This window comes from Quercus suber, unplaced genomic scaffold (assembly GCF_002906115.3).
Source record: "Quercus suber isolate HL8 unplaced genomic scaffold, Cork oak 2.0 scaffold_9, whole genome shotgun sequence".
Lineage (NCBI taxonomy): Eukaryota > Viridiplantae > Streptophyta > Magnoliopsida > Fagales > Fagaceae > Quercus > Quercus suber.
In genome coordinates this window covers 1,318,041-1,381,550 of record NW_027069475.1, presented here as the reverse complement: position 1 = coordinate 1,381,550, position 63,510 = coordinate 1,318,041, and the positions used below count along the sequence as shown (strand labels likewise).

Sequence of the window (63,510 nt, the reverse complement as noted above, 5' to 3'; positions counted from 1 at the left end):
AAAAAAAAAAAAAAAAAAAAAAAAAAAAAAAAAAAAAAAAAACTGAAACCAGAGAGAGAGTCTGAGAGATAGCTCTTGGAATTTATGGAACAGAAAGGCCATTAGCTGTTCTACCGTTGCAAAAAGAAAGAAGACGAGTTTCATTCAACACCTTACCACCAAGCCATGGAAATTATAGCATATAACAAAAGTGTTTCAACCATAGCGTTGCAATCACAAACACAAGAAAAAATTGAGTCATTAGAAAACGAGGGAGTGACAGACTGAAAGAGACACTTACTGGAAATATCGCGTGAAGGAGAGAGGAGTGCGTGTGTGTAAAAGTAAAACTGTAAATTGCAATTGGAAATATCGCACTTATGTGATTTCACTTCTGTTGTACGAACTTGATAAAATGAAGTTCCATGTATTTTATTTGTAAATTTGAAATTAGTTTGAAAAACAATTCCATTTGGACCATTTCTACTATTACTATTATAGAAGAACGCACCTTAATTTTATGTGTTCTCAAGTTTTTTTATTATTATTTTTATTGAAATTTAACCTATCGTGTTCGCTTATGTAATTTTTACTCTTTATCATTTTTTAGAATAACTTGTATTGATTAAAAAAATGACTTCTAGAGATGTATTGAAAATTTGTGCATTTATGTTAATGATGTTTCATGAAGATTCTCAATTCCTTTTGTTATACTATCAAGTTGTTAGTCATGTTTATAGGTATGCTTGAGTAGGATGTTTGAAAAAGTGCATTTTTTTTTTTTTAATAGCGGTTTTAAAAAGTGTGCTTTTAGAAACTCAATTTTTAAAATTATGGTAAAATATATAAAAAAGTGTTTCTATTAATTAAACATTTAGATAATGAGAAATGTTATGTCCACAATATTTTCACTATATTTTCAAAATGGACCGAATAAGACCAGAGTGGATGAAATGGATTGAAGTGGACAAAAAAGGACCGATGTGGACCAAATAGGTCTAATGTGGAATGAATGGACCAAATTAGACCGAATAAAACTAAATGGCTGAATTGGACCAAATAGAAATTTAGTGGACAGAATGGACTAAATAAGACCGAAGAGAACAGAATGGACCGAATAGAACCAATGTGGACCGAATAAGACTTTTGAATATTTATCATTTTTTTTTTACATTTTTAGTTTTTAGGGCTCATATATATATATATATATATATACATATGTATATATATAAAACTGAAACTTCTGAAAATCTCACAATTTTTCACGTTAACACAATATTTAAATAAAATTATTTTTTTAGTTCAAACTTAACTAAGTGTGAAACTCTATTTTTCTAATAAGTCCAACTTAAACTCGAACTCATCATTATCATTTTTTTTAAAAATAAAATTATTTTTGTTTAATCAAAACTTAACAAGGAGTGAAACTCTATCTCAAACATTGATAATCTATATAAAAACAAAAATTACGATAGGACTCAAAAAAAAAAAAAAAAGACTCAGGTTGATAATCGTGGGTTTGGTTTTTTGGTTGAAATTTCTACTAATTATTTTTTTTTTATTGTACATGGCAAATAAAACATCTCTATTTTTTTGGAGAAAAATCAAATATGCAACCTATGTCTTCTAGCCTATGAAACAACAAATTTTTATTGGGTCTGTTAAACTCACGTTGATAATCGTGGTTTTGGTTTTTGGATTGAAATTTCTACTAATTATTTGTTTATATTATACATGACAGATAAAGCATCTCTATTTTTTGAAGAAAAATTAAAGATGCAGCCTATGTCTTCTAGCCTAGGGAATGATAAATTTTTATTTGGTATGTTATATATAAATTTGTTGAATTTTGTTTGGTTCTAAAGTAGAATTTGGGAATTCTATAAATTTTGAAGTTTTAAGTCTTGGGGTTTTTGGTATTTGCATCTCAATAAGTTGATCTTAATTCTTCACCTTAAATGCTTTTTATTTAAGTTTATGTGATTTTTTGTTTTCTTATTAAAAGCTATATTTTTGGTTGATTAATTATTTTTTTGGATTAGTTTCAATTTTTTTTTTCAAAATGTCTATTTACTCATTGTTGAATTTTTTTCAAAGTCAATAGTTAACGACTAATTGTTATTATTATTATAACTTAAGCCTTAGACTTAGCTTTGATTTTTTTTTTTTTTTTAACTCCCACATTTTTATGCATCAACATTATTTTAAAAAAAAATTATTATTTCTGACCCAAAAATTTTAGCTTAAAAAAAATAAAAACTAAAATCCACAAAACTCTTGAAAAAACCTGACTACAGCACTAATACGCATAAAACCCCCCAAATTGAAAAACCCTATTGCTTAATTTCTCTCTTCTCTCTCCATCCAGTCGCTATGTCCAAAACTTCTACCTTTGCCGGTCTTTTTGTTTACCAAAGGGTGGTTTTATTACTGTTCTTTGAGGCAGGCTTGCTTTCGCTCTCTCCATCGGCGTCGCAACATTCATTTATATATATATTTTTTTTTTTATAAAAAGCCACTTTGACTCTCTTTCGTTAACAAAATTTTTCTCCTTTCTCAACCTTCAACCCCCAATATTTATCCAGAGTCTCCATCGTTTCCACCAACCCTCCCCTGTTACTACCTTCAGTCATCAATTTGCTACCCTCACCAAATCTGCTTCTCTACTCCCTTTCTTTTCTCTAATTTTCAAACAAAACCCGATAACCTCTGTCCCTAATAAGCCAAACCAAACCATTCGAGTGCTTTTTGATATATTACTATCAAACGCAGACCCACAAACAGAGCCGGCTGGATGCTAGAGTAAGAAATGCAGTCGCTAAGGTCCCAAGTAAAAAAATAGGCCCCCAAATTTTAACCAATAGGGTTATTTATAATCAATAAATAAAATAATATTTTTTTACCATATGAAAAACAAATAAAAAAGAGAGAAAAATGCAACGTCCATAATATTTTTCACAACACTTTTACAACTAATATTAAGTAGTAGGTTGTTATAAATGACAAAAAAATAATTATAGTGATATTTTCAAATAGAAAACAAAAAGCAACTTAAAACCTAGGATATGTTGTAAAAAATATTGTGAATGTTGCACTTCTAAAAAAAAGAATAATAATAAGAGTTGAGTTAACAAGCTTTTACTAGTTCTCATCTAAGTCTACCACTAACACCGCTTTTTTACTTACCACTATCAATCTCTCACATCAACAAGTATGAAAAATTTTGTCAAATTTTTTCTGTTTATAAAATTTCTAATAAAAGAAAAAAAAAATTCTACTTACTCCATATTAATTAGTAGTAATTTGCATCTAATACAAGATAATCAATTTTCACCTTAGTCCCCCAAATACATCAAGCCGCCCCTGCCCACAAACGTCTCTCACCAATTCTCACTTCCTTCCTCTCCTAATATTGCGACTTTGTCCTCTACGGCAACGAGGATGCTCCTCCATTCCCGACTATGCTCTGGTAACAAGGTCAGGTCAGGCGCTCCAAGATTGGTTTTTTTTTTTTTTTTTTATTAAAGAGTTTGGAGAACTTTGTCTATAAAAGGATTTAGTTGCTGGGTTTTGATTTGAATGTGTTTGTGGGTAGTTCTTTGATAAGATTATATGCAGCAGTGGTTGCAACAATAATGCATGATGTGTGTTTGATAAAATGCCTCGAAAAGATTATATTATCTGGAATATTTTGCTAAATGGTTTGCTTATTGTAGTAATTTTCTAGAACTTTTTTTGAAATCAAATTAGTATGTACATGAAATGCTTTCTTATTGGGTTAATAATATATTGTTAGTGTTTAATTGGAACAAAAGCTAAGCTTGAAATTGATCCAATCAAACTTATCCAATATAATCCAACATAGGCATTTTTGCAGTGGATGCAACTGCTAGGTCCTAAGAATGGCCTTAAGTTCGAGTTTTGTACTTGTTGCCTTGAGGTCCACTTAAGTTTGTAGCCTAAGATATATGGTTATTTATATTTGTATAATTGTGGCACATGAGGATTGATCTGAAAGTATGTACGAAATCAACTATATGTGCTGATTCAATAATTACAGAGTATGGCCTGCATGATTGAATTTATGGCCTATAGGACCAGGGTTAGTGTTAGATTTGTGCCTTATTCCCAATGTTAGCCATGCAATTCATTTTGTTATGACTTTTCCTTGATAAGTTGTTGATAGCATGGTCCTTAGAAATCAACTATTTTTAAATTTGTGATTGCCCCTTCCTACTACTTGCAGTTCATTTGTTTGGCCATGTTGTAGTTTTTGAAAGTTTTTGAGCACCATGCTTAGTAGCAAAAAAAAAAAAAATGTTATGTTGAAGGTAGAAGTGTTTACGGGCATGAAACTGCCTTGGGTATGGTTTCTTTTTTGGGAATTTTGGTTGAGAAGGCCAAAGATAGGAGGGTTTAAACCTTGGTTTTCCTCCTTATGTGTTTATTTTCTTGCTCAAATAAGTATTAGAAGTCTAATGAAATTTTTGATTGGTCAGTATGGTTTTACACTCAAGTTTTGTAATCATGTTGATTCGCCCAATATTTTGTTGGTAATGGCTTATGAAAGTGATCAAGTCTGCTAATCATAGCACTATCTAGCTCATTTTTGTTGAACTGGTGCATCCATGTCTTCTTAGGTCCCTAAAAATCAGGTCGACTTCTCACAAAAAGCTTTCCTCTTTGCTTATCGGACTGTAGTTCACCATTAGGCCTACTTCCTCCCATTGTATAGCATCCTGCTGCTACCATCTTTTCGAAGTCGCTGCCTTACCGTTCGATGTCAAGAACATGTTTACCGTGATCAAACTGGTCTTTCTCCAAAAGCTTTACTGATAATGTTTCCAAATTTTTTTTTTACTTGCCAGTTAAATATGATTTAGGCTTTTGGCATTTCAATTGGCTTGATTTTGATTTAGGGTCACGTTGGGGGTGCTTTCATTTTGAATAATTAGCAGAGATAAATGATGTAGAGTGGTTTTTGATAATTCAATTATTCGGCGCATTGCCTTCTGTTTGGAAAAAAAATAATGGCAATTGCAAGGCCAGAACAACACGACAGGTTCAACACATTAGATATTTGTAAATTGTTTTAACTTTTATTCAGTTTAGTTTTAGTTTCAGTTTTAGTTTCAATTTTAATTTATTAACTGTTATCAATTGACTTTTAGTTTGAGTATTATTGATTTCTATAGTCAATTTGGATTTAAAGAGTGTGATATGCACTCAAAAAAATTGTAAATTAGATTGCGTTTGTTTGTTAATATAATTCATAGTCGATAAAACACTTCATCCCCACTCTTTCCTTTGTCTAATTTAGATTTGTCTCTCTTCACTGCTAAAGAACTTCTCACAGTCCCTAAAAATCAAACTTTTGGGTATTGGATTTGGGTTGTGAGTTTTGTATTATAGTTGTTTTTACAGGTTGGTTGAATTGTGGGTTAGTTTGCAAAGCCAGCATTTGATCCATTACAATTTACAAAGTGGACAATTTGCCATTCAAGAAGCTTTGCTACTGGAGCCTATTTTTTCATGCTAGAGATCGGTATGTGACATGTGATTTCCTTTATCTACTTTTTTATTGTTAGCCCACCAAAAACGTAAATATACCTTCAAACCATTAATATTGAACCATCACTTGCTTTTATATTTTGTTCAGAAAGATTAAAATGCAGAATAGTTATAAATATACTACAAGTTGAACATTTATAGGTCTGCAAATCACATTTACAAATATGCAGAGACGGTAGTATGTGTGGATGTGTGCAATTGAACCGTCTATCTTAATCGATTCCCTTGCTCCTGCAGAAATATCTTTTGAGGGTGGGCAACACCTTTACTTGCAATGTTGAGGCTGAATTGCATGAAATAGAGATTGACTCTATTGATGTAACTAGAAAAGCAGAAGGATGCAGAAGAATGCACTATTATAATGGTAAGTTTTTTCTAATGGTCAGAAATTATGATGGGTTGATTAAAATTTGGTGTGTTTGATGCTCTCTAATTATTTAGTATGTTTAAGATAATTCTTCAGTTGACTCTTACTCAGATAACAGCTCATATTGAGGGAACAATTTTGCTGGTAGTCTAAAAAATTTTCAAGGAATCAATTAAGAAAAATATAGAGGAAAAGAGACAAACATGGTTGCCATTGTTCTCACTGACCTGGCCTTGACATCGCTGTAGGTTATTCTCAATTAATTTAGGTCTATACATTAATAATGTAATTCATTTTAGGTTCAGGTTTTGTAATTTTCTTCCTTCCGATAGACCCTTCTTCTTTACCTCTTGTAAGTCTCTGTTCTCTTTTTTCTTTTCCTCAAACCTATTGTAGTCTGCCTCCTCTGTAACTTCTCTTCCTGCAAACAAAATCCCAACAAAATTAGCGGTATTTTGCACCTAAGTTGTCCACCTATTTCAGACCTATGCACCACTCCTTTCAGTTCTGACTGCAATGTCTCTCTCCTTCTCTATGTATATGTGTGTGTGTGTGTGTGCGAAGTTTGTCTTTACTAGTTTTCAATGGGTAATATTTTGGTTTTGATTGGGATTGCTTAGGTTTTTTAAGTTAGAGTGCGTTTTGAGAAGGATGTGCAAAGCAAGAGGCAGCCAAGAAGATATATGCTAGGTACATGAACCTTTCCCTTCTAATTTTAATTGAGTTTTTGTTTTTGTGAATTATGGTGGGGTAATGGTTTAATTAAAATTTTACCCAATTTTCCTTGGAAGCGGGAATTTGGACGAATAATTTTAGAGTGATTCAAGTGTGGTCATTAATGCTCTGCAAATTGGTTCAGAAAGTTCATCAACAACAGCACCAGTTGTTGAAGAAGCTAAGGCCATATTTGCCCACTTGTGAGAATGGGAATTTCTGCATACGAGGGAGGATGCAAATGAACTGACTATCTTGAATGCCTAATGCATTAGGCAAGCAATACAAAATGTTTTAATGCTGTTGTGGTTTTGCTCTGTTATTATTCTGTTTCATCATTGATAGCTATAAAGATTCTTTCTTTCTTCATTTTTTTTTTTTTCCTTTTATATTCTTTTTGTGGCATATTGAGTTCTTGTTGGGTTTTCATTGTTTGTGGGAAAGTAATTTTTCCTCTTTATTTTATGAGAAGAGTTTTTGAGAAATTCACAGTTTATTCATCATTGAGTTTTTGATATCTATGTCTCTCATTGTTCCCTTTTATTCGATATTTGTGGCTTAGTTGATCCTTTTTAATGTTTGGCTTATAAAAAACTTATTTAAAGATGTAACAACACTCACGGCAGTTGGTAAAAGGACTAATACAACTGAGTTTTAAAACTTGAAGGACCAATTTTGCTCACTTCAAACTTAAGAGACCAATTGCGCACATAGGGCAAACTTCAAGGACCACTTATCAAAAAAAAAAAACTTCTTTAAAGATAATGTTCTTAATCTCTCTCAAAGATTCAAACAAATATGTAGCCAAATATTTTCATACCTCCAGTGTGAATGTTCAGTTATTTATTTGTAGTTTTGGTTGTATTTTGATTAGAGCAATGGTTATTAGTTCATCTCACACGCACAATCATGCAATAGTATTTTCCATTTTTATTATATAGTGTTTTTTTACATTTTAATTTTAAAACCAATCTTTCATGATTTGCATTTATTCATACACTGCACATAACCTGTCCCCTCTGTCATCCATCGTTCTTCCCGCTGTCAATCTCTCATACGCAGACCCAACAAAGTAATACCCTGCAAGGGCATGAACATGTCTGCCATCTTGACCCAACCTCAGTATCAAACCATTCTCTGTTGGTAATTTTTAATTAATCTATGACTAATTTCTTTTCCTATTGTCCATAATTAGGTTTGCTGTCAATTTTGGGATTTTGATTCCTAACCATTTTTCCTCTCTATTCCTTTTTTGGTTGAAGTCAAGGAAGCACCCTAGAAGTTCAAATACTACCACCTGAGTTGTTATTAGGGTATGGGTTTTGTAAAGCTTGGAGAGACAGAATAGAGGGCTGTCTCCACCAGCCTACAGCCACCATTAGACAGTGGAACCACTACGGGTAAGACCCTACAATTCAATCAAACCCAGATATATCTCCTTGCTGTATTCAGTATTCTTTTCCACTACAATTCAATCAAACCACTACGGGTGTATTCAGTATTCTTTTCCATTGCCAACATTAATGTTGAAGCAGTTTAAGAAACCAAAAGGCAAAGAAAAACCTATGGAGGCATTCCCTAGAATTTTGATATTTTTCTTCTGGGTTTTAATTTCGTATTCTTTGAGGATTTTCAGTTTAATTGGATATAAAGTTTTGTATTTTTATATTCTTCTTATGGGTTTTAATTTCGTGTATTCTTTGAGAGATTTATGACCCTTGACGTAAATTATATTAAATTTGCTTAAAAATTTAGACTACATTTAAAGTAGACATATAAGTTTAGTTGTTTGATGCAAGGTGTTTTACTTTGTCATTTGTCATCTATTGTTGTGTGAAATTATTATAGCGAGCAAAAGATAATCTCTCTTCCTTGATTTTCCAACGCACATACCTCATTTTAAATGAATTAGAAAAAAAAAAAAAAAAAATCTTTTTTTGCCCCCTTCTCAACACTTTTTCCCTTAGAACTTGGTTGACAATGATAAACCATGCCTTTTATTCTTTATTTATGCAAGTTCGTTCATTATTTTTTATGTTTGCAGTATTAGGTGAAGCGTATGAAGTTTTAAATGATCCACTGCATCTTCTCAAAAAAAAAAAATGATCCATTGATCAAGATGGAAAATTTTTGCATATCTAGGTATGATTTTATGCTTGCACTTAGGGTTAATTTGTGAGTTTCATATTACCATTAAAGTAGAGTGAGGATTCTACAAGTAGAACAATATTTGAATTTCAAATCCATTTCCTCTACTTTAGGTTTATGGGAAATCGGGATGACTTTTTTTACGCAAATTTTGGCTTCAGTTCTACTGAGTTTGTTTCATAATGAATTGTTAGACCAAAATATCCCACTCATCTTGCTAGACCTAATAGTTAAACACAACATGGAATTGTCATAAACTTAACTAGTCGCTAACCCGTGCTATGCACGGGAAAATTCAAGAAATTTATTTTAATATATTATATGTTTTTTTTTCTTTATTAAGCACTAATAAATAAAATTTGTATATTTGAACAAATAAATCAAGGTTTATAGTAATAGTTTCCACATTAAAATTGCAATAATATAACACCAAAAACTTACATACAAATAAATACAAAAATAATTTGTTTATGCTTATATGCATCCACTTCTCCTGGTTGAAAATCTTCATTATTGTACACAATTGTATCTTTGTATGATGTAATCTCATTTTTAACTTCAAGGCAAAGTTAAATCATGGTCCCAAAGGGCAACGTAAAGTTGTTTTCAGGCCCCCAGCAATGTTCTTTCTTGTCCATGGTACCCTAGATCTCCCAAAAGTGAAGCTTATATGCCTTGAAAAAGAAAATAACTTATTAACTTCCTTGACGATAACAAAGATCCACCACATGAAAATGTCCACTTAACATAATAAGAATCATATTATTTAGTTTCACTAATCCACAATTGAATTTAGTAACAAACATTAAAGATAACACTAAAGACTTTAAATTACATACAGTCGATCATTTCCTTCATGAAAATCAAAAGATATGAGCATGTGGTTTGAAAATCAACCTACAAAATTATCAACCTGCAAAAACATTGTATTTTTCAGACAGCAACACTTAAATTACCAAACAGCATCATAAAGAAACATGTGCATCTGCAAATTTAGGGCCATTAAATATCAAAGGCACCATACATAAGGACTTCCCCAATTGCCATTCCTAAATTCCTATTGAACATTAGAATAATCAACACTATAGTCATTATCACTGTATTTTAACACCCATAACAATTCTTTTTAGTAGACTGTAACCTGTATACATGTCACGCACAAATGCCTTTTTTGAGAAAAGATTACAACCATTAATTGAAGACATTTCTGCTTGCATTAACTTTTCTCAGGAAGAAGATCATTGAAACCTATTGTCTTCTTAAAGTGTCCAAAGATTATGTTCAAATACAAGAAACTACTGTATTACTCAACTAAAGGACTATAGTCATCAATTATCACAAATAGTGTGCTACTCTGCTTGAAAGTTAGAAATCCTTAATCCCGAGAATGGAAAAAAGTTAAAGACAGTAACAAAGGAGCAATGCTAACTTCATGCTTCTTCAAGATCAAGATAAATACACTGCAATTGCAAGAAAAGCAATATTCCCATCAGAGAGACCCTAACTGCTTGAAGGTAGGAAGCATATCTAGTATAGAAAAATTACTGTTTGACTTCGTATGTTTTTCATTGGTATCAATGCCCTCCTAGTGTTTTTCATCCAAAACAGAATTTATCATTCTCAAAACAAATAAAGGTTATCAATTTACTTTGATTTTGTTTAACAACCTATAGTGTGGTGAGTCAATAGTTCTTTCTATATTGTACTTTAGGCTCGTTACCCCTTTCTACCAACATCCTTCCATGATAAATTTTAATTACGATTGATTAACAGCTAAATCCAAACAAAGGGAAAAGAAAGTACATGACAAGAAGTTGTAAATATCAAAAGATTTTCACACAAACCAATATGAGTGTGAAATCATAAACACAAAATGCAGAACAGTCAATAGAAGATCATCCTTAAAATAATAAAATAAAATAAAAGGGTATTTACAACCCTTCTCTGATTGAACAAATATGATACTCTCCTACTCAAAATAAACATGCTTGTGGATGACATCAAAGTATGTTGATGGATACAAAAATACGTTAGTAAACAACAATGCTGGAGAATTCCCCACACACACACACACATATATATATATATATCAAAGTAGCAGCTGAAACCCCGTTAGCCAATGTTTAGTGACAACTACATTACGGTGTCACAGGACATAAAGTATAAATCTCATTATTTTCTTAAGGCATTGTGAATGACAATTAACAAAGACAACAACATAAAAATGACTACATATAGGGCATGAATATGAACAATGTACAAATACAAATATGAAGGCTACAAAAGGCCAAATGAGCATAGATATAAATCACACAGGCACAAAATTTACTGACCTTCCATGGAGCAAACAAATCCCATCTAGGCTTAAACCCAGTAGCACATATCACAGCTTCAGAATCATCACCTATAGCTTCTGCTAGCCTCTCAGAACCCTTTGTTACACCAGTTCCATCAAACCCCATCTATTCTATAGATCACCATGCACAATTCAAAATCCCATTCAACCCCAAAACCCCTTTTTTATGAAACCAAGAGGAATAAGTTTCAAATAATAAAGCTCTAACATAAATTTTCTAATTCCTATTGATCAACAGTGAGTCAGCAATATTAAAAGAAATTTGAAATTTAAAAAAGATTAGATTGTAATTTTTCATACATGAAAAATAGTCCAACATCAGAAAATGATCCCAATTCTTCAGGTCAATCTTGAAAATTTAATACCCAGAAGATAGAAAGTCAAGAACAAATGAAGTAGGAAAAGCTATGTAAACATGGGATTATGGAGAAGAGTTTATCGGGTTTTAGAAAAGTTTGTAGGAAAATATATGAAAATTTCCCCTATGCATTGAACACCATATGAGTTGTTATTTCAGATTAGTATACATGCCCAAGCTAAAGGAAATTAGCAAGAGCAATTGGAGTCAGTAAAATTTTTATTAATTTAAAGGAGAAGAGAACAGCGTTCATCTAGAAGTTACCATCTTGATGTTACTCTTCTCCTGTCTCTCTTTCGCAGCGTTCATCTAGAATCGGACTCCCCCAGATTTCGCAATCACAAATCTTCAAAATGGTTTTTTTTGCTTTTGGTTTGTGGGTTTGATATGGTCTAATTATGTTGGTTTTTGGGTTGCGATTGTTGTGGGTGGTGGTGCTGCTACTGCCTGCTGAGTTGTGGTGGTTGTGGGTGGAACGGGAAAGGAGAAGGGGAACGGGAGAAATAGGGTCTGAGGGTTTGTGGGTATGGTGGGTTTTGATTGAGGAAGGAGAAGGCAGAGAGCTATTTTTTGAGGAAGGAGAAGGCAGAGTGCTGGTTTTGCGTTTATCAGGGTTTAGAAAAGATTTATGTTGCGTGAAAAAGTAAAAAAAAAAAAAAAAAACACAAATACAAAAAAATTTTTTTAAATATTATGCTGATGTGAAAAATTATGCAAGCTTCAAAAGTTTCGGTTTTATATATATATATATATATATATTGATTATGATTGCATGTTATTAAAGAAATGTGACTGGAAACACTTATAATATAACCAGAAGTTAGTTCTTTAGCTACTTGAATTCTGTCAAATGCAAACTTACATTTAAAACATACTTGGTATGCTGTTAAAATAATTGAGGTTGAAGTTTGATTTTGGGTTTGAGACACAGTCCTATCTATGCAGATAATCTTTGACTCTAATTTTTCCTCCCTAATAATAAAGCAACATTTTTGCATGTCTAAATTTTAGGTCATTTATAATGGGTAAGATTCAAAATTGTAGTGGTCGTTGATCTAAGCATCTGTTTGATATAAGTGGGAGGTTTAAAATTTTAGAACTTTTACCCTGGTCTTTTCATAATTTTTTCTGGAGTCAAAGTGGTATGTGGTTACTTTTGAGGATAAATTATGATGGATAAGGATAAGGATTTAGATTAGTGTTTGTAGCTACTACTTCTATTGCATATCACAATGAATTTTAGTTATATAAATGTATTGATTGACTTGACAAAGCTGCTTTTCCCAAGTTTCTCAATTGGTTGGGTTATGACAATTATGATTTGAATACAAACAATAGTAAAAACATCCCCGTTTTAGGTACCATCGTTTTGGATGGGTGGTAAAGGGAGGGAAGTGAATAGTGCATACGAATTGCAAGTCTCCATTAACAGGAGAAAATAGATATTGAATTCTTTTATTTCCTTCTAAATGAATTATTTTTTAGTTATGAATTCTCTTATTTTGCAGATAATATTTTCAAGTGGAGATTAGCAGTTGTGCAAAAAAGATTGCCTTTTGCCATTGTGTATAAAGACAAACAACACCATTGTTTATGACAATTGTTAAGTGAAATAGCACAATATATTTTCAAAGGGTCAACAAAGAATGCAATTGCATTATCATGAGAATATTATTTTCTTAGGAATTTCTAAATATTGATGCGAAAACCATTTTAGTAGTTGTCTCTATTTAATGCTGCTTTTGAATAGCAATTTTTTTTTAAGTTTGCGAGAGAAAGGGTATTTATAACTTATTTGGATGAATTTAGTAATAAAATTATCTCTAAAAATAGCTAATCATTAAATTATTATCCCTAATGTTTGTTATGAGTTTTTTCCTTTATATTATTTAGAAAAATTGTATTCTCTTGATATTTTTCCTCCTTTAACTCTTATATTTTAACTACCTTGTGCTCATGTAGAATATGAGTATCATCTAATATTCTAGATTATAGAGTATAGGGAATATATTTATTAAATAAAAAAAGAATGATATATTTGTCTATCAGGATTTGTATTGAGGAAGCATTCATTTATTATATATTTTTTGTTCATCTACATATTTTTCAATAATTGTGTACAATTGTTTAATTTTCCTTTAACGTTTGATTACATTTCAAATATAATTAAGCTTTGTAGCATGCTTAAAGTAAATATATATAATTTGTTGGGACCTATCTTGCAAGAGATCATGGAAACATATTCAAGTTGAAAAGGAGGAACCCAATTGGAATTCACGTTAAAGAACAAAGGTGTATAAGAGATTTCCAGTTCTTTTAATTTCCCTAATTTGGAGAAATGTGCTTCATCTAGATTGCCTGTGAAGAAATTATGTGAAATAGATACCGCAAATATGTTTGAGAGAAGTCCAAGACTGTTTGGAACGATGCCATTTAATTTATTTACACCAAGGAGTAAGGCTTGCATTTGAGATAAATTCCCAAGGGATGGAGGAATAGGACCACTTAAAGAATTATTGCTAAGATCAAGATCCGTTTGATGCTTAAGCTGCCCTAGCAAATCTGGAATTTTTCAGCTCAAAGAATTATCCCTAAGATCGAGATATTCTAAGAGACTTGTACCACGATTAGAGAACCAATTAGGAATCTCTTGATTGAAAAGATTTTCAGAAAGATCAAGGACTCGAAGATACGTGGAATTGACAAATCCAATCGATGGAGTCAAACTATCAAGTTGACAATTGTTTAAGATTAGCTCCAAAAGAGATGAGAGTGAACTTACAATTTGAAGCCAATCAACTTCTCTATGAAGGTCGGTGTGGCTTAGATCAAGGTGTTGCATGGAAGAGAGATGAAACATCCAATGAAGGTTATCAACATAAAGGCCATTATTTTCTTTAAGATTTAGATAGAGAAGGCTTGAAAGGTTCCCAAGCTGATGAGTAATGTGTCCACAAAATTGGGCATCATGGAGGTCAAGATGTGTCAAATTGACCATTGATCCAAGGAAACTTGGAATAGAAGTATAATTAAAGAAATTCTCGCTCAAGTCCAAGTAATTCAAAAATTCTAATTCAACCAATGAAGGACTAATCTTGCCGCCTACATATTTTACTGATAGCTCTGTGACTTTGAGCAGTTTTGTTGTCACAGTGAACTCCGTCCCACCTGCAGTAATCTTCTTGGTCATACCAGGATGAGACTAAGCTCAGTTTATAAGGATCAGTTAAACCTCATTGGAAGCCCAGAAGTATGTTTTTCTCTTTTTCACAACAAGAAACATTTGACTCTGCTTTGAAGAAACATAAACTGAAGGTTATGACAAAGAACCATGGTAAGAGAAGCACATGAATTGCAAAAGAGGCAACCATAATAGAGCAAGAACAGTGGAAGGAAGAGAATGGTTTTTTTTTTTCCTGAATTTAGATAAGAGAAAGGGTTGAAAGAGAAATTTGAAGGAAAAGAAGCTGAGTGTGAGCAGTGGTGGTGATGCAATTGGAGATTTATAGAGCTTGTGATAAGTGATTCTTAAAAGGTCACTTTTTTTTTTTTTACGAAGACTTTGACTTGTTGACTTAAAGCCAACGACAGAGACCAATGCGCATCTCTCGCGTAACCATGGAGTGATAGTTGTATCCAAACTTCGAATTGTTGAATACTTTTGTTTGTTCGGAGACTTGTTTGCCAAATATACCTATGTTTGCCTGTAAGTTGTTTGATAATTGTACCAAGATAGGCTTTTTCCCTTGATCTGATATGGCTTTGTTCTAACTTCTAACCATCCGCACTTTGGTCTCTTCTTTCGTTTTCACATACTATTTTGCACAAAAGTAATGCCCATGATCAAGTTAAATCTCGTGCATGTGTTCTCATATTCCTCTGTTATGCATATGATGTAGTGTTAGGTTCATTCAACGACCGTCTTTCATGTAATTGTGTAGAGATTTTTCATCAATATCAAAATCATTAAGAATTTGACTTATTGACATATTTGTTTTTAAATTGGATGACTTGTTGACCATTAATCCATTATGCAATATTTTCCACCATGTGACATAATTTCATGTAAGGCCGAAAATTCATGAACTTTAAGCCTTACGATTGAGTAGAATATCATGTGAATGTGCTCTTAATGACATGATTAAATTAGTGATAATATTGGCTTTAAGCCCAACTCCCAAAGATCAATGCTCACCACACACAAGTGATGAGATGTAGTGTTAGGTTCATTTGACGACCGTCTCTCACGTAACTGTGTAGAGATTTTTTATCAATATCAAAATTATCAAGAATTGGACTTATTGACATCTTTTGTTTTTTGGTTGGGTGACTTGTTGACCATTAATTTTTATCTAAGACCATAAATTCATGTTGAGTACATTTGTTTGGATTCTCAGGTTCATGATGGAGTAAAATATCATGTGTGTGTGCTCTTAATAACATGATTAAATTAGTGATAATAAGGCTTTAAGCAAAACCTCCAAAGATCAATGCTCACCACACACAAGTGATGAGATGTTGCATTAAGTTCATTTGTCAACCATCTTTCAAGTAACCCCGTAGAGATTGTTCATCAATTTTAGAATCATCTAGAATTTGAATCTTCTGTTTTTTTGGGGACTTGTTGACCATTAATCCATTATGTAATATTTTCCACTGTCAAAGGTGACTATACTTGTTAATTAGGGTGGCCGCATGACCATTTTGACTTGAAATTATTTTTATATATATACCTTAAAAAATTAAATTTTAAATTAATATGTGTTGTTGTTGACTACCCTAGAAAAAATTCTAAACCACTCTAAAAAAGACTTGAACACCCTAAATAAAAATTTGAGCCCATTAAAAATAAAATTTGATCGCTCCAAAAGTTTGGTTCGTTGAAGATTGAGCAGCAATTTCACAAATAAATCTTAAATGATAGGTTGTTACTAGCTATTAATAGTGAACAAAAAAGATAATTTCATTGGTAGGTTCCAATTAGAATCAATAACAACTTACCATTTAGGATTTGTTATAAAAATATTATGAAAATTTTATAGACATAGCATTTCTCAAAAATTGCCCAAACAAATGCAAATTATCCCAAAAGCCCAAGTCAAATGTATAATTGTGATTTTTCAAATTTTCTTTTCAAAAGGCATATTTTAAAATCATTATTTTTTTTTTTTTTCTGAAAAACACACATTTTCAAAATAGAAGTCTATTTAGTGTTTACTATAGTCTTTAGCTGAATTTGTTGAATTTATTTGATACATTTTTTACACACGCATATGCACCAAAGTAATACCGGAATACTTTGTAAAATATGATTAATGTAACAATTGAATACCTAAGTTGAATATACTGAATAAACTTATAGTTTACTCTTTATTCTTTTGCTAGCACTACAAACAAATTTCTTATAATAAAATCACTTGTAATGCAAAATTCATTTTTTAAGAAAATTCGTATTGACTTAAATAATCTTCTTTCTGATCCTAAGCTGTGGGAAAACATTTCATTTTTTCATCTTAATTATCGAGGTGAAATAAGAATAATATATTTACAAAGAGGTTCTTGTCAATATCTTGGCCATAATTTTCCTTAAAAAAGAAATTAGTAGAGCATTGTGTCTGTTTAATCTTAATAAATTTAAAGAATACAAAAATTAGTTAAGTGTGAGCCACATTATTGATTTTAAAAATTAAAATAAATAAAATAAAATAAAAGAGAAAGAAAGAAAGCTGATTTGAGGAAGTTTAGGAAATGGCGTGTAAACCATGCACATAGGGAAGAAGGGAATAAAGGAAACAATCAAGGTAGTGAAACATGCATAAATGTAGTTAGAAGATGAGCTAGATTTGTAATTAAACCAATTTATTTCAAATGTGACACAATGTTATTTATATATCCATAGAATTGGAACTTATGGCATCCTTTCTATAAGAGGACTATTCTTTAGCAATTGTTCAAGACATCAATTATTTTTTTTTATACTTTTTTATATAAGCAAGATTCTTTATAATAATTATTCTTTAGCAACTAACCTTTTTTATTTTTTATTTTTTTATCCTTGAGATTCGATATTAAAAGAAATTTGCATTCAAGAAAATGATTTTTTTGAAAAGTTGAAAGAGTAACTTTAAAGATACTACAAATTTTACTATATAATTTTTACAAACTAATAGATCACTAATTATAAAAAAATAAATCATTAATTCACTAATTATGTTTTTTAAATCCACTAATCATTTTTTTTTATCAATTTGTAAATATTTTATAATAATTTATATTAGTTTCAGTATTTTCTGAGTTGAAAACTTGAAAGATCTAAAACAGGAATATGAAAGAATATATTGAAATTATTGATTTTTTATTTTTAAAAAAAAAACCTAAATTATAAATTTCACCATTTAACTTTATTTATAGTTCAATTCAATCTTGTAACTTTTGATTTATTTATTTCATTTTTATAACTTTCCTTCCATCAAATTCCATGGCATTGTGCCATTAAGTATTCTAAAATGATGGTTGTTTTAGAAATTCAAAATACCAAAATCATGTTGTTTTGGGATACTTAATGACAACCACTTTAAAGGAAGTAAACAAAAGTGTTATATCCACAATATTTTTCATAATAATTTCACAACAAATTATAGATGATACATTATTATTTGTTCTAATTTGAGTTCAAAATTGAAATTACTTTTTTGTCCACTCATAACAACTATTAACAACCTACCATTTAAGATTTGTTGTGAAAATGTTATGAACATACCATTTCTCTAAACAAAATGACTAGATTAAAAAAATAAAACGAAAGGCGTAGGACTTAATTAATCTAAGGCTAAAAAACTGAATTGATTTTTGGGTAAAATATAGAAAGTCCAGTTTCTAATTTAAACTAAAAATTGAAGAAAAAAATAAAAATAGAAAAAACCTTTCTGAACATATTGTTTAATACTTGTGAGCGGTTATCCAAAAAAAAAAAAAAGACTTGTCTTTAGGAATTGTTAAAAACAAAATTTAATTTAAGAGTCACAATAAAAAAAAATAATAATATAAATTTTAGATTTTTTTAAATAAATTAATTTTTAGCTTATTTTGTAATATATTTAACATAAAAGTTATAATAAAAATAAAAAATAAAAAACTATGGAGTGGTTACACTCCCCTCCCTTAAGGTTTGAGAGAACAACACTCAACCCCAAACTTGAATGAAAAAAAATCCATCCCTTAAGATTTGAAAAAAATTAACAACTCCCCCCTCCCCACCCCTTTTATTTATATTAGTAATGAATATTCTAACTTTCTAGTATAAGAATCTCATTACAAAAGTTTAACCATGGTTAATAAAAAAATTGATAAATTTAGAATAAAATTGCAAAATTTATCAAGTAACAAAACAATTGGTACAACAAACATCTCTATAAGCTGTTGAAAAAAGAAAAATATAATAAACAAAATTCATACTTAATATTTTAAAATACACTTCAATTAAAAATTTTATACAATTACATCTTTCGGTAAACTTCAAATATTTTAATAAAAAATTAATACACTTCAAATTTCAAATTTAAAAACTTAATACAGATTAATTACTTTACCCAGAAATAAATAAAAATAAAAGCACCATCACCACCGCAAAATAAATAAATAAAACAATCTCATATAGCTCGTTACCAAAAACTCAAAAAGTGGCTTCTATAATCTGCAACATATCTCTCTCTCTCTCTCTCTCTCTGTTCTGAATATTTCATCAATGGTTTGCGTAAGTCTGTCTCTATATTTCAAACTAATAGGTTATTAAACACTCAAATATGCAAGACTAACCATGTCACATTTTGAATTTTCACTTGACTTTTAAGTTTTAAGGGACTAGAAAATAAAAAGGTGGAGTGTTCACCAAAAAATAAAAAGGTGGAGTTAATATAACTTTCACGCTAATAAATTTCTTTTTTTTTTCTTTTTTTTTTTTATAGGAAATTATCTATCCCTCAAATATGCAAAAGTGACCTTGTCATAAACTTTTGAGTTTACTCGGTTGACAACATTATTATTCATATATTTGCGACTATAGTGTATTTTTTTAATTAAATACCAAAAGAAGCTTACATTACAAGTAAAACAATTACGATGAACAAGTACATAAGAAACACTTAATCAATCTACTTAACTTAGTCAAAATAAGGAAAAAGATAAACAATATTTTTTTTTGCTTTAAGTGACTAGCACTATATAGATAAAAAGTTCTTACACATCCTATAAAGGAGTCATAGTCTGTTTCATTTTGTTCATGAGTATTTTATGATAAAATCATAATGAAATAAGATCAAGAAGTTTTCTTTTGTAAAAAGAGCATGAACCAATGTCACCTCCTGAAGAATAAACAATGAATTTCAATATTCAATAATATAGTGATGTGAGTATTAGGTTAGCGGCATGAATATCTAGGCATCAATCATAACTTCAATTCAAATAACGCCATGTCGAAATTATAAGAATTCATGTTAAGCCCACCTCTTTGATATTCTATCAGTAAATCTTCCTATGGAATTAAAGCTTACAACATGAGGTGAGAAATCATGCTACGCATTGTATTTGAAAAAGAAAAAAAAGGTACTCTACACCACCTTTTTTTTTTTTTTTTGGGATATTCTTCAATTTCATTAATCAAACTGGAGCAGGATACAAATGGGATCAGTCAACCTCACAAGCAGATCTAAGAACACCAGGGAGACTGAGTTTATTGTAACTTATAAAGGACTTAGATGATAAAAGGGAGAGCCTGGCAGCATTATGGGCTACTGCCTTACAGTCTCTTTTCACCCAACAGAAAAAACAACTAAGAAAAAGATCTTTTTTTTTTTTTTTTTTTTGATAGGTAAACTAAGAAAAAGATCTTTAAGGCTTAAAGTGTTGCTGATGATACTACTAATGGTCTACACCACCTATTTGATGCATTATGTATATGAGAAACAATTTCTACTGTCATAGTACAATTTTGGTTCTATTGAGGGTATTCCAATGAGTTCCCTCTTTGCCCACTTCAAATATCTCTAAACAAAGTCCAATAGTAGCATAGTGGTAATGGTGTCCTTTATGGTGCACGATTCATCTGTAGTTGAAACTCATCTTCCCCTCCTCCACTATCTACCTATAAAAAAAAAGGTCTCAAAACATTAAAGCAAAGTATAAATTCATAAATGAACTTTATTTCAACCGCAATGGGCTAACAACAAATATAGACTAAAGTTAAAGATAATCTATATTTGTGAAATAAAATCCAAATGACTATAACATTAGCTACGAATTAAATCATATATTCAAAGCAACATTAACATGAACCAACCAATATTGAGGACATAATACTTGAAATAATACCTTTTAGGTAAATAATGATGCCTTTCACTTACTCAGGCAGACTCTTGCCTTTTAAGATAACCAATTCATCTTTATCACTGTAGTCACATACATCCGATCTTTTATGTCATCAGCAAATCTGAAAAAAGCATGGCTCCAAGTCCTATTGAAGAAGAGAGCTCCACAAATTGCCCAAAAGCCAGTTGTGAAACCAACTCCCATACCTATATAGAAGCTGGAATTTTTAGAGTCATCTTCAGCACTGCCTAGCATATAATCAATTTAAGTATCCCTAAGAAATAGTTTTCCTTGATATGCCTTCCATAAAAGCAATTTAAGTATCCCCAATAAATAGTTCCCACACTTTGCTGCCCAATTGTAGATTACTTTTGCTGACACTTCAATTCAAAAGTGATAGCATGTTAACGTTAACTCTACTTGAATAACTTTAAACTTTTAAAATAACTAAATTTGTTCAAGGAAACTAGTCAAGAAGTTAAGGCAATCAACAAAAAATATAAAAAAAGATATTTCCCTTGAATCAAGATAGTCCCACTATAGACATGGCGAAAATTTTAACCTGAGCATGGACATTTTCTTGGACTTGGCTCCGTAGATCAGCAAGAGAGGCTTTACTAGCCATTCTATGATCTCCTCTGCATATGCCTCTTCAGCATTCCTTCCCAAATGGTTGTAGCTGGATGTTCAAGTCTGTCATGAGAAAAAATTTGTGATTAAAGCACACCCAATGAAGTCGTACCCTGAGCAATAAAGGTAGCATAAATTCACATGAAGCCAAGTGGCAAAGTAGGGAACAAACAAAAGTTGTATTAATTTCTTAAGAATAGTTGTACTGTTCTACAGCTTATTTTTTATCAAAAAAAGGCAGTCAAAATAAGCTCATCCAAATACAATCATGAAAATTTATTTAATTTTAACTTTGTAAACATAATTTATATTAAAACAAAGGCCTTAACAACTAATTTATTCACTTACTACAAAAAGAGCTTAGGATTTTGATTATTAAAAAAGGGTTATTCTCAAAGTTACACCAGGCTAGAAGGCTATGACAGTACCAACATCAGCTTCACCATCCAAACATATACCTTGGCTGGCTTCCTTGTGAAGTATTTCACCATCAAGCTTGTAAACAATGAGGTCCTTTAGTCTGTCAGAGTTCAACACAATTCAATGATATGCAGAAAAATCATTAATAATTGGTACTTTAATGGGAGAACTAGAACACACATGACACACCCACATGCTCTTAAGTAATCAGAACCAAATGTGAAAATTTTGTAATAATTAATTGAGACTTCTTCTGTACCTAAACAGAAGATAGGTACTTAAAACCCAAATAATGTAGTTATGGTCAAAAAAATATACGTTGTACATATAAACCATTCTCTTCACAAATTCATAAGTTTTATTATAAAAATTAAAATGACATAAATTGCATTCTAACTTCTGTGTTTTCTACATGTAGGCCAAAAAGGGCATTGTTTAGCTATGTTAATAGTGCATTAGTAAAAACAGTTCATTGTTCACAATTTGATAAAAAAAACAACTTATTAAATATGAGGAGCAGTTCAATAATTATTGAAGACAGCAAGTTTAACAAGAAAAATCAAATGAAAGTGTCAGACGGTGGAAATGTTGAGAGCCTCTGCACCACAAGATGCAGAAGAGTGTGGCGATACATGATCATGTATATCAAACTAAGTGCAGCAGACAACGCAAAGCAATGTTGCCGCCAAAGGAAACCTAAGGAATTTCACAACTGTTGGACAAGCAACTCAGCAGAAGACAACAATACAGATTTCTGGATTTTTATGTTTTCCTGTAATACGAAATTTATCCAAGCTCAAACAATACATATAGTCTAGTACATTAAGCAAAAACTGATAGTCTTGTAATCAAATCTGGGTGCTGAAACATTCTAATTTGATTCCAGTACAGAGACTATGATATGGGGTACTGCTTGTATGCACAACTGTAATGAATTTTGTAACAATCAAACATATTTGACAACAATGTATTACAGAACAGGCACCCAGTTGAAGCCCTCTCATCCAACCTCTGATGCGGCAAGGGTTGATTTGATGTTATTGGGAAATATATTCAGGAAAAAGTTTGAAACATTAACCATACAATTAAAAGAAAAACAATTAGTTCTTACCACTTAAGGAGATTAAACTGGAGGGCATTAGTCCAGCTTGGAGGACATCCTTGTACTTCTAGAGATATTGATCCCCTCTTTTTTCCCACATATCCATGTATTTGTTAGCCAGCAACATGCCACCCAAATACTAAAGTGAGAATTGATCACAATCTAGCACTTTCTTGCAGTAAAATAATCTGGACCTCTATATGTGTTACCTCCAATACACTTTCAATCAAGGCCCTGACAAATGTCAATCAAAACTGAGAACTTCACATATTCTTTATAATCAATTTCATTTCCAAGGTTTCAACCCAAATAATGTCATGTTTTAGGTTATAAACTAGTTGAATTTCTTGTTTAGCTGCAATAAGAATGGCATTCAAAAAAGAATGAATACTATTTTAGAGCTTTAACTTCAATGAAAAGAAGCCAAGAGATATTCTATAATGTATTAATATTATCAAAGCTTGCAAGTAATCTTTTTGTTTTATTGGTAAGTTACACATATGGGTGGGTCTTGAACCCTCAATCTCACCTGCCACATTGTTCTTAAAAGAGGGGGAAATACTTATTCGCAACATTGAAGTTCGCAAGAAATCTAACAACTAGAGCATATTATCATTCCAATAAATATATAATCAATAGTTCATCTAAGAATATTAATTTAGAAGTACAAAGGTTAAAAAGTATAGAACTACCTTTGAATCACATCACAAACACAAAAATATGATTTCAAGAAAGACCTTATAGAAGCTAGAAATAACAGATAGAGCATTAGATACACCAACAAACTCCAAATAGGTATTCTGGAAACAGTAATTAAATACTCACTGAAGATGCCTTCCATAAAATCAAGTTAAGTATCCCCAAGGCATCTTCCCCTCCACTTCGCTGCCCAAATGTAGACTTCTTTTGTTGACACTTCAGTTCAAAAATGATTGGATGTTGACTTCAACTCTACTTGAATAACTTTTAAATATTTTAAACAACTAAATTTGTTTAAAGAAACAATTAAAGAAGTTAGGGTAATCAATGGACAAATCAAAAGATCATTCCTTCGAATTAAGATAATCCCCCTAATTCAAGGATGAGTCACAAGAAAATTCAAAGATTCCAAACATCTCAAGCTGCACTCACACAACTTCAAGCTCATAATGCAACATTGGAAAAGGTTCTTTTTTTACAAACAGAATCTTACCAGGATGGTCTGTAGGTTGGCCATTCCTGCCAATATCAAAACCAAGGCCACTCTGACAAGGAGCAGCTATTGGTTGTGGAGGCAGTTCTTGTGCCTCAACTATCCTTTTAGTATAAGGCAGTAGAATTTAATTTATACACATGGAGAAACTTTTAATCTGAGCATGAATGTTTTCTTGGAGCTGCTTCTGTTGATCAGCAAGAGAGGCTTTACAAGCCATATCATTGAACTCCTCTGCTTTTGCCTCATCAGCATCCCTTCCCAAACAGTTCATGAGAAAAAAATTGAGATTAAAGGACAACCAATGAAGTAGTACACTAGATGACAAAGGTAGCATAAATTCACATGAAGCCAAGTGGTAAAGTAGAGAGAACAAACAAAATAACATCTACTCAAAATGAGAGATGTTAAATACACCAACAAACTCCCAATAGGTATTCTGGAAACAGTAATTAAATTCTCATTGAAGATGCCTTTCCATAAAATCAATGTAAGTATCCCCAAGGCATCTTCCCCTCCACTTTGCTTCCCAAATGTAGATTTCTTTTGTTGACACTTCAGTTCAAAAGTGACTGGATGTTGACTTCAACTCTACTTAAATAACTTTAAATATTTTAAATAACTAAAATTGTTTAAGGAAACAATTAAAGAGGTTACGGTAATCAATAGACAAATCAAAAGATCATTCCTTCAAATCAAGATAATCCCCCTACTTCAAGGGTGAGTCACAAGAAAATTCAAAGATCTTGAACATCTCAAGCTGCACTCTTCAAGCTCAAAATGCAACATTGGAAAAGGGTTTTATATTACAAACAGAATCTTACCAGGATGGTCAGTAGGTTGGTCATTCCTGCCAACAGCAAAATCCAGGCCACTCTGACAAGGAGCAGCAATTGGTTATGGAGGCAGTTCTTGTGCCTCACCTATCCTTTTAGTATAAGGCAGAAGAATTTCATCTATACACATGGAGAAACTTTTAATCTGAGCATAAATGTTTTCTCAGACCTGCTTCTGTTGATCAGCAAGAGAGGCTTTACAAGCCATTTCATTGAACTCCTCTGCTTTTGCCTAATCAGCATCCCTTCCCTACGGGCAATGAGAAAAAAAATTGAGATTAAAGGACACTAAATGACAAAGGTAGCACAAATTCACATGAAGCCAAGTGGTAGAGTAGAGAGAACAAACAAAATAACATCTACTCAAAATGCAATACCATGATTTAAAAAGTTCAATTTTGGCTTAATTAACAAGTTAAAAGAAATTTTACATTGTTACAGTACTTAAATAGATGTGCAACATCAAACAAGCTGAAACTTGGATATAAGTAAGGCAAACATTAAGATCAAGTTATGTCACATCTACTATTATTTGACTTTTATCACCATGCAAGTAATACAACTTTTTGAGTAACTAAGATTTAAGAAGTTTTTTGATACCAAAATAGGCACAAAATATGCATTTAATAGTGGTGATTCACCTAAAATTCTTAATTATTATAATACTACATTCACTTCTATCTTTAGATACCACAAAGACAGGAACTAGAAAATAGTAGATGCCTAATTATAAACTTTATATGCTAAGGTTCTGTTTGTTTTAGATTAAAATATCAATTTAATTTCACCAACAACTTATGTAAATCTTTTGAAAGCCTCACTTTTTTTTAACTATAGTCATATTTTTAAACAAAGTAAAACAGTCAAAACAAGGTCATCCAAACACCTTCCTCAAAAAAAAAAAGGTCATCCAAACACAATCTCAATGATAAATTACCACTTCTTTTTAAGTAAATTTAAAATAAAAATCCTTAACTAATGCATTCACTTATTACAAATTGATCTGACACAATATATGGAAATTGATAAGGTTGAACCGTAACATCTAGTCTTTTTTTATCATTATTATTATTATTATTATTGGCATATTATGCATTCAATAAGTTTTGAATCAAAACCTTACCCTCTATCTCATTATTATAGACGAGGAAGTCATTTGAGGTAGATCTCATTGTTATGGTAAATTTGCTTTAATTAATATGACCATAACGTCAAACTCCATATAGTTACTACTTCAAACATAAGCATGTAAACATAATTGGGTAAAAAATTCATTAAAGAGGTTAATAAAAACCAATCAAATGGTCTACACTATTGATTTGGTCCCTATCTTTGCACATTAATACAAACAACGTCATTAGCAAACTGGCCAGTACCAATAGGCAATAGCCACATAGAGTTCATATGCAGAGGTAACAAACGAGATAATTCAGACGACAAAGTCATAGTTACACTGACCTGGTATATAGAAACAATTTATCTATGTCTGCTTCAAATTGTAATTGTCTTGGATTGCATGAGTTTTCACAGCCTGTGAATATCGTTTGCAAAAGAGCAAAAGGGTCATACAAAAGCACGAGAAAAAGAAGAAGAAGAAGAAGAAGAAGATAAGAAAACATAGCATAAATGAAAGAAAGTCTTAATCTTTATGACTAATATTGTTATCAAAAACCCAATTTAATTCAATAACAGTCATAGATTTGGCTCAATTGAGTAGAGTTTGTTGGTTCCAAAATGGGAAAACCATTTTTTATAAGGGGAACAGTGTTTTTAGTAAAACTGTAAAACAAAAATGAGAGAGAGACAGAGACAGAGAGAGGGCCTCTTGGAATTTGTGGAATAGAAAAGTCATTGTGAAATAAATCAATGAGTCCAGGAAGCACTATTTTTTGGAGAAATAATTCTTCGTTAAATGATTAGCACTATATAGATAAATAGTTCTCACACATTTATCCAAGAATCATAATCCATGTTTTATAATAAAACCAGGATGAAATAATATCAAAAAAAGATTTCTTTCCTTAAAGACTTTTTGGCCTTTAGAAGAGCATGAACCAATGCCACCTCCTGAAGTATAAACAATGAATTGCAATTTTCAATAATAGTGATGTGAGTATGAGAAGTATGACTACCTAGGCATCAAGCTTAAGCTCAATTCAAAATACGCCATGTTGAAATTCTAAGAATTCATGGTAAGCCCTCTTTGATATTCTGCTCGTAAATCCTCCAATGGAATTGAAGTTTACAGCATATGAGGTGATAAATCATGCTATGCATCCTATTTATAATAAAAATTATAAATAAATAAATAAATAAAATTCTACACTACATATTTGATGTATTATGTATATGAGAAACAATTTCTTCTGTCATAGCTGACTACAATAACATGAAAGAAACAATATTAAGGACATATAACATGAAGCAATACCTTTTGGCTAGATAATGATGCCTCACTTATTAAGGCAGACTCTTAGCTTTTCCAGTAAATTCATCTTTATCATTGTAGTCACATAAATCCAATCTTTTATTTCATCGGCAAATCTAAAATAAGCATGCCTCCAAGTCCTATTAAAGAAGAGAGCTCCACAAATTGCCCAAAAGCCAGTTGCGAATCCAACTCCCATACCAATGTAGAAGCTGGAGGTTTTAGAATCATCTTCAACACTACCAGTTGGTGATCTATTCAAAGATTGTTCCTCAATTGTGCAGCTTTTTGGAAGAGGATCACCACATAACTGAGGATTTCCAATGTACCTAAGGGCATCAAATGATTGAAGCTGGGTGCTTGAAGGAATTCTACCTGAGAGGTTGTTGTATGACAAGTCCAAGAGACTAAGAAAAGTCAAATTAGACATGCTTGGAGGAATTTCACCCGATAAATGATTTCTTGAGAGATCAACTGACTCTAACTCTTTCATACTCCCAATTTTTTCTGGTATCTTTCCCATCAAATGATTTCGAGACAAATTCAAAAAACGTAACTCGGAAAGATTTGAAATTTCAGCAGGGATTGATCCAGACAAGTTGTTACTTGAAAGGTCTATGAGCCTAACTAATTTAAGGTTCTCTTTGTATTCCATTTCATTCCCTTTGGGACCCAACTGAACATTCTGAACATAAAATGCATACATATCGAAACCTACAGAAGGCACAAAATAAGAATATGAAATATCATAGGAATCTGGTAATGCCATGGCGCTAATATTTTTCAAGCAATTTGGTATGGATCCTGATAGGCTATTATTGGCAAGATCCAATATTCTAAGAGAAGATAATTGGCATATTTGTTGAGGTATATGACCCTTGAATTCACTTGATCTAAAACAGAGAACTAAAAGATTTGTCATTTCTCCAATCCATAGTGGTATGATGGACAAATGATTATCAGCCATATCAATGAGCCTCAGATTTGAGCACTTTTTCAACGATGAAGGAATATCTCCATAGATGCTATTGTTTTGTAAACGCAATGATTGGAGGTTAACTAAAGCCCCCATGGAGTAGGGAATTCTACCTACTAGATTGTTGCTCCCTAAGTTTAAATGGATCAAAGACTGCCAATACTTCCAGCAGTGAGAAAGTTCTCCTGATAAGAGATTGTTTGATGCATCTAAAACCTCTAATTTATTCTTTCTAATTTTCTTTTGGCATAAGAAAGTAGAAATAGTTCCATAAAATGAGTTGTTAGCTATATTGAGCATTTTGACAGTAGAACTCAGAAAAATGTCTGATACATCACATTCTATGTGGTTGTTAGAGAGATTGATATATGTAATGTTTGAAGCCCAATTCCAGAACCAACTTGGAGCTTTGCCTGAAATTCCTGACATGGACATATCTAAAATACTAAGGGATTTTTGTGATTGTAGCCATGAAGGAAAATTAGGACCTATATTGATTGAGCTCATGGAGGCATAGTAAAGTTGGAAGGGGGGAACCCAATTGGAATTGACATTAAAGAACAAATGTGTTTCAGCCATATAGAGATTCTTTAATTTTGAGAGTTTTTGGAAATGCCTTTCATCCACAGTACCTGTTAAAGAATTTGTTCCAACATACAACGACTCTAACTTAGAGAGAAGCCAAAGACTCTTTGGAATGGTGCCATTCAACTGATTTCGGTCGAGGTATAATGATCTCATACGAGATAAATTCCCAACGGAAGAAGGTATAGGACCATTTAAAGAATTATCTCCAAGATCAAGAAACGTTAGATGCTTAAGTTGGCCTAACGGCTCTGGAATTTGTTCAGTTAGCTTATTGAAATACAAGGATAGAAATTCTAACTTAGAGAGAAGCCCAAAGGAAGAAGATATAGGACCATTTAAATAATTAAGTCCGAGCTCAAGATATTCTAATTTCTCTAAATTGAAAATGCTGGGCGGTATATTGCCTTTCAAAGAACTGTTGTACAGGTCAAGCCTTAAGAGGCTTGTACTGAGATTAGAGAACCAATTAGGTATCTCATGATTGAAATGATTTCCCGAAAGAAAAAGGACTCGAAGAGAAGTGAAATTGACAAATCCAAGAGATGGATTCAGGCTATCAAGATGACAATATCGCAAGTATAGCTCTGAAAGAGATGGGAACTTACTCATTATTTGAAGCCAATCAACTTCTATGTGAAGGTCAGCTGAGTTCAGGTCAAGGTGTTGAATGGCAGAGAGACCAGACATCCAACGAAGGTTATCTACATAGAGGTCAGAATTATTTCCAAGAGACAGATAGCGAAGGCTTGAAAGGTTCCCAAGCTGATGAGGAATGAGTCCACAAACGTTAGCGCTTGAGAGATCAAGATGAGTGAGATTGTACATTGAACCAAGGAACGTAGGGATCGGAGTACAATTAAAGTCATTGCCACTCAAATCCAAGTAATTCAAATGTTCTAATTGGAGCAACGAACCACTAATCTCACCGCCTAACCTCGAATAATTAAGGTTGAGCTCAGTGACTCGGCCAATTTTCTTGTCGCAGAGAACTCCGTCCCATATACAGCAATCTTTATGGTCAGACCAGGATGAGAGGACATGTTCATGATCAGTGAGACCACGTTTGAGGGTTAGAAGGGCTTGCTTGTCTTTTTCATAGCAAGAGACATTTGAGATTGACTCTGCTTTGAAGAAGAAGAAGCTTAAACTGAAGGTAGCGGGAAGGAGCCATACTAAGAAAAGCACATGAAGAAGAGTTGCAAAAGAGGCGGCCATAGTAACGAAGCAAGGGAAGTTTGAAGGAAGAGCGGCTGAAGTGTGGCGTGAGTGTATTGCAAAAGAGGCGGCCATATGTATAGTGATTCTTCAAGCCCTTTCTCATTTTTCTTATTATTATATTATTTTAATGAAGCACTTGACTGGTTGACTAGTGCTTTTATATTATTTTAAGCCAACCACAAGGAATAACGCTAACCACTCAGGTGATGAGATGTACAGTCCGTTTGGGAAGAAAAAAAAAAATCTTTGGAGAATGAAGAAATTTATTTAACCCAAAAAAAAAAATTATTTAATTTTGTAGTTTTTTTTATTATTATTTATGGGTCTCATTGTACAATTGGTATTATTTATAGATCACAATATACTATTCAACTAGCTTTTAACTTTTTTTTTTTTTACATTTTCAATAAAAAAATTTCAGTTTCAACAAAATAAATTGTTCTCAAACGGACCTGTAACATTAGGTTCATTTCAGAACCATCTTTCACGTAATAATGTAGAGATTTTCCACCAATGACAAAACTTAAGTATAGTACCTTAGATGCTATTCATTAAGTTCCCCTCTTAAGATTTAGTCATGTGACTACTTAATTAAAAAATACACTTCCATTCCATAAGGAAAAATCCACATGGCAGAATCTTAAAAGGAGAATTTAAGAAACAGCACTTAAGTATTGTACCTTTGTCTTGCCCTTCCATCAATATCATAATCATCTAAATTTGAATTATTGAATTTTTGTTTTTATCGGGTGACTTGTTCACCATTAATCTATTATGCAATATTTTCCACCGTGTGACATAATTTTCATGTAGGGCCAAAAATTCATGTTGAGGAAATTATTTTTGGAACTTAAGGCTCATTATTGAGTACAATCTCAAATCATGTGTATGTGCTCTTAATGACATGATTAAATTAGTAATAGTATATGCTTTTATCCAAACCCCTAGAGATCAATACTCAGCACACACAAGTGAGGAGATGTAGTGTTATTTTTCATTTAACAATCATCTTTCATGTAAGCGCATAGAGATTTTTCAACAATATCAAAATCATTAAGCATTTGTCTTATTGACATCTTTTTGTTTTTTAATTGGGTGGCTTGTTGACCATTAATCCTTTATGCAATATTTTCCACTATGTGACATAATTTCATGTAAGGCCAAAAATTCATGAACTTAAGCCTCATGATTGAGTATAATATTATGTGAATGTACTCTTAATAATATGAATAAATTAGAGATAATACAAGCTTTAAGCAAAAACCCCCCAAAGATCAATGCTCACCACACACAAGTGATGAGATGTTGCATTAGGTCCATTTGACATCCATCTTTCAAGTAACTGCATAGAGACCATTCATCAATGTCAGAATCATCTAGAATCTGGCTCTCTTTTTCTGACTTGTTCACCATTGATCCATTATGCAATATTTTCCACTATTAGGGGTGGTTGTACTTGTTAATCAAGGTGGTGACCACATCTCACTTTTCTAAGTGTTGATAGTTATACCATGTAAATGCAGATATTTCATTTATCACTTGAGTTGCTAAAGGGACAATGACAAATTCCTACAAGTGATAAGTCGCCCTATTGAAAACTTAGGGAAGAATGATCCAGACATAAAGACCCATTGCAAGACATAATTTCATGTAAGGCCAAAAATTCATGAACTTAAGCCTCATGATTGAGTATAATATTATGTGAATGTACTCTTAATAATATGAATAAATTAGAAATAATATAAGCTTTAAGCAAAAACCCCCCAAAGATCAATGCTCACCACACACAAGTGATGAGATGTTGCATTAGGTCCATTTGACATCCATCTTTCAAGTAACTGCATAGAGACCATTCATCAATGTCAGAATCATCTAAAATCTGGCTCTCTTTTTTTGACTTGTTCACCATTGATCCATTATGCAATATTTTCCACTATTAGGGGTGGTTGTACTTGTTAATCAAGGTGGTGACCACATCTCACTTTTCTAAGTGTTGATAGTTATACCATGTAAATGCAGACATTTCATTTATCACTTGAGTTGCTAAAGGGACCATGACAAATTCCTACAAGTGATAAGTCGCCCTATTGAAAACTTAAGGAAGAATGATCCAGACATAAAGACCCATTGCAAGACATAATTTCATGTAAGGCCAAAAATTCATGAACTTAAGCCTCATGATGAAGTATAATATTATGTGAATGTACTCTTAATAATATGAATAAATTAGAGATAATATAAGCTTTAAGCAAAAACCCCCAATGATCAATGCTCACCACACACAAGTGATGAGATGTTGCATTAGGTCCATTTGACATCCATCTTTCAAGTAACTGCATAGAGACCATTCATCAATGTCAGAATCATCTAGAATCTGGCTCTCTTTTTTTGACTTGTTCACCATTGATCCATTATGCAATATTTTCCACTATTATGGGTGGTTGTACTTGTTAATCAAGGTGGTGACCACATCTCACTTTTCTAAGTGTTGATAGTTATACCATGTAAATGCAGATATTTCATTTATCACTTGAGTTGCTAAAGGGACAATGACAAATTCCTACAAGTGATAAGTCACCCTATTGAAAACTTAGGGAAGAATGATCCAGACATAAAGACCCATTGCAAGCTATTTTTGATTGTCTCATTCCATGATGGTATTCAAATATAGATTTGAAGGAAATACATTGTAGTGGATTTCCATCTTTCAGGTAATTGAGTAAAAATTATTCATCAATGTTAGAATCATCTAGAATCTGGCTCTCTTTTTTTGACTTGTTGACAATTGATCTATTATACAATATTTTTCACTGTTAGGTTTAGCTCTACTTGTTAATCAAGGTGGTGACCACATCTCATTTTTCATTTACCACTTGAGTTGCTGAAGGGACAATAAGAAATTCCTACAAGTTATAAGTTGCCATGTTGAAAATTTAGGGATGAATGATCGAGACATGAAGACCCATTGCAAGCTGCTTTTGATTGTCTCATTCCATGATGGTATTCAAATATAGATTTGAAGGAAATACATTGTAGTGGATTTTCGTTGTAGTGGATTTCCATCTTTCAAGTAACCGCTTAGAAATTAGACATTAATGTCAAAATCATCTAGAATTTGGCTCTTTTTTTTTGAATTGTTGACAATTGATCCATTATGCAATATTTTCCACTCTTAGGCGTTGCTCTACTTGTTAATCAAGGTGGTGACCACATCTCATTATTCTAAGTATTGATAGTTATACCATATAAAAGCAGATATTTCATTTACCACTTGAGTTGCTGAAAGGACAATAAGAAATTCCTACAAGTTATAAGTTGCCCTGTTGAAAACTTAGGGATGAATGATCGAGACATTAAGACCTATTGCAAGCTGTTTTTAATTGTCTCATTCCATGATGGTATTCAAATATAGATTTGAAGGAAATACATTGTAGTGGATTTCCATCTTTTAGGTAATCGAGTAAAAATTATTTATCAATGTTAGAATCATCTAGAATTTGGCTCTCTTTTTTTAACTTGTTGACAATTGACCTATTATACAACATTTTCCACTGTTAGGTTTAGCTCTACTTGTTAATCAAGGTGGTGACCACATCTCATTTTTCTAAGTGTTGATAGTTATACCATGTAAATGCAGATATTTCATTTACCACTTGAGTCGCTGAAGGGACAATAAGAAATTCCTACAAGTTATAAGTTGTCCTGTTGAAAACTTAGGGATGAATGATCGAGACATGAAGACCCATTGCAAGTTGCTTTTGATTGTCTCATTCCATGGTGATATTCAAATATAGATTTGAAGGAAATACATTGTAGTGGATTTTCATTGTAGTGGATTTCCATCTTTCAAGTAACCGCTTAGAAATTAGTCATTAATGTCAAAATCATCTAGAATCTGGCTCTTTTTTTTTGAATTGTTGACAATTGATCCATTATGCAATATTTTCCACTATTAGACGTTGCTCTACTTGTTAATGAAGGTGGTGACCACATCTCATTTTTCTAAGTATTGATAGTTATACCATATAAAAGTAGATCTTTCATTTACCACTTGAGTTGCTGAAAGGACAATAAGAAATTCCTACAAGTTATAAGTTGCCCTGTTGAAAACTTAGGGATGAGTTATCGAGACGTGAAGACCTATTGCAAGCTGTTTTTTATTGTCTCATTCCATGATGGTATTCAAATATAGATTTGAAGGAAATACATTGTAGTGGATTTCCATCTTTCAGGTAATCGAGTAAAAATTATTCATCAATGTTAGAATCATCTAGAATCTGGCTCTCTTTTTTTAACTTGTTAACAATTGATCTATTATACAATATTTTCCACTGTTAGGTTTAGCTCTACTTGTTAATCAAGGTGGTGACCACATCTCATTTTTCTAAGTGTTGATAGTTATACCATGTAAATGCAGATATTTCATTTACTACTTGAGTCGCTGAAGGGACAATAAGAAATACCTACAAGTTATAAGTTGCCCTGTTGAAAACTTAGGGATGAATGATCGAGACATGAAGACCCATTGCAAGCTGCTTTTGATTGTCTCATTCCATGATGATATTCAAATATAGATTTGAAGGAAATACATTGTAGTGGATTTTCATTGTAGTGGATTTCCATCTTTCAAGTAACCGCTTAGAAATTAGTCATTAATGTCAAAATCATCTAGAATCTGGCTCTTTTTTTTTTGAATTGTTGACAATTGATCCATTATGCAATATTTTCCACTGTTAGGCGTCGCTATACTTGTTAATTAAGGTGGTGACCACATCTCATTTTTCTAAGTATTGATAGTTATACCATATAAATGTAGATATTTCATTTACCACTTGAGTTGCTGAAAAGGACAATAAGAAATTCCTACAAGTTATGAGTTGCCCTATTGAAAACTTAGGGATGAATGATCGAGACATGAAGACCTATTGCATGCTGTTTTTGATTGTTTCATTCCATGATGGTATTCAAATATAGATTTGAAGGAAATACATTGTAGTGGATTTCCATTGTAGTGGATTACCATCTTTTAAGTAACTGCGTAGAAATTATTCATCAATGTCAGAATCATCTAGAATTTGGTTCTCTTTTTTTGACTTGTTGACAATTGATCTATTATGCAATATTTTCCATTATTAGTTGCAGCTTTACTTATGAATCAAGGTGGTGATCACATCTCATTTTTCTAAGTATTGATTGTTATACCATATAAATGCAGATATTTCATTTACCACTTGAGTTGCTAAAAGGACAATAAGAAATTCCTACAAGTTATAAGTTGCCCTATTGAAAACTTAGGGATAAATGATCGAGACATGAAAACCCATTGCAAGCTACTTTTGATTGTCTCATTCCATGATGGTATTCAAATATAGATTTGAAGGAAATACATTGTAGTGGATTTTCGTTGTAGTGGATTTCCATCTTTCAAGTAACCGCTTAGAAATTAGTCATTAATGTCAAAATCATCTAGAATTTGGCTCTCTTTTTTTGAATTGTTGACAATTGATCCATTATGCAATATTTTCCACTGTTAGGCATCGCTCTACTTGTTAATAAAGGTGGTGACCACATCTCATTTTTCTAAGTATTGATAGTTATACCATATAAATGCAAATATTTCATTTACCACTTGAGTTGCTGAAAGGACAACAAGAAATTCTTACAAGTTATAAGTTGCCCTGTTGAAAACTTAGGGATGAATGATCGAGACATGAAGACCTATTGCAAGCTGTTTTTAATTGTCTCATTCCATGATGGTATTCAAATATAGATTTGAAGGAAATACATTGTAGTGGATTTCCATTGTAGTGGATTACCATCTTTTAAGTAACTGCGTAGAAATTATTCATCAATGTCAGAATCATCTAGAATTTGGCTCTCTTTTTTTGACTTGTTGACCATTGATCTATTATGCAATATTTTCCACTATTAAGGGCATCTCTACTTATTAATCAAGGTGGTGACCACATCTCATTTTTCTAAGTGTTGATAGTTATACCATGTAAATGCAGATATTTCATTTACCACTTGAGTTGCTAAAGGGACAATAAGAAATTCTTACAAGTTATAAGTTGTCTTGTTGAAAACTTAGGGATGAATGATCCAGACGTGAAGACCCATTGCCACCTACTTTTGATTGTCTCATTCCATGATGGTATTCAAATATAGATTTGAAGGAAATACATTGTAGTGGATTTCCATTGTAAATGAATTTTTTTCCTTCTTGTGATGAGCAAGTAGCAAAGTAAGTGGTAGTCAAGATACTTATAATGGATTTCTTTGTAGTTTGGCTTCTTCCTTTAGATACTTTACAACAAGAGACCTATTTGTAGTACGTGAAAGTTGGTAATAAATTTTGGGGTCAAATGTCCATAATATCTAGATCGATTATGATTGTCCTCTCCACTGATAATGATTACAATGGAATAATAAAAATTTATTTTTAGTTATATGATAAATTCATATTTTGCAAGTCCAAGTTGTAACTAATAGCAAATTATTAGTTGTCTATGATGACAAATTTTTAGTCATCATCTTGTCAATTGGGTTATCAATAGCTTTTTTATTACCTCGTGTATTTATTAAAAATGTTACTAAAATTAAAATGTAGAAGGTTTAAGAAAAATAATAATTGGAAAAAATATTTTATGATCTTAAATCTAATTCTAAATCCAAATCCAAATTTAGGTATCCAAACAATGGAATTTCAAATCTTGAGTTTTATAAAAAGACTCAAACAAGGAATTTTAAAATCAATGGATTTCAAATCAAGGCATTTTAAATCCATTGGTTTAAAATCCAAATCCAAATCCAAATGTTGCCATCCAAACACAACCTTAAGTTTTTTTGCAAGAATTTCAAAATAAAACTTAAAAAAATAAGTGTGTGTGTGTGTGTGTGCGCGCACACACTAGATAGTTTTTTTAATAGATAATTTATCATCTTTTAAATTACAATAAGTATACAACAAAATACAACAACTTAATGACAAAAGAAAATTTTATAAGTTCCACTGAGACTTTTAGGGGGGGTGGGGGGGAAGCAAGTAGAGTGGTTATATAAAAATTTTATTGTCATTTTGATCTTGCAAATAAAGGTTTCAAGGTCATTTTGGTTCTTTTTTGGTTTCAATGGCATCACAGTCATTTTTTAGGTTATAAGGGTATTTTTATCATTTTTAAGGTTTTAGGGGTATTTCGGTCATTATTTAAGTTTTAGGGTCATTTAAGTCATTTTCAAGTTCTAATGGTATTTTGATAATTTTTAGGTTCTAATGTTATTTCGGTAATTTTATAGGATTTTAGGGTATTTTGGTCATTTTCTAGGTTTTGAGGGTATTTTGGTCATTTTTAGGTTTTAAGTGCATTACAGTCATTTTTTTAGGTCCTAAGGGTATTTTAGTCACTTTTTAGGTTAAAAGTTTATTTCCGTCATTTTTTAGGCTTTAAGGTTATTTCGGTCATTTTTAGGTTTTTAAGGATATTTCGGTCATTTTTAGGTTTTTAAGGATATTTCAGTCATTTTCTAGGTTTTTAAGGTCATTTTGGTCATTTTCAAGGTTCTATAAGTATTTTGATCATTTTTTAGGTTTCAGGTATATTACGGTCAATTTTAGGTTTCAAGAGTATTTAAGTCACTTTTTAGGTTACAAAGTCATTTCAACCATTATTTTAGGTTTCAGGGTCATTTAGGTTATTTTTTAGGTTCTAAAGGTATTTTAGTCATTTTTTTGGTTTTAGGGTAATTTCGATCATTATTTAGGTTCTAAGTGTATTTCTGTCATTTTCAAGTTTGAAGGGTATCCCAGTATTTTTTGAGAGTTTTGAGGATATTTTGGTCACATGTGATGTTGGTATTGTCCAATGTGACAATAGAACCGTCAAATGTGAGGAAAAAAAATAAGAGAACCATTGGATGTGATAAAAGTATGGTCACATGTGATGTTGGCATTACCCAATGTAACGATGTAACTGTTAAATATAAGGAAAAAAAAAAAAAAATAATGGTGTCACAGATTGTGACAAAAGTACGGTCAGATTTCATATTGATACTGTCCAATATGACAATGAAACTTTCAAATGTGAGAAAAAAATGAAAGTACCACCAAATGTGACAAAAGTATAGTCAAATGTGGTATTGATACTACCCAATGTGACAATGAAACTGTCAAATGTGAGAAAAAAAAAAAAAAAAAGAGAACCATTGGATGTGATAAAAGTACGGTCACATATGATATTGGTACTACCCAATATAACGGTATAACTATCAAATGTAAGAAAAAAAAATAAGGAAACCATCAAATGTGATAAAAGTACAGTCATATGTGATATTGGTTTTGCCTAATGTAAAAATGGAACCATTAAATATGAGAAAAAAAAAAAAGAGAACTATCGAATGTGATAAAAGTACGATTACATATGATGTTGGTACTGCCCAATGTGACAATGGAACCGTCAAATGTGAGAAAAAAATAAGGAACCATCGAATGTGTCAAAAGTAAGGTCGCATGTGATGTTGGTACTGCCTAATATGACAATAAAACTATCAAATGTAAAATAAAATAATGGTGCCACAGATTGTGACAAAATTATGGTCAGATGTCATGTTAGTACTACCCAATGTGACGATAAAACTTTCAAATGTGAAAAAAAAAAAAATGAGAGTACCACTTAATGTGACAAAAGCATGGTCAGACGTGGTATTGATACTGCTCAATGTGATGATGAAACTGTCAAATTTGAGAAAAAAATAATGGTACCACCGAATATGACAAAAGTACGGTAATAAATGATGTTAGTATTGTCCAATGTGACAATAGAACTGTCAAATGTGGAAAAAAAAAAAAATAAGGTACTACCAAATGTGACAAAAATACAGTCAGATGTGATGTTAGTATTGCCCAATATGATAATAGAACTATCAAATGTGAGAAAAAAAATAAGGAAATTACCAAATGTGACAAAACAACAATCACATGTGATATTAGAATTGTACAATGTGATGATAGAATTGACAAATGTGAGAAAAAAAAAAGGATACAATCAAATGTGACAAAAGTACAACAGGTGTGATATTGGTATTGCCTAAAGTACAACAGTTACATGTGATATTAGAATTGCACAATGTGAGAGAAAAAATAGGGTACAATCAAATGTGACAAAAGTACAATTAGATATGATATTGGTATTGCCTAATGTGACAATAGAATCATCAAATGTGAGGGAAAAAAAATAAGAAAACTATCAAATGTGACAAAAAAAAATCATATGTGATGTTCAAATTGCACAATATAAGGATGAAACTATCAAATGTGAGGAAAAAAAAAAGAACCATCAAATGTGACAAAAGTACAGTCACTTGTGATGTTGGTAGTGCACAATGTGAGAATGGAACCATCAAATGTGAAAAAAAATAATAAAAGAACTACCAAATGTGACTAGAGTACTGTCACATGTAATGCTGGAACTACACAATATGAGGAAGGAACCGTCAAATGTGAGGAAAAAAAAAGAACCATTAAATGTGACTAAGAATTGTCACATGTAATGTTGGAATTGCACAATGTAAAAATAAAACCGTTAAATGTAATGTTTGGTAACCTGGTATAACAGGTTGCTAACTAGTGAATTCCGTACACAAAAAAAGAGGTACCGTAGAATTAGTCAAACCTAGTAGGGAAGAAATGAAATAAAGGAAACAGTCAAGGTAGTGACTAGTGAAACGTACATAAATGTAGTTAGAAGATGAGCTAGATTTGTAATTAAACCAACTTATTTCAAATGTGGCACAAAGTTATTTATATATCTATAGAATTGGAATTTATTTTCTATAAGAGTACTATTCTCTAGCAATTTTTCAAGATATCAATAATTTTATTTTATCATTTTTTATACAAGAGAGATTCTTTATAATAATTATAATAATGGAACCATCAAAATTTGAGGGAAAAAAAAACCTGCCACATGTGACAAAGAACAATCATAAGTGATGTTAAATTGCACAATATAAACATGAAACTGTCAAATGTGAGAAAAAAAAATAAAGAAATTACCGAATGTGACAAAAGTACAATCACTTTTGATATTGGTAGTGTACAATGTGAGGATGAAACTATCAAATGTGAGAAAAAAAATGAAGGAACCACCAAATGTGATTAAAGTACTATCACATGTGATGTTGGAACTACACAATATGAAGAAGGAACCGTCAAATGTGAAAAAAAAAAAAAAAAAAAAAAGGAGGAAACCATCAAATGTGACAAAAGAATTGTCATATGTAATGTTGGAACTGCATAATGTGAGAATAAAACAGTCAAATGTGATGTTTTGGTAACCATGTATAACAGGTTGCTAACTAGTGAGTTTTGTACCAAAAAAAAAAAAGGTACCGTATAATTACTCAAACCTCATAGGGAAGGAAGGAAATAAAGGAAACAATCAAGGTAGACTAGTGAGACATACATAAATGTAGTTAGAAGATGAGCTAGATTTGTAATTAAACCAACTTATTTCAAATGTGGCACAAAGTTATTTATATATCCATAGAATTGGAACTTATTTTCTATAAGAGTACTATTCTCTAGCAATTATTCAAGACATCAATAAATTTCTTTTATCCTTTTTTATACAAGAGAGATTCTTTATAATAATTATTCTTTAGCAACTAGCCCCTTTTTTTAATTTTATTTTATTTTTATTATTATCATTGAGATTCAATATTAAAAGAAATTTACATTCAAGAAAATAAGTTTTTTGAAAAGTTGAAAAAGTAGCATTAAAGATACTACAAATTTTACTATATAATTTTTACAAACTAATGTATCACTAATTATAAAAAATCAATCAGTCATTCATTAATTATGTTTTTTAAATCCAACAATCATATTTATTTTTTTATCTATTTGTAAATATTTATAATACAATTTATATTAGTTTCAACATTTTTTAAGTTGAAAACTTAATCTAAAACAGGAACATGAAAGATTATGTTGAAATTATTGATTTTTTATTAAAAAAACTAAATTATAAATTCCACCATTTAAATTTATTCATAGTTCAATTCAATCTTGTAACTTTTGATTTATTTATTTCAAATTTATAACTTTCCTTCCATCAAATTCCATGGCATTGTGCCATTAAGTATTCTAAAATGATGTTGTTTTAGAAATTCAAAATACCGAAACCACATTATTTTGGGATACTTAATAACAACCTCTTTAATAGAAATAAACGAAATAAAAGTGTTATATCCACAATATTTTGTAATATATTTAACATAAAAGTTTTTTTTTTTTTTTTTTTTTTTTTTTAACTATGGGGTGGTTACATTCCTCTCCCTTGAAGTTTGAGGGAATGACACTTAACTCCAAACCTGAATGGAAAAACACCCTCCCTCAAAATTTGAAAAATATTAACAATTCCCCCCTTTTATTTATATTAGTAATGAATATTTTAACTTTCTAGTATAAGAATCTCATTACAAAAGTTTAACTATGGTTTATAAAAAATTAATAAATTTAGAATTAAAAAAAATTTATCAAGTACCAAAATAATTACGATAGCAAATATCTCCATAAATTGTTGAAAAAAGAAAAATATAATAAATAAAATTCTTTAAGACCTTCTCCATTCTCTCAGTATAAATATAAAATACTTTGTATTCTAAAAAAAAAATAGTGGGTTAATCTTATATTGAAAAATGAATGTGAGTTAAAGCGGTTTAAGAGCTATTTGGTAATGTATTTTGAACAACAGTTTTTCGTGTTTAAACAACATTATACATATTTTCACACACTTTTTCACCCACAAATATTTTCAAAAAATACAAAAAAATGTTACTAGAATAACATTACTAAACGAACTTTTAAAGTTTGTGCTGTAAATCTAAGAAATAGATCCTTTAGAATAGACGTAACTATCAGTTTCTTTAATATATTCACTCCTCTTACAGCCAGTGTTTTAAAATACACTTCAATTAAAAATTGGCCAAAATGCAAAACTCACCCTCTAAGTTTCATCATTTTTCATTTCAGTCCTCTAAGTTTGTATTTTGTCATTTCAGTCTTTTAAGTTTCACTCATTCTCGATTAAGTCTTCTGTTAAAACTCTGTCAATTGCTGCCGTTAACTTATTTAATATTTATTTATTTATTTATTTTAATCTTAATTGAAAAGAACCAGAAAAATACCTCAAACAAGGTTGCTCCCCCACATCCGAAGAACTCAAAATTGAAACCCCACCATGATGAAATCATCATTATGTTTACTCATAAAATAAAATGATGGATCTGTCATGAAAGGAAAGGCAAAATTTAAAATAAATAAATTTTGGAAAAGAAAGAATTGACATTGCAAATCCCTGGAATCATTCGATGGCTTGTTTGGTGTGGAAGGTGTCATTCTTTCCTTTGATGCCTTGGCAGATGACGCGAGTGTTCTTGTCCACCAAAACTACCGGCGAAGGATGCATAGCCGCGGCGGCATATTGCTGAGTCTGAGTCCATGAAGAAGAAGAAGAAGAAGCTCTAAGATTGAGCCAATCAGCTTGGCGAAGGCTTGGCGACCCATCTAATTCCTTCTTTCACATTTTTAAATTGCAAAGATTCCATTCATGTCTACTGTCTGCCTTGCCTTCCTCTATTACTGCTAGCTCTCTTTATTTCCCTAATACTTTGGTGGGTGGGGTTTCAATCTTGTGTTCTTCAGAAGTAGAGAGTGACGTTCTGGTGTTTTTTTTTTTTTTTTTTTTTAAATAAGTTAACGGCAACAATTGACAGAGTCTTAACAGAGGACTTAATTGAGAATGAGTGAAACTTAAAAGATTGAAATGACAAAATGCAAACTTAGAGGACTGAAATAAAAAATGATGAAACTTAGAAGGTGAATTTTGCATTTTGGCCTTAAAAATTTAATAGAATTACATCTTTTGATAAACTTCAAATATCTCCCCTCTCTCGTGTTGATTTAAAATACTTAGCATTCTCACCAAAAAAAAAAAAACAAAAAACAAAAAACAAAACAAAATAAAAACACCATCACCACCGCCATAAAGCTCGTTACCAGAAACTACTCAAAAAGCATACGCTTCTGTAATCTGCAACATATCTCTCTCTCTCTCTCTCTTGTGAATATTTTATCAATGGCTCGCGTAAGTCTCTCTCTCTCTATTTCTCTTACAATTGCACACAACGAAATGTTTATTCAACTCTCAAATTCCGAATCTACAAAGTAATACAACTAGGACTATTGTTAATCTCTGCTTGTTTGGTCGCTGAGAAAATTTTATGATTTCTATGGTTGTTCGGTATGATAGATCCGAAGAAATCAACCAAATTCTAAATGTTCCATTAGTTTAACATAATAAAAATTCCCCCCTTTTTTTGTGTTATTAGTTTTGGATCTAAAGTTTCGGTCAATTTGAAATTTTTGGTTCAGATCTGTGCAATGTGTGAATTTATTTACATTTTAGTGATCATAATGGGAAAAGAGTGTGTATTTGATGTTGTTGTTGTTGAATGTTTGTTTATAAGGTGTTTGTTGTTAATACTGAACCAAGACTTCATTTTGGAGCTCAATGTAATGTTAATGTAGGATCTAGTGGTGGTGGTCTGGAGAGCTTGGGATTGGTTTTGGGTTTGATGGGTGCTTTATTTGGATGCAAAAGGGTGTGATCTGTGTGGCTTAGTGGTGGTAATGACATGGTGAGGGGTGGTTGATCAGATTGGCTGTGTTATGCTTATTTGACTATGAAATTATAGCCAGTTTTGGGGTTTTGCTCAATGTAGGATGTCGTGGCAGCTATTAGGAGAGTTTAGGATTGGTTTTGGAAATTCTGGGTGGTTGGTTGAGCTCTAAAATCTGTGATCTGTGTGATTAGTGGTAGTAATTACATGGTGGGGATCAGATTGGCTGTGTTAGGCTTATTTAACTATGAAACGTTATCCAGTTTGGGGTTTTGAACTTTTGATCAGTGTAGGACTTTGTGGCAGTTGGTAGGAGACTTTGGAATTGGTTTTAGACATGATGGGGGTTGTTTTAACTCCAAATTGTGTGATCTATGTTGAATAGTTGTAGTATTTAAATGATGGGAATCACATTGGCTGTGTTAGGGATATTCGACAATGTTTGCGACGTAAACTCAACCAAAGAGTTAAGCTTATGGGGCTATGAAATGTTGGCCATTTTGGGCTTTGATTAATGTAGGATTTTCTGGACTTCCTATTAGATTTTAGGTTTAGTTTTGCAAATGATGGGCTGTTGATTTAAGTCCCAATGTGTGATCTATGTTCATTAGTAGTACTAATTAAATGGTGGTCCCAATGTGTGATCTATGTTCAATAGCAGTAGTTACTAAATGGAGGAGGATCACACTGGCCATGTGAGGTGTATTTGACTATGTTACCTAAAACTCAACCAAGAGATCAATTTATGTGGCCATGAAATGCTAGCCATTTTAGGATTTGATTAATGTAGTATCTCGTGAGACTTGTTAGGAGGATTTGGGATTGGTTTCGGAAATGATGGGCGGTTGATTTAGGTCCAAACTGTGCAATCTATTCTGATTAGTAGTAGAGTATTGGAATGGCTAGAATCAGATTGGCTGCCTTAAGTGCAGTAATGCACAAAGAATTGCATGCAGCAATATGCGAATCCCCAGCTTGGTACAGTTATAGAACCTCTATAATTTGAGGGGATTATGGAGGGTGACTTGGTTGTGTGAGATTATATGGCGTAAGCAATAGCATTGAGGTGCCTACATGGCTAGTTGTGCGTAGCCTTACAAGAAATTGACATAAATCAATAGAGTGATAATGTTGGAAACAGAGCCAATGATACAGTAGTCTTAGTCATATATTTGTTCATGAAAGTGAACTGCTAATGAGTTCTAGCTCAAAGAGAACTCCCTCCTCCTAGAAGAATGGATGGAGGGTGAGGCTGTGGGTTCAAAAGCCATTAGATGTGTAACTTATCAATGGAAAAAGGTTGTAAAGGTTCATCAGAGTGATCTTAAAGTATTAATCGTGCAGACTTGAGTCTTGGTTGTGCTAGTAACATGCAATCTAATTCTTTTTTTTTGGTTGAAAAATTTAGATGTGTCTATGGCTTGAACTTGTCCCACCCCCCCCCACCCCCCCCCCCCCCCCCCCAACACACAAACACATATTGACCTAGCAAAAAAAAAAGATATGTTCTGCATGTTTTAATTGTTACGTTTTCAACATGTCTTTTTTAGTATTAAGGGATTTTTTATTCTATTAATCCAGTTATTTTTGTTTTAAATAGGAATCATGCCCTACGGTGAAGAACATTCTTCTTCTAGACTCTGAAGGGAAGCGTGTAGCAGTCAAATATTACTCAGATGATTGGCCAACAAATAGTGCAAAGTTAGCTTTTGAAAAATCTGTTTTTACCAAGACTCTGAAGTCCAATGCTCGGGTAGAAGGTATGCTGTGATAGCTCAACTTTAAATAGTACAGTTGTTCTTGTCCAAATTTTATCAGCCAATTAATTATATATATAGGTATGCAAACTTTCTCATCTATTTTTTGCCTTCTCAGCTAGTTGTTTGCTATTCTATTGCATTAAAAACTATTTTCTTCTGCTAAATTAGAATGCAGTTTTAATATTTAAACCAATTCAAAAAGCTTCCCCTTGATGCCTGCCATTCTGAGCTTTTCTTTCTTTGACTAAAACATTTTACTTATCAAAAATTAATAAAAAATAAAATCAGAAAGCCTCCTCTCATGTATTTCAGAAAATGGTGTGTTACATCAGTGGATAACTAGAACCTGTGTGCATGGTTTGCAATTCTATGCATGTAAATTCATGTGCTCCATGCTATATTGATTGGGAAAAATGCCCATACACCCCCTGAACTTTGAGGTAGTGACCAAGACACCCCCCTAAACTTTTTTTTTTTTTTGGATAAGTAAGAAGAAATTAATATTAATAAAAGAATAGCAAGAAAAATACAAAAGGTTTCACGGTAGTGAACAAAGAAAAATAAGGAACAAAAAGATACAAGCAGCCTCCAAGCTATTCTAATAAACGAAAGAAAATCCATAAGGGTAGAACAATCCGAGAGACCCCAACACCGAGACCAATCAAAGAGGGTCTGTTGGCATAAATCTAATAACTGAACCACAGTTTTCCCCTCATCCTCAAAAGACCGCCGATTCCATTCAGTCCAAATAGTCCACATTACACAGCCTAGAACTAAATTCCAAATATCAGAACTATGCTTCCCAAGCCAATGATACCAACAAAAAAATAAGTTCACAATTGAACCTGGCATGACTCAATCGATCCCAAACAACCGAAGCATATATGTCCACAAAGAATGAGCTATTGGGCAAAAAAGTAACAGATGATTCACAGATTCTGCATTACAACAGCACATACAACAATGATTCGCCAAAGGGCAACCACGAAGCATAAGATTATCCAAAGTTAGAATTTGACCATGAGCTGTTGTCCACATAAAGAATGCCACCCTTTTAGGAACCTGAACTTTCCAAATGCCCTTCCAAGGGAAAGTAGAGGGAGCTGCATTTCGAATCTTATCATAAAAAGACCAAATATCAAACTTCCCACTTCCATTAAGACCCCACCACATAAGACAAATGCTTAGCAAAACTTTCCTACCCTTCACTAATACTCCGCCATAAACCACAACCATGAGCCCTTCTACAAACTCTAGTGCACCAACCTCCTTTTTCCTCCCCATATTTCATGGCTATGACCCTCCGCCATAGATGAGTGGTTTCATGGCCATACCTCCATAGTCATTTCCCTAATAGGGCTTGATTAAAAGTCACCAAATTCTGAATTCCCAAACCACCCAACTCACACGGTAAGCAAACCTTTTCCCACGCCACCAAAGCATATTTGAAACACTCAATTGATGAACCCCACGCGGTAAGCAAACCTTTTCCCACCCCCCTAAACTTTTTTATTGGCCAATTTTCTCCGTAAACTTTACATACCTGCCAAATCAGTATCTCCACCTAGTATACTGTCAAAACTAATGGAATAGTCACGTGAGACACACATGAGCTTTAAAAATACAAACTCAATGGATTAATGGAAAGAACAAAGAAGAGAAGCAAGGTCTGACTGGATAGAGGATGGCTTTTCTAATATCTGTTCAGGGCTCAAGAAACTCCATTATCGCTTCCCACTTGGGACCTCAAATAGCACCACAACTTTCAGCTCAACTCTCTCAACCCCACGTCATCCTAACCCCTATGCACCTACGCATGCACTACCAATACCCACAACTCAAAGGCCTATTGCTGCCACGGTAGCGGCATCTCTCACCGCCAAAGCACCAACACTTAGTACAAATCCCACCCTAAACCTTCTTCAGTCACAGAGTAACAGGAAGAAGAACCACTCCAATGTGCAAAAGATGAACAGTAATTAGCTTAACAATGAAAATGAGAGTGACCCATTATGCGGTGACCCACCAAATGTTGATTTGATGGGTTTGTGTGAGGAGGCCAAGGTTGAACAAGTTGTGGAGTGGTTTTGCCTGTGTGTTGAGTGGTTTCATTCAGTGTGGCTGGAGGAGTTGTTTTTCCGCTTGGGCTGACAACTGGCCTGGGTGAAATTGTGGCCTATTTTCCCAGTTTTTTTTTTTTTTTTTGGTAATGTTAGTTTGGTGTGGTTAAAAACTTATCTGTTTTTTTATTTTTTTATTTTTATTTTTTGTAATAGTCGATGTGTAGTCCAGTGTGTTGTAGTTAGTGTCTGGTTACTCTGGTTTAAGTGTGCTGTTGTAAGTGTGAACTCTGATTTATCTTGTATGTTTTGTTTAATCAATAAAATTTCCACTGTTATGCCAAAAAAATTAAAAATTAAAAAAAATTAAAAAAAAAAAAGTTGTGGAGTATATGGGTCAAGGTGTTTGTGCTGATTATGATGTTTTCTGTGTGTTGTTGGATTTATGTGGGTATTCGAAGCCCCTTCAAGTTGGTAAGAGTGTCAATGGGTTCTTGAAATGTTCCGTCTTTGCATCAATCCACCAGGTTTCAAATTAAGGGGTTTGAGTTTGTTTTTTAAAGCTCATGTGTGTCTCACATGACTATTCTGTTAGTTTTTTTAATAGTAGACTAACAGAGGTACTGATTTGGCAGGTATGTAAAGTTTATGGAGTAAATTGGCTAACAAAAAAGTTCAGGGAATGTCTTGGCCACTACTTCAAAGTTCAGGGGGTGTATGAGCATTTTCCTCATATTGATCCCTCTAACAAGTTCAGTTCTTGACTGATGCAATCTATACTTTTTCAAACAAAACCTGTGTCACTCTTTAAGCTCAAGATTTTGTATTGGTGCCTTGAATTTCAATATAGACTGTAGAATTTGAAACCATAGCATTATACAATTAGTCAAGTTTGTGTGCTCTACAGACTACAGGGGACATAGCCATATGGTCAATCATGTATTATTTTTTTGAAACTGGGAAAATGGGTAACATCATTAATCTTTATGCATAGATTTTCTCTTGAAGCATTTGCAAGATGTCAGTCAATCACTTTCTTGTTAAATGACCTTGGCTAAATTACTGATCAGCAGTTTTCTATCCTTGAACACCTCCAATTTCCAAGGGCATTGGAGTGTATTGCTTGCGCTACATTCTGTATAGTTGTGTAATAACAACAGTTAGCCTTAGATTTTTTTTTTTTAGGTAAAAGTTAGCCTTAGTGTATTTCTTGCATTATTTTCTCTATGCTATTTGTGTGCTAACAACCGTTAGCCAAAACCATCAACCACCACTTAAAAAGTATAATACAGGTTTTGGTATATAGTTCTAATTTTTCCTGGCTTTGAGATCAGCTATATAAGCATCTTCTTACTGGTGTCAAAAGGATTGGTAAAGCAATGATTACATATCTGCATATTTTAGCCCCATGGCTTGAAGCCACAAATGCATATTCTTGTGAACGTTAAGCTAAAAGAGACAAGCATGGGCTTTAGTTTAAATAGCCACTCTATCGCATCTTTTATTTATTCTACTTGACCAGGAAATTTTTTAGGTGGGACTCGACACAAACAAAAAATATTAGTATTTCCATAGGTGATAGGACCCTTTATAAAGGTTGATGAAGCCTGGTAAATATGGTACACAGCCTGAGACTTGAATTATTGATATATTGCTGTATTACTGTCTGCAGCTGAGATAGCTATGTTTGAGAACAACATTGTTATCTACAAGTTCGTCCAGGACCTGCACTTCTTTGTGACTGGAGGTGATGATGAAAACGAACTCATCTTAGCTACAGTTCTTCAGGGATTCTTTGATGCAGTTGCCCTTCTCTTGAGGTATTGTTTGTCATAATTAACCTTTGTTTCTTGATTTTTGATAAAGAGATTTATTAGTTTGTGCTTCTGTTTTATGCCTTCTATTTCACTTGCTGTAGGAACACTGTTGATAAAAGGGAGGCACTCGAAAACTTGGATCTCATTCTTTTATGCCTTGATGAGATTGTTGATGGAGGGTATGTAACATGTTTCTTAAATTCACATACCCTGCATATTTGCACTTTATCAAATATTTCTATGTTCCTTTTTCCACACTACCAATAATGTATGTGGGATCAGTTTGATAGATCATAATGGATAAGAAAAACATAAAGGAAAAGAATTTTGTTCTACAATAGAGAACTATCAATCTTCCAATAATGAATCTTCATACTGTCAGTGGAATCCACTTCACCCACCTCCATGCTTCCTTCTCTATTGGAGGATTTTTTTTTTTTTTCTTTTCCCATGAAGCATCAATAAGTGTCATCTAGTTTACTGCAGTACTTTTATGGTCAAGGAATGTATTTTTTATTAAGAACATATATCTATTTTGCAGCATGATACTTGAAACGGACTCAAGTATCATTGCAGGGAAAGTGGCGACCCACAGCATGGATGCTGACGCACCGTTGTCTGAGCAAGTAATGCAACTTTCTCTCTTTTTGTTGGTTCCTCCCTTACTATTATTCGCATATCTTAATCTTAACTTATCCACTTATATAAAATATAAGATATTGTAATGGATGTTATGATCCACAAATTTCACATTTTATATGAAGTATGCATGCATCACTAACCCACTAACACTAACTCCCAACACTTTTTGGACTCTATTTGTCATTTGTTTGAACTACTGTTAACTAACCCGCCTTTAATGACTCCCTCCTTTTGCTCTCCCATTTGAGCTTCCCTTTCATCAATAAAATTGTATTACTCGTTAAAAAAAGTAATTAATTACAGCTCTCTTCTTTGGTTTTGTATTTAATCCTTTATCTTTCTTGACTAAAATTGCAGACTATAACTCAGGCATGGGCTACAGCACGTGAACATTTGACAAGAACCCTTCTCAAATGAGTTATGTGTGCACACAGAGAATATGAGATTGCATTCTTTTGGTTGATTAAAATCCTTTTTCATGTGTGAGTAGCGTAAGTAGTTATTCATTTCTCTCTCCATTTAGCACATGGGATGATGAAACATAATGCCATTTGGCTTCTTCTTTATTGTCTCTTTTTATTCAATCTCTCTCTCTCTCTCTCAATAATCAGTAGCGTATGGAAAATGTTGTTATTTGCCTGTGGGCTCCTGCACTTGCATTTCTTGGCCTAATGATAATGATTTAGTTGTTAAATTGCCCTACGGGGACCCTCATCTGTTTTTTCTCCTGTTATTTTCTGAGAACCTGTTGATACTGAAATAACGTACACTGTGCAATCCGTAGCCATCTAATCATGACAATCTTATCCTAAACACTATTTATGATTTTGGCTGGCTGTTTAATTTATTTATTAACAAATAAAATAAAAACTCAGCCCACTAGGACCTGTTTTGAATGAATCATCAATACAGATTGGTAAAATATCCCAGTCTAATAAATAATAATTTAGTTGATGAATAATCCAACCTGCCCAGTTGCCCCCGCGGACCTGGTCTCCGCCCGCACTCCATCTCGTGTGTGTATGTATATATATAATTCATATTATATTACCATCTTTCATATCCCTCTCTCAATACTCTCCATGTTATGCTTTTCCCTTCTCTCTCATCTTTTACTATCTTCGGTGTCAGTGCCTCATCAAGCAATGGCAAAATGACTCCATCCTGTCTTGATCTGACTTACTCTAATGTTCATCTTGCACAATTGTCTCAACCTTGAAGAGAAGACGAGGTGGTGACAAGATGTTTGTAATCCAATTCGATCCCACCTGGTGCCATCCCTAAATTTGATAGTTAAGAAAATCAAATATCAAAGATAATAAATATGCAAATTAACACATGTTCAAACCTTGTGGATTTGAAGAATGAAACCAAGGGAATAGACCGCACTTGTTACAAGACATTTTTTTAAACCATGTTAGGTTCGAAATTCTAAAATCGAAAGGTGTTGCCCCCACTTCTATTTGAAATTCCTATTACAAGAAAGAGTTCATTTCTTGGCAAGAGAAATACTAATATTAAATAAATAAAAAGGAAAAGAGCAAGAAAAAGAGGATACAAGAAGTTTAATAATATAAAAATACACTTATTTAACTTTCACTGTTTTACACGATATCCATAATTCATACGTTAATATATACATTTTAAAAAGTGAAAATGAAATGTCCACAAACAACAAATGTAAAACAATGGATGAAAAAGTAGATGTGAGAGAATCCTTGATAATATTCTTCCTGCCACATCATTCCCATGGTAGCATATCATCCGTAGTTCATAGCCCCACTTCCTTTAAAACATTTTTTAAACCATGTTGGTGTGAAATCTAAATCAAGGGATTTGCGCCACTTCTTTTTAACTTTAAAATTACAATATTAAGAATGCCCCACTTCCTTAAAGACAATTTTTTAAACCATGTTGGTGGGAATTCTAAAACCAAGGTTTTTTTTTTTTTTTTTAAACTCCACTTCTTTTTCTTTTTTTTAATTCCAATATTGAAGAAGAGTCCATTTATGCCCAAAAGAAGAAAGAATGACGAGTACCTAATGAAAACAAAAACATGATCAGAATTCAGAAGTAAATATTATTTAAAATTGGAATATAAAGGAAGTGAGCAAGAAAAGAGGGATGGAAAGTTTAAAATAATCTCTCTCCAACATCATTCCCAATAATGGTAATATCGGAATAGCCACTACTTCCTAAAAGAAATATATATATATATATATATTTTTTTTTTTTTGAAAAAGAAATATATAATATATATATATATATATTATGTCTTTGAATTCTAAAAATCAAAGGGTTTTACCACCAATTCAAATTTTGAGGAGGAGTCTATTTATGACCCACGAAAAAAAAAACAAAGAGTGAAGAATACCCAAACCAGAACAATAATACAACTCATAAAAACTAGAAAAGTAAAAAGAAAGGGAACAAGAAAAAGAGGAAGACCAAGACTTTGATATATATATATATATATATATTTTTTAGAAAGGCCAAGACTTTGATATTCTTTCCCCACTATCAGTCACATCATTTTTGCCATGACTTGCATTACTATCTAGTAACGAATGGTCCCAAATTTCACATACTCATCCTCTTCTTGTTCTAGATGGCGTCAGAAACGATGTCGTACTTGTGGAAAAAACCAACCCGCCAAGATAGCTACCAAAGTACAAGCCAATTTTATTAATTAATAAAAAATCTTTCCAAGATTTTCTTGCAAAGAATCTAGGCCGACAAAAACTTTTATAATTTTTTATCATAATTATAATGTGGCATATTACGTAGAAAAAAAAAATAGTATATTCATATATAAATAATGATTAACCGTCCTCAATTTAACATGTCAAAATTGCCGCAAATTTTTTTTTTTGAAATAATATGTGATTTTAGAACAGCTCAATTTTCTTCATGTAGCTCTGGCAAACTTAACACGCAAACGTGTGAGCTTCTGAGACTTGACCATCATGCGTGGAAGAGGCCAAGAGGGCAAGAAGGACTCACTAATCAGGTACCGTTTTCATGTTTGACTTGAAACTATACGTAGGACCCTTCTTTGTTGCATGTTACCTTTGCGTGTTACCTGAACTTCCAGGAAAGAAAATTTATATATATATATATATATTTCTTTTCTTTTTTTCAAGTTTTAGACCAAATACAATGCCACGTGAAAGGAAATAGTTTTCAAATGAACCACACAGTTCGTACTTCATACTTCATTATTCGTGTACTTTACTACTTCCTCCTATTTTATTTATTTGTTATTCAATGCGGTCCATTACCATGTTCCAACCTATTTTCCACTTTGAAATTGTCAATATATATAGGCACAATTTTATAAAAGAATTATCGTATCTACTATATTTATAAAAAAAAGAATATAAAAACTTTTTTTTTATATTCAAAAAAAAAAAAATCATTTTTTATATTTGTGTTCAATTTTTTTTTCAAGAGAGTTTCATCTTATGATGTCCGCTTTTGATGATAACTCTTTATCATCAAACTAAGACACCAATCGATTTTTGGGTATAGGTAGAGATTGAATCCTAGATCTCTTATTCAACCATTATAGACTTTACTAGTTGAGTTAACTGAATTAATTCACAATTTATGTTCAAATTAATAAGAGTAAAATATTATTTTAATATTTAAACTTTACTAAAACGAGAGAGATGTGAGAGCGGGAGTGAGGACAAAGTGATGACAAGGAGAGAGACAAAGTGGGAGAAGAAAAGAAAGTGAAAGAGGGAGAGAGAATAAAGTAATAAAAAAATTATACAAGCCTGCTACAGTGTCGTCATACATATAAGACTGTACTGTAGCAGTATTGCAATTTTTTTAACAATTGGAAGACCGAGTAATAGGGGGTTTTGGGATTCTGATGCTAACATATGACATTTGCTAGACTCATTGCGAATGTTCTAATTATTAGTTTTTTAGTGGTAAACTTGACAGATTTTAAAGTGGGCTTTTTTTCCTTGCGTGGCAACACAAGCTTAATTGCAGGAAAATGTTTCTACTTTTATATATAGTATGAGATTTGTTTTTCATCTCTAAACTTAAAAATAAAAAAAAATAAAAAAAACTTTTAATCCTCAAATTATTGAAAAGTTTATTTTTAATCCTTAAACTATTGAAAATGTTTTACTTTATGTTTATAAACTTTACCAAAAAAAAAATTTCCCATCCCTAAACTATTAAAAAAAGTTATTTTTTCATTCCTATTTTTGTCTCTAAACTATTGCGGGGTCAAAGAATTTGGCAACCCCGGCCCACTTTATACCAAGCCCAAGGCCCATGCTGAGGAAGAAGAAACGTCCAAGGACGAAGTGAGAAAGTTCAAATTGCCCAAGAACATTGCTGACGACAATCCTATCCTCGGCTAACCAAGACCATGGGAGGAGGAAGCAACGGGCCATCAAAGGTAGCCTCCCAGAGCATCCCAAGAGAAAGAACAAGTACAATGTGTCAGCCATGGAAGCATGGTGGAGGAACAATTCTAGGATAAACTGTCACCTCCACATTAAATATCCACAACTAACGTTCTGACCGCATTAATAAGGAAATGACTCCTAAACAGTGCAGCTTTGGTTGTTGCAACCCACAGAAAAAATGGGAAGGCAGCTGATGGGACAGGCACTCAAGTAGTGACCTGCCTAGTCAACAAATGTAAGGTTAAGATCAACTAAAAGGGGATATATAATGTAAGAAATCTTTCAGAAAATAGGAGGAAGTAAAAAAATAAAATGGCAATTGGTAGAACTTTCCCAACCTTTGTAGTCAAGCACTGAAGAAATAATAAGGGTTACACGTTCCTCAAGAGAGTGCCAAAGAGCAAAATTTCATACTTCATCCCATGTTCTTGTCATTCCACCCACTCACTACTATGTTTAGTTGTTGCAATCCTCACTAAGGCCTAGTTCTTAAACTCATTCTCTACAAATTCATTGTATTGGGCTAGTTGGGTCTGAGTCCACTTGTCCAGTAGAAGAAGTGCTCAAATCCAGTCCCTACAACTATTAAAAAAAAGTTTATAAAGTTTAAGGATAATGAATAAATAAATTTTTTTTTAATTTAAAGATAAAAAAAAAATTTGGATAAATAATAACTTTACATTCTAAAAATTTGTTTTTCATCTATAAACTTTAAAAATTTATTTTTTCATCCTTAAATTATTGGAAAGTCTATTTTTAATTCTTAAACTATTGAAAATGTCTTACTTTATGTTCATAAACTTTACCAAAAGTTTTTTTTTTTTATCCCTAAACTATTGAAAAAAAATATATTTCTTTTTCAATCCTATTTTTGTCTCTAAACTATTAAAAAAAATTATAAAGTTTAAGGAGAATGAATAAATAATTATTTAAAATTTAAAGATAAAAAAAAAGTTTGGATAAAGTTTAGGGACCTAAATAGTATTTTACTCAATTAACTATAATAAATTGTACAATGGTAAATTTTGATTTTAAAGACAATATATGTAATAATGTTCCATTCCAAAAAACGATTTTTTTTTCTTTTTTAATGGTTGAAGTGGACAAAAGAAAAAAAGAAAAAGGAAGATAGATAGTATTTATGTTAAGGTACATATGTCATACTCCTCAAAAGGACAATTATTACATTTGGAAGTCTTGGGCAAATTAATATAACAAAATTGCGATAACAAATAGGTATGGCTTCGAGAATTGCCAGGCCAAGGCCTGCCTTCCCCACCAATATGTACATGTCTTTTCCTCTAGTGAGCCAATACTTTAAACTTTCTCATCTTTGGTAACTTTTTTTTTTTAGAAACATTATTTTTGGTTGCTTAATTAGTAAGTTACAGAAACTTATTTTTTACTCTTTTAATTCAATCAAATCAGATTAAAAAAAAAATCCCATAAGTTTGAAAGAATGAAAATTGAAAATCCTCACCTTATACCAACAAAAAAAGAAAAATAGATGGATAAAATTAACAAAAGGTTAAAACTGTACTACTACATTCTCTTTTATAGACTTTTCCTTTTCAACAGGAACCTCTGGTCCCGTTCAAGACATGAAATCATTGCAGTCTACTTTGCATGAATTTCCACAATCCATACGTGTAAAACCGGTCAGATATCCAATTCCAGGGTTGGGAAAAGTGAAAAGAAAGAAAAACAAAATTCCTCAGAACTATCATATATTATACATTTATACGTTTAGACTAACAGCAAAATCAATAGGAATTTTGTAGGGTTATGTAAGTTTATATTATAGAATCGTAGACATATAAAATTTGTACAATATTATATATATTTTTATACAAAAAAATATAAAATATTTACATTTTTTTACAAATGTATACAAAATTGTATACATTTTGTGTCTATAATGTAAATTTATAGTACATTATAATTTATAAACTAAGAATTATCGTAATGGATATGATACTTTTTACTTAATAAAATAGGAAAATGGTGGTTGTGACTTGTGAACCACATGTCACTCATAGTCATACGTGTGGGCTATTCCAAAAACTAATAGTGTTCAACTAAAGCATACCTGATGGAGTGGATCCACCTGAAAAAAATAACAGAACCTACCACAAATTATAATAAGGATTCTAAATTTGACAATTGGCTAACACCTGCTCAAACATTCATGTTTATTGCTATGATGTTAATGGATGATATATAATACTATGATTGTAACGTGGTGTCGATGGACACTTGCAACTAACAGCTATATATTATATATATTTACTTTGGGATATTCTAGTTTGTGAACTTAATAATATGTTATATAAATATGATCAGGGATTACCTCAAAATTTCCTCTTTTTTTTTTAAGAATCTCAAAAAATCAATTATGAAAGAAAAATAATAATTTTTTTTACCTTACTAGAAGCCCTAGACCAAAGGTACTTGACCCAAAAAAAGAAGAAGAAGAGTGGGTTCGATATTGACAATGTTCATATGACCAAAAATAATAATCAATTAATAAAAAACTGTCCAATATATATGTATAAATTCCAAATTGAAGGCTTGAGAAAGTCCTTGAACCCATGGAGTTTATTCAAGTGCGTGGTAAACAATGAGAAACAGTCCACGATGATATAATCTAATATTAATTCAAATATAGAATCTTGTCTGCAATGCCATATTCAAATTGAAATTAGTAATCAATGCTTGAACATGTTTTCACATTCACAGCTGAAAAATTAAATAAATAAAAAATAGAGCAATGGAGAAAAGAGAAAGGAAAGAAAGTCTAATAACATTTTAATTTCAAAGGAAACTTCCAAATGGCCAACACTTGGTTGTACACAATATATGTTCAATTAAACGCGTTTATGTATAGTGGTCATGCATTAATTAATGAAATTTGGTTGATATTTTCACATTCGTAATATGATTTCCAATTTTATTTATTTTTTTATAAATGATAGTCATCTTAACTATATGAATATGTATATATAATGTGTATCATAAACTTCAAAATTTTATAATCAGCAACATAATATGAGAATAATATGTGATATCTAATCATTCAAATTAGTTGTGCATATTAAAAATGCTCTTATAGTTTAGGACATACATTGCAAATACTCTCATAGTTTAAAGTGCCTATTTCTAATGCTCTCATAGTTTAGGGTTGATAACTGTCTACTAAACTATTAATTTTTACCCTAATTTAAACGTTTGAATAGACATTGCAAATTAGCATTAAACTATGATGTTGATTACAAAATTTTAAAGTTTAGGTTATATATTGTAGTCAGGAGTCTTGTACTTCAACTACTTGGCACCTCTTAATAATTCAAAATGAAACATCTAGGGTTCAATTCCTCTTTATTGATGTATTAAAAAAAAGTTGCATATTGCAAATATCTCAATAGTTTAGGGTGGTTAATTATAATTATTAATTTATTTGGTCTTCATATTTTTTACTTAAAAAAAAAAAAAGAATTTTAGAGGACATTAAGAAAATAGAGTGGTTTTCAATGGTTTTTAGTTTATTTGTAAACCAAAAACAATAAACTGTTTTAGACAATATCTATATTATCTGAAAATAGGTTTTTGTTTCCATTTCGTGGTTTTTAAAACAAGAACCGAATGATTGAGAAAATGACATGAAAACAATGTATGTATCAATAATTTTGGCTTAGGGTCAATGGAATGATCATTAAATTTATAAGCTATAGACCAAGACCTTTTTCTTTTTCTTTTTTTTTTTTTAAATCTTTTTTGGGGGGGTATTAGTAAGATTTGATCTAAAATCTCTTGTAAGAAATAAAATATTTCACTAACTAAACTAATTGAATTTCCCCACCCACCCAAAAAAAAAAAAAAATTACATGTAACGTGCCATTGTGTTGTTAATTGTTATAACAAAATATGTCAAATTTGATAGTTGGCCAAACAGAATTAAAAACATAAAAAATAATGTTCACTAGATAATTTAACAAAGGAAAAACTTAGTCAAATGCTGTATTTTAATGTTGCTTTTCTTATTTTTGCTTTTTTGTTTTTTGTTTTTTCTCACCTCTCTCTAGATTAGACTTGCAGCTGGCTGATCCACATGGAAATGGAATGGGAGGCCTCACCTTTAAGTCCCATTGAAGATATATACATAAATATATATATAATTCACCAGCTAATTGACAACCATTTGATCCAATGAATCATTGTAAGATTACCAAGATTTTCTCCTATATGAATTACTTGTTCAAATTGACCACCAAAATCATGCCATGCATACATTCTCAAAACAGAGTTGCAGAACACAAGTCTATGGCTTGTCAAGCTGTCATATAATTCATGCCCTATAGTTGTTTGTTTGGTTCAAGTAATCAAAAGCATCGTTAAAAAAATTTTAAAAATTATAGACATATACATATAATACAATGTGAAACCATTTTTTTAAAAAGAATTTTCAAAATAGACAATAACATTAACATAAAAAATTGAAAACTGAAAACTGAAAACTTAAAACAAACAACTAATTCCCAACAGTTTCTCAACCTTAGTCCCACATCAATTGTGGTGATGTGTGTTTATGGGCTCATATACCGCTCCGCGGTACTAACTGCCACATGTAATTTTTAAATGGTGTGTGGTGGTGAGTTCCATTTCCCCCCCTCCCCTCCGTTGTTGTGAGTATAAAAAAAAATTCCTAACAATTTCTCAAAAAAAAAAAATATATATATATATATATATGATGTTCAACTTAATTGAATCCTCAAAATAATCTACATTTTATGCAAACGATTAAGCCACAAACTTGGAATTTAATTATAGAAGAAAATCAATATATACTCAATAGCCAAAACTTCATTAAAATTGAATCACATTTGATAAAAATGAAATGTCCCTAATCTCTCTCTAATAGCAACTAACTATGTAAACAAGATTAGGGACTGAACAGGAATATCTTATAGCCCAAGTACCACCTAAAACTAGAACCATAAGTAGGTGCACCCAGTACTTTATAACAAAATTAACAAAATCAACAAAATTTTGTTCAAAGTGTTTTTATTTTTTAGTACTAAAATCAGTAACCCCATTTTTATATAGTTATTTTATGATTGGTTGGGAAAAAAAGAGGTACAACAGGTCCCAGTTTAGGACTGCCACGTGGGATTATTTGGGACCCACACCTGGCAATCCAGGGAAGTGCTAGACCGGTCCTCTCCAAACAGCTCCAAATTTATTTCTCTTTGCCAGTACATCTTAGGCAACACTACTCAATTAAGAAAAAAAATTAAAAATTAAACCAAAAAAATAAATAATAAAAATAACCTAAACTTAATATTTTCATGTTAAATTTCATAACTGATAAGTTGGATTTACATGAAAATCTAAACCAATAAACGTATCACTAATCTGACATTACTTTATTATTTATTATTAACAACTTTAGTACTTAAGAAATTTGGTTGGATCTTAAAATTTTTATAATACATTAAGAATTAAAAAAAAAACACAATAATTAAATTACAATTTTGTAATTTGACACTTTGAAAGTATAATTTTTTTTTCCCCTAATAAAGAAAAGAAAATTCTTCCTTCTTCAGTCAAAAAGAAAAGAAAAGAAAATTAATAAAACCATAGAGAGAGAGAGAGAGAGAGAGAGGTAAAATATAAATATAGGAGAGGAGGGCCCGGAAATTTCTGACATTGGTTCGGACTTTGTTTCTTGGACGAGGAGAGGACCTTGCTCTGTGGCCTAAAACCCTGTCAAATCTCTCTCTAAAGCTTTTCTGTTCTTTGCTTCTAAACTTTGTCTTCCTCTTTGATCTGCAACTCACAAGCCATTTCTCTCTCTTTTGGTAAATGGGTTTTTGCCAGTTTGTCCTGGAGATTAATGGGGCTCATGTTTCCAGGTACTTTTTCTTATAAAAATTTGAGCTTTTTAAATAATTATTCCATCTGGGTTTCTTTTTTTTCCCTGCAAAATTTGGCCTTTTTTGGTTTATTTTGTGAGATTGTAGCTTTTGATATGAGGAATCTGCACTGGTATTAATGACTGTTTCTTACATTTTTAGCTGGGCAGTTTCAGAAAAAAAAAAAAAAATTTTTTTTTTTTTTTTTTTTTTTTTTTTTTTTTTTCATTTTTGAAAATCTTTCCTTTTTCTTTTATTTAATTTGTTCTTTTGTAATAAATTTTGTAATTTTTAGCTGAAATATTGTTGTAATGTATTTAAAATTTTCATATATAATGAAAAGAACAAGTATCGTTGAATTTAAGTTTTGTTTGTAATTTTGAGGATCTTTGTAGCTACAGTGGTGGATTTGTGTAAAGACCTTATTTGTTCCTTAAAGATGACAACATTTCACATAATTTACAAATCTGGGTTTGCAAGCATTCGTATGCAGGTTTAAATAAGAACCCATTAAGGAATGTGGTGATTTTGACACGTAAAGTTTGAATTTTTTTTTTTTGGGTGTTATTTTATTGATATTGCAGCCTGCATATTTTCAAACATTATGTGCTAAATTAATTTCCATCTGGGTTTGTATAATTAGGTATTAGAAGAAGAAATTGGACATAAGGGACAAATCCTTAGATTCATAGTGAAGGAGATTCGGGTTTTATTTGTTTGGCATGTGTCACTTAGTCTTGAGCTGAAATTTGGAAAGATGACAAGGGGAAGGATAAGGTCAAAGATCCGGCGGAGCAATCTTTACACATTCTCATGCCTCCAGCCTCAGACCACAGACACTGAGGGACCAAATGCAGTCCAAGGCTCACGGGTTGTACATTGCAACCAACCTGATCTCCACCTGAAGAAACCTCTGAAGTACTGCTCAAATTTTATATCAACCACGAAGTATAATGTTGTTACATTCTTACCTAAGGCAATCTTTGAGCAATTCCGGAGGGTTGCTAATTTGTACTTTCTTTTGGCTGCGGTTCTTTCACTCACACCAATTTCGCCATTTACTCCTGTTAGCATGATTGCTCCTTTGGCATTTGTTGTTGGGCTCAGTATGGCAAAGGAAGCCCTGGAAGACTCGCGTAGGTTTGTTCAGGATATGAAGGTTAATCTCCGGAAAGTTAGTGTTCATAAAGGAGATGGTGTTTTTGGTTATAGGCCATGGCATAAGATTCGGGTGGGAGATGTATTGAAAGTGGAAAAGGATCAGTTCTTTCCTGCTGATTTGCTTCTCTTGTCATCAAGTTATGAGGATGGGATTTGCTATGTGGAGACTATGAATTTAGATGGTGAGACAAACTTGAAAGTAAAGAGATGTTTGGAAACAACTTTGTCTTTGGACGTTGATGAATCTTTCAAGGATTTCTTGGGGAAAATCCGATGCGAAGACCCAAACCCCAATCTTTACAACTTTGTGGGTAATTTGGAGTACGATCGTCAGATTTTTCCTCTTGATCCTACTCAGATTCTCCTCAGAGATTCAAAGCTCAGGAATACAGCCTTTGTGTATGGTGTGGTGGTTTTCACTGGTCACGATAGCAAAGTCATGCAGAATGCAACAAAATCCCCTTCGAAAAGGAGCACAATAGAAAAAAAGATGGATTATATTATATACATCCTTTTCACCCTCCTTGTATTGATCTCATTGATCAGCTCACTGGGATTTGCTGTGAAGACTAAGTACCAAGTCCCGGACTGGTGGTACTTACAACCCAATAAACCTGATGGTGTATTTGATCCTACAAACCCTAGCTTGTCTGGATTTTATCATCTGATCACTGCTCTCATCCTTTATGGATATTTAATACCCATCTCGCTTTATGTTTCAATTGAGGTTGTGAAGGTTTTGCAAGCAACCTTCATTAACCAAGACATACATATGTATGATGAAGAGAGTGGGAATACCGCGCAGGCGCGGACATCAAATTTGAATGAGGAATTGGGTCAGGTAGACACAATCCTTTCTGATAAAACTGGCACTTTGACATGTAATCAGATGGATTTTCTAAAGTGCTCCATCGCCGGTACAGCATATGGTGTGCGTTCTAGTGAAGTTGAAGTTGCTGCTGTACAACAAATGGCCATTCAGGAGGAGGAGGAAGTAGACCTTTCCAATTTTCCCAAGCGGAGAGGTGGTTTACATGTTTTACGGGATAATGTCGAAAGAGCTTCTGAAATTGAACTAGAGACTGTCATCACTTCTAGTAATGAAAATGATATCAAACCTACCATAAAGGGATTTAGCTTTGAGGACAGTCGCCTGATGAATGGAAATTGGTCTAAAGAGCCCAATGCTGATGTCCATTTATTATTTTTCCGGATATTAGCAATTTGTCACACTGCAATTCCTGAGTATAATGAAGCCACTGGGAGTTTTACATATGAAGCAGAGTCACCTGATGAAGGGGCTTTTCTTGTTGCAGCGAGAGAATTTGGTTTTGAATTTTTTAGAAGAACTCAATCAAGTGTGTTTGTCCGTGAAAGATATACCAATTCCGGAGAGCCAGTTGAGAAGTAAGAATTCCACTGACCTACATAATGTAGCCCTTTTGGTAATTGTTCTCATCTACAGATATTTGTTGACTTAGCATCTTTTTACCTTTACAGGGAGTATAAAATTTTGAATGTACTGGATTTCACCAGCAAAAGAAAGCGAATGTCTGTAATTGTGCAAGATCAGGAGGGGCAGATTCTGCTTCTTTGCAAAGGTGCTGACAGGTTAGGCTCATGAATATCCTTCTAATTCTTGATATTGTTTCAGAGATACTGACAGCTGAATATATGATATAAATGGCCTATACAAAAAATCTTCAATCAGCTTCCATATGGCACCAAGGGTTTGTTGATTTTAAGTTTTGTTGAGGCTAAACTATATTTCATTTATCTACCTTTTGAATGCTTTATGC

The 63,510-nt window shown here is 32.2% G+C and overlaps 3 protein-coding genes and 1 long non-coding RNA gene across 22 annotated transcripts in view; 3 read left to right on the top strand and 1 right to left on the bottom strand.

Moving 5' to 3' along the window:
* The first annotated feature begins 3,287 nt into the window (after nucleotides 1–3,287).
* Nucleotides 3,288–15,078, top strand: LOC111991728 (uncharacterized). 7 transcript variants are annotated; one of them, XR_010630217.1, is made up of 9 exons: nucleotides 3,288–3,456; nucleotides 5,404–5,524; nucleotides 5,788–5,914; nucleotides 6,538–6,607; nucleotides 6,709–7,774; nucleotides 7,894–8,031; nucleotides 8,676–8,773; nucleotides 10,010–10,293; nucleotides 13,002–15,078. It is a non-coding gene; the product is annotated as an uncharacterized LOC111991728 (long non-coding RNA). The 7 variants fall into 7 exon arrangements; XR_002880763.2 differs by lacking the exon at nucleotides 8,676–8,773; XR_002880765.2 differs by lacking the exon at nucleotides 10,010–10,293.
* A 4,901-nt stretch (nucleotides 15,079–19,979) lies between these two features.
* LOC111991719 (receptor-like protein EIX2) lies at nucleotides 19,980–30,348 on the bottom strand. Of its 12 annotated transcripts, none has more exons than XM_065776725.1 (10): nucleotides 27,468–30,348; nucleotides 26,495–26,567; nucleotides 25,025–25,286; nucleotides 24,201–24,457; nucleotides 23,834–23,923; nucleotides 23,018–23,242; nucleotides 21,945–22,006; nucleotides 21,419–21,549; nucleotides 20,860–21,062; nucleotides 19,980–20,632 (listed from the first exon to the last, which is right to left on the bottom strand). In XM_065776725.1, exon 1 carries the CDS (start codon nucleotides 30,316–30,318, stop codon nucleotides 27,490–27,492), a length of 2,829 nt encoding a protein of 942 aa, XP_065632797.1. In that variant the 5' UTR covers nucleotides 30,319–30,348; the 3' UTR covers nucleotides 19,980–20,632; nucleotides 20,860–21,062; nucleotides 21,419–21,549; nucleotides 21,945–22,006; nucleotides 23,018–23,242; nucleotides 23,834–23,923; nucleotides 24,201–24,457; nucleotides 25,025–25,286; nucleotides 26,495–26,567; nucleotides 27,468–27,489. The 12 variants fall into 12 exon arrangements, with proteins under 12 accessions (XP_065632797.1, XP_065632802.1, XP_023879282.2 ...); XM_065776730.1 differs by having other exon boundaries at nucleotides 23,018–23,094; XM_024023514.2 differs by lacking the exon at nucleotides 23,834–23,923 and having other exon boundaries at nucleotides 25,025–25,076; nucleotides 25,206–25,286.
* Nucleotides 30,349–43,226: 12,878 nt separating this feature from the next.
* On the top strand, nucleotides 43,227–50,899 carry LOC111991721 (coatomer subunit zeta-2). Its single transcript, XM_024023520.2, has 6 exons — nucleotides 43,227–43,391; nucleotides 45,527–45,686; nucleotides 49,419–49,566; nucleotides 49,665–49,742; nucleotides 50,105–50,189; nucleotides 50,563–50,899. The coding sequence occupies exons 1-6, from the start codon at nucleotides 43,383–43,385 to the stop codon at nucleotides 50,620–50,622; spliced, it is 540 nt and encodes a 179-aa protein (XP_023879288.1). The 5' UTR covers nucleotides 43,227–43,382; the 3' UTR covers nucleotides 50,623–50,899.
* Nucleotides 50,900–60,321: 9,422 nt separating this feature from the next.
* LOC111997485 (probable phospholipid-transporting ATPase 4) overlaps nucleotides 60,322–63,510 on the top strand; it is a 6,724-nt gene continuing 3,535 nt past the window's right edge. Inside the window, exons 1-3 of one of the 2 annotated variants that reach the window (XM_024029581.2) lie at nucleotides 60,322–60,550; nucleotides 61,194–63,118; nucleotides 63,212–63,322. In XM_024029581.2, the coding sequence (XP_023885349.2) occupies nucleotides 61,308–63,118; nucleotides 63,212–63,322 (1,922 nt within the window). In that variant the 5' untranslated portion in view covers nucleotides 60,322–60,550; nucleotides 61,194–61,307. The remainder of the gene's footprint in view (nucleotides 60,551–61,193; nucleotides 63,119–63,211; nucleotides 63,323–63,510) is intronic. The other variant, XM_024029582.2, reaches the window with a different exon arrangement.

Excerpts from the sequence above, each read along its gene's own strand:
- LOC111991719 (XM_065776725.1), bottom strand. The coding sequence starts at position 30,318 with ATGGCCGCCTCTTTTGCAATACACTCACGCCACACTTCAGCCGCTCTT.
- LOC111991721 (XM_024023520.2), top strand. Across the intron at positions 49,743-50,104 it reads GATGAGATTGTTGATGGAGG|CATGATACTTGAAACGGACT; the intron begins GTATGTAACATG and ends TCTATTTTGCAG. Across the intron at positions 50,190-50,562 it reads ACGCACCGTTGTCTGAGCAA|ACTATAACTCAGGCATGGGC; the intron begins GTAATGCAACTT and ends CTAAAATTGCAG.